Source organism: Arvicanthis niloticus, chromosome 11 (assembly GCF_011762505.2).
Source record: "Arvicanthis niloticus isolate mArvNil1 chromosome 11, mArvNil1.pat.X, whole genome shotgun sequence".
In the NCBI taxonomy this organism is placed as follows: Eukaryota; Metazoa; Chordata; class Mammalia; order Rodentia; family Muridae; genus Arvicanthis; species Arvicanthis niloticus.
Window position 1 is genome coordinate 51,865,450 of NC_047668.1, and position 72,089 is coordinate 51,937,538.

Sequence of the window (72,089 nt, forward strand, 5' to 3'; positions counted from 1 at the left end):
TGATAAGCCCTTAGAAACAGTGTTCATGTAACTGGGTTTAATGCCTTGCTTTTTCTTTGGCTATTTGTGTTTATTGTATTGCTTGTTCCTGGACTATTTGCATCTATTGTATTGCTAGACCCTCAACCTAGAACTGACCTTATTACATGCATGTAATCAAAATGGCATAAAAGCATAAAGGAAGAGGGGTATAGAATAGGGGTAATAGGGAAGAAGAATAGGGAAAGGGGATGACATCTGTATTGTAAATAAATAAAATATCTAATAAAAAAAGAAGTGGGGAAGGAAAACATCACAGGAAAAAAGAGATTAGATTACTACTAACAACTCAAAAAACAGTTAAAAAAAAGTAATAATATACTAAATGGCACATCTAAACTACTTTATAAGAAAAAAATGGAAAAATTAACCAAAGTCTGGGATATTAGCATATGTTAATGAAGAAAAGATAAATATGAATGGAGTGATACATGTTTAATGGTAAAAATTCTGTGAAATGTATTTGAAATGCAAGTAACACAATTGTAGCAAGTATATGAAAACTTTCATAAAATATACAAGAGACTTTCATGACAGAAATAATTGAGCTGATAACAGGAGAAAAGCATGAGCAAAGGGCCAATTGAAGTATAATAGGAGACATCCAGAGAGCACAGAAAAAGCTGCAGCAGATGATGTAAGAAAGATTCAAGGGCTGGATCATTCTAGGCCTTGTGGTCTCTGTTAAGAAGTTTAAGAAAAACAGATCACAATGGGGGAATGACTTCTGACCAAGAAGTAATGCCCTCCAAATTGCATTTCCATGGGTTATGTGACTAAAGGATAAAATTCTTTTCCAAGAAGGTCAAGATGACCAGGTACTCTGTCTCGAGCAGGAGAGGCCCTACTTTCCTTCAGCCCACTTCCATTTGTGGCTTTTCATTTTCCTGGTTTTGTTCTTACATGTCTTTATTACCCTCTCATGGTATATGGGTTGTACATTGCTTTACTTATCTTCTTTTGGCCATTTTAAATATGATTCAGACTGTGGGGTCCTCGTTATCTTAGAATCTTTGTGAATCCCTAACAGTGTAAGTCAGAACAGTGTTGACCTTTATGAACTCAGAATTAACTTCTGAGGTGTTCCTGAAGTCCAACTTGTTTATCTATCTAAAAACACGTCAGATGGAATCCTCTGTGTGTGTGTGTGTGTATGTGTGTGTGTGTGTGTGTGTGTGTGTGTGTGTGTGTGTGTGTGTGTGGTATTAAATATATTTACACACATACAAATGTATATATTAGATCTTTATATATTTATTATATGAATGTATATATGACATTTTAATCCATAGATCCCTAATATTTACTTCTCCTTTCCCCCCTATATGAATCTGTGACAACATGGTTTCTTACCTCAAAGATAGGTTGGCCTCCAATTCATAAATGATTTATTATTTAAATGACAGAAATATAAGGTTCACTTTTTTAGAAGATTAAATTTTTAGTAGGAAATGAATAGTTTGTCAGATATTTTGCATTCATCTGAATAAATTTTCCAAGACATATCTTGGAACTTGAATCTCCTGTCATGATAGTCTATACCATACTTGAGACCCAAGATTATTTAATTTCTTCAACCAAACTGAGTGGCTTGGAATATACACATATGCTAATTGACTCAACAAATATGTATTTAGTGTACACTGAGTGCCAAGATGATATAACTTAATTTGCTTCACCTATCATTTCCATTTTTATGACAGATTTTAATTTTTTTCCAAATGTGGAAGTTTGAGTATTTGAATGAACAGATAGATCAATAAGATATATTAAAATATTTCTCCAGCTTAATTCAAACTTAAAAGGAATTATAAAATAGTAAACCTGTGGCCAATCTAATTTTAATACTGTAGAGTTCAAGCAAAAAATATTTTAAAACATTAAGCAAGTATCAAGGTTGACCATATTGCATGCAGTGTAATGGACTTATATATATTATCATATGCAATACCATAATGTTATCACACAATACTATTATCTCTGTTTTTAACCCATGGGTAAATTTAAGGATTTTTTTAAAGATAAATAAATCTGTTTATGTCACACAGTAATTGGGTTTACAATCCTGATCTTGCTATGTTGCAAGTTTCCCTTGAATATTTATATCATTTGGGGGGCAAAAAAGATGCCTAGAGAGTAAATGAAAAAAAATACACAGGAACAATAAAAAGATTCCCCATGGTCTGAAATATGGTGCAGTTTATGAAGTGCTTGGAGTGGGATTGTAAAAACTGGAGTTCCTATCTCCAGAACAAGAGCAGTAGTTGACCTGGTAGCATACATTATAATCCCAAAACGCCTACAGTGAGATGAGAGGTTGATAATCCCAAGAAGCAAGCAAGCCAGCTAGCCACATTTACATAAATTTTTGTCATTTAAATAATAAATAATTTATGAAATGGTGCAAGAGACCCTGCCTCAAACAGGACAGAAGGTAAAGACTGATGCGGTTTTCCTCCAATTTCCACATGTCTTGGCATACACATCTTCATGAACACACATACACACACACACATAGATTTTGTACTTTTAGAATGACAGCCTCACTTCCATACCTATGTACTTCATAAGGATTTGGGTTCATATTACTCCTTAGTCTCTATTGTAGTGTCTTTTGCTGATCTCCACCACGCACAGTGTATGACCATTCAGAATATTCAAAACTCTGGAACAGATGGAAACCGATAGCTTTTAAAAGAGTCATACTTCTGGCCCCCATCTCACATCAGACTTCAATGCACTGATTGGGCTGCACTGAATCTTAGATGGTGTTTTTGTTAGGAATGGTCTAGCTCAGAGAACATATTGTTGGAGTTTCTACAGACCTGCATGGTGACATATAAATCTTTACAAAAAAAATAGACCAGGGTTTTACATATGTCCCTGCATATTTGGGCCCTTTATTGCAAAGAGGTTAGAAGTTTGAAGCATTTAAGTAAATATAACCACAAACAGACTGAAATTCTCTCAAATAAGCAAACCAGAGACCTCAAAATACTACTATATTTGGGTGAAATCCTGATGAAAAAGATAGGAAATCAGATGTTCTAGAAGTACAGAGTCAGACCTGAGAAACCCCTAACTCCCATGAATTAGTGGTTATTATATGTGGAGGAAACCACAAACTTTGTTAATACTTTCCCCATCCACTGTGAAATATCAAAACTCAGCTGTGATGTAGCATTTAACTGCACATCGAATCAAGGGTCCAGTAATAGAAATTGCCTTTTTTTGCAGTAGAAAACAGGGTTAGAAGCAAACCAAAATAACACATAAAACAGATCCCCATGGAGAAAATTGAAGGCTGATTCTAGCATGTAAAAATGGAGGATGCAATTCCTTTTCTGTGAAAAGCTTTTTTCCTGGGGTTTTAAATTTTCCTCTTGATTATGTGTGGAATCAAGGGGTGTCTTAGTGATTGGGCCCAGGTATGGCTCTAAGAAACAAAAATGGGGCAGACCCAAACCGACAGGGACAAGTTCCATTTTACATCCAACCGACAAAGATAGAAGTAAGAGAAGGCAGATCACTGGCAAAATCTCAGTTCTGATTTCTATGGCCTCAATCAGTTCAAATGATAACTACATGTTGGTATAAACAGTAGACTCAAAACCATGTAGGAAAGAGGAAAATTTACTATCCTAGCTAATTACAAAATTTAAAAATGTCATCTAAATCTTGTGTTGGTGAAAGAGACCAAAAGAATCCCATACATTTTCTTACATTGCTCTTCAGTATATAAATGTCTTTTCTAGGACATTATTCTAACATAAACAAATGAGGGACAATCCACTTTCCCCCAAAGGTGAAGGCTCTTGCAACTATTTGTACACAACAGTGTAAATCCTTAGCAAAGTTTTAAAGCAGAGCACTTGGATATAAAACCAAAATTTGTGAATAGAATAGGACACAAGTCAAAAATCACCAGCATTTCATAAATGAATGTATAGTAATTTTTCTTTCTTTCTCTTTAAGACCTGAAATACTGGAAACATGATTGGTTGTAATCTGTTAGAATTTAGACAGGGGGAAGGGGATATTTTTGATACTGCACCATATTTTTGGCAAAGTTGCTTCATCATGTGTATTGTTTCAGCAGAGAAGTGCTTTGAAACAGCACTTTGTCTTCTCTTCAAGTTCTCATCCTTCCCTATGAGCTAATGCACTTTTCAAAGTAGATCTCTATATATGGCTTTGACTAGGGACTCTCCATGGAACACTTTAGTGCCTCCTCAGGTAAGCAGAAGTCCACATTGGAAGCATATTTGTCTAGAAATGTGCTTATTACAAACACCAGAAACTATGGAAATCTCTAGTTTGCTGCTTGCATTTACATTTCAAGTTTGTTAATGGGCACATATAAATGCATTTTCTATACCTTGACATCTATGATGTAGCAAATGGTCTTATAAGTCCCTTTCCCTCCCTCCTTACGTCCCCCTTCTCTTGTTTTCCCATCTGTGTCTATGTTGATCTAAATTCAAAACAACCTTGGAAGGTACATTACAGTACATTGAAAAATAGAAAGCACAGATGTAATTGGGTAGTATCATAGAGATGATTCTTGGAGATAAAGACTCAAACTCAGGTGGTGTACTTCCTAAGAATGCTCCTGTATCTATACTGTATACATCACTAATGTTCTTCTGTGTGTTCAATGTTCATTTTGACTTACCAAGCTACAGAGAAATCTATTCTCTGAACCCAATGAGGAACATGGTTTCTCATATCAGGGGAAACACACACACACACACAAACCACAAAGCTAATTATTGTAGGCTGAAGTTTGCAGCCTATTGATTTTAAGAACAGAGGCATTTCCATTTGATTTCAGTAGTCATCAGAAGATCTAAAACATTTACATTCAAGGTAAGTATTAGTATTCTTAGACTAAACATTCATTGAGCAAATGGTCAATATCAAGTCCTAGTCCAAGTTTAAACAATTTTAAACCATAATACATGTTAATTGAGAAAAAACATATTAATCTAGGACAAATCCACAATATGATTTTTGCATATTTCTATATGCTTGTGTCAATATCTTGTGTCAATATAAACTTCATAGTTTATATAAGGAATATATATATATATATATATATATATATATGGTAAAGGAACAAAGATATTGATATTCCCATTTCATTGCTTGCTAAATGAATCAAAAAGTTTATCTCACACTTACAGAATTATAGTATCAACTGTGTGGTCTTATGTAAATATTGAGAGGAATTCTACTAAAGCAGTCATTTTCATAGAGAAATTGAGAATGATCTTAGAAACCTGAGTAGAAAAACTAGATATACAATTTTGTGAAATATGATTAAAATACCAAAGGTAAATGGGCATAAGTTCTACTTCTAGCAAAGAAGATACAATTCATAGCTGAGTGAGGAGAAAAAAATATCAGTATTCCTAAAGTGAGTAACACTGAGTATATCACTTATGATCCAGGGCAACTACTTTTTCATACTCAGAAGTAGTTGGCCAAGACACATCAGGCTACATGGTGTTTATTTGTTTTTATATTGTCTTGTTTTAAAGGAAAGAAAGAATATAAGGGTAGATAACAGGAAAGGTGGAGAGAAGGTGGTAAGTGCTGGGGAGGAGATGGAACATATGACTGAAGAATATTATATGAAATTCTCAAGTAAATCAATTTAAAAGGCACATTACACCTTTAAAATAGCAAAAATATTAATAGACTATGGAAAGAGTTTATTCCTGAAAAATTGACAGTTGTTTAAAATATTTGAATTCTCAATGATTTCCCAGACACTGTTTGACCTTATCCTTAACACAGTTAGAGAAAACACAGTTTCAGGACTGCTAAGCCGATCCAGCCACTGGTAGCACTGACTATTATGAAATGTATTTCAGATAGTCTTGGTGGGTTAGTGGTTATAGCAATAAATTGCCTAAAACTATATTTATAAATATTGCCAATAAGTACCCTTTACTTCACGTATAGCTATTCCAGTAGGACCATTTTCTAATTAACTAAATAAAAATGATTTTCAGTTAGTGTATGGTTTATTCATCCAAGACAATAAAGTACTTATTTATTTTTAACTTTTCGTTAACAATAGTTGGAAAAAGGAACTAACTCATAACAACCTTATACAGAAAAAGCCTAGAACACCATCTTCAAATAAGACACTTATTAGATTGATAAACATTAAAATTGTTTGTTTATTGTGTCGGGACATAAATATTCATTTTGCCCAAAACAAATTTAGCAAAATCAAAATATATAATACTGAACATTTCAGTTTTTCTAAAACACATGGAACCAGCCTTACATGCCAACTTGATTCTATCGCCTCTACTCATTAAGCTTGAAAGCATATTTTGTGTTGCTTTTAGCAGCTCCTAAAATTTCTTTGTCTCTTAGCACAGTACTATAAAAGCCCACACCTGACAGATCATAAATCGTTCTCACATAGCAGTCTGTCCCCTGGTACATTCTGGCTACATCCAATTCTCTAGATACACGACTAACAGCATTTATGCACTTCTGCACAAAACTTACTTTCAAGATCTCAAAAATGTTTGACCCTATCCTATCAATTCATAGCAGGGAATGGCCCACTTTCGACAGAGCATTTATTCTCACTGAGAGGGGAAGGAGAATGGTTTTCCTCGGTGATGAAACACATTTGGAACAATAAAGAATGGGTTATCTGAAGTCAAGGATATCTAGCCACACAAACATGACCTGGATATTTAGGATTTCCACACATACCGTAAGATCTATAATAGTGATTTCTGCAACGCTGCCTTTTAGGAACTTGGACTTTGTGTATAACTGTTGTTTCCTTGTCCCTCACACTATATTCTGAGACTCTGCTGTCCATTGAAACAATCTCAGACATAGGGAAGACATACTCCAATCTTAATAAGCCACAGATCATTAAGTAAAATAACAAAGCTCTAGTAGCATATTCATTAAAACTAGAGAATAAGGTTAAGCAAATAGAAATTTCATCTAAGGAAAAGAGGACGAAGAGGAGATCCTTCTCTAAAAAGTAAAATTTTGAGATTCCCTCCAATTTTCTTAGCTGGCATTGGACAACAGGCTACATTTTTAAAAGCACACCACAATTTTAGATTTGGTAAGATGTCAGTATATGATGAAGAGTGGAAAATGTTGAAGGAACACATAGAGTCATACCTGCAAAAGGTCTTTCTTATGTGTTCACACAGAGCTGTAGGATGTTTCCTATATTAACAGAAAACTAAAGAAGTGAGAAATGAGAGTTGAATTGCTGGGTGTTAGGTGCTTTTATAAGCAACAGAATAAAGCAATAAGTAACCTTCAATTGGGTGTGTTGCAAATTTTTTGCAAAAATTCTCCACATCTCTGAATACATGACCCTATGCATGGGGATTATGGAGTTCTTCCCACAAGAAGGTAGCATGAATTTTTTGAATCTTTGAAATTTTACTTGGCTTCTGATATGCTTCTTTCAATAATTAAGTAGTATATTTGCATCTTCAAAATTGAGGCAGGCAGTAGCATTAATATAGAGACTTTCTCAATCTTGCTGTTCTAAATACAACAACCTGCATGTAAGGCAGGCTTGACTTGCCCATGGTTGGTGAGAGTCATCTATCCTTTCATCCTCCGTACTGGTTTCCAACTTCCTGATACATAAATGTACTAGTGAGGCCATTTTAGATTATCCAGCTGCTATTCTATCCAAGATGTCACCTGAGACCTGACCAAGGATGCATGAAAGATTCCAGGAAGAATCAACTGAGCTATTCCATATCAGAAAAATTCTCTCATCAATGAAAATAATAATGAACTAAATCAATGTTTACTTTAAATTCCCTTATACCTAATGAACTTTCCTTCATCCATTTATATTCTTAACTAAGGTAGAAGATAAACTTATAAACAGATACTCAGTAGTCTGTAATTTTGATATACAGTGATGATCATTTGTTTTTTTCCTTTGAGTTTATTATATAGTAGATTATCTTGATGAATTTCTATATATTATATTATCCCTACACCTCAGAGACGAGGCCTACTTGACCATGGTGAATGATCAGATGAGTTCTTAGATTCAGTTTGAAACCATTTTACTGAGTATTTTTGTATCAATATTTATGAGGGAAATTGGTCTAAAGCTCTCTTTCCTTGTTGGGTCTTTGTGTGGTGTAGGTATCAGTGTAAGTGTGGATTCATAGAATTATTGGGTGGGGTTTCTTCTGTTTCTATTTTATGGAATAAAAACCTTTAGTCATCAAGGTAATGCAAATCAAAATGGCCCTGAAATCCCATCTCACACCAGTCAGAATGGCCAAGATGAAAAACTCAGGTGATAGCAGATGCTGGCAAGGATGTGGAAAAGAGGAACATTCCTCCATTGTTGGTGGGATTGCAAGCTGGTACAACCACTCTGGAAATCAGTCTAGTGCTTCCTCAGAAATTTGAAAATAGTTCTACATGAGTATTCAACTATACCACTCCTAGGCATATACCCAAAAGATGTTCCAACAGATAGCAAAGGCACATGCTCCACTATGTTCATAGCAGCCTTATTTATAATAGCCAGAAGCTAGAAGCAACCCAGATGTCCCGCAACAGAAGAAATGTGGTACGTTTACACAATGGTGTACTACTCAGCTATTAAAAACAATGACTTCATGAAATTTGCAGGTAAATGGATGGAACTAGCAAATATCATCTTGAGTGAGGTAATCCAGTTACAAAAGAACACACATAGTATGCACTCACTGATAAGTAGATATTAGCCCAAAAGCTCAGAATACACAAGATATAATTCACAGACCATATGAAGCTCAAGAAGAAGCAAGATCAAAGTGCAGATGCTTCAGTTCTTCTTAGAAGTAGAAACAAAATACTCACGGGAGGTAGAGGGTGGGAGGGTTCTGCGAGGGAGAGAGGAAGGAGAGGGAAATGGGGAACCAGTTCAGAAACAGGAAGAAAAGGCAGGGGTACAGAGGGTCAGGAATTTGAAAGGAGGTATGTAGCAGCTGGGGAGAAAAACTGGATGTAGCCACTAGAAAGTCCAAGATCTCAGGGAGCCAAGAAATTTCCAGGACCCAACAGGGAGGACATTATCTGAAATAACCAACAAAGAGGAGATAGAACCTGTAGAGACCATATCTAGTGGATAGGCATGGACTCCATTTGAGGCTACTCAACTCAAAAATATTAATTCAGAATTCCTTCTTTCAAAAGGAAATGCAGAGACAAAGAGTGGAACAGAGACTGAAGGAAAGGCCATGCAGATACTGCTCCACCTAGGGATCCATCCCATCTGCAGACACCAAATCCAGACACTATTGTTGATGCCAAGAAGCACTTGTTGATAGGACTCTGGAATAGCAATGAGAGGCACTGAAAAAGCCTGATCAATGCAAAAGCAGATGCACACAGCCAAGTTTCAGACTGAGCGTGGGGACCCAATGGGGATGTTAGGGCAAGGACTGAAGGAGCTGAAGGGGTTTACAACTCCCTAGGAAAAACAACAATATCAACCAACCAGACTCTCCAAAGCTCCCAGGATCTAAACCACAAACCAAAGAATACACATAGGAATACTTATGGCTCCAACTGTGTATCTAGTAAAGGATTGCCCTATCTAGCATCAATGGGTGAGAAGCCCCTTGGTCCTGTGGAGGCTAAATGACCCACCATAGGGGAATGCTAGGGTGCTGAGGTGGAAGTGGGTGGGCAGGTCAGGGAGCACCCTCATAGAGGCAGGGGAAGGGGATGGGGTTTTGTGGAGGGTAAACTGCGAAGAGAGATAACATTTGAAATGTAAATAAATAAAATAACCAATTTAAAATAAAAGAATGATACATGCAGCATCAAAAATGCTCTTTAGACATTTTCATAGCAACCTCCGGAGTCATATAGAACTTCAGTAGAACTGTGTATCAGCATTATTATTCAAGAAAAGTTGTGTTTAATCTTTATTTCATTTACTAATCCTACCTTCTCTGTGACTCATTTTATTTTCAATCAAAAGGAATGACCAAAATCAGTTTCCTTGTCTATAATATGAAGTCATAAGATTACAGATGATTAAGGCAATGTGCGCGCAATTTTAAAAGTCACTCAAGTCTCTCTCTCTCTCTCTCTCTCTCTCTCTCTCTCTCTCTCTCTCTCTCTCACACACACACACACACAGAGAGAGAGAGAGAGAGAGAGAGAGACAGAGACACACACACACACAGACAGACAGACACAGATACACACTAATGTTCTTTATTTAATTCATATCATTGTTCCACTAAACATACATATAACCAAGCTCAGGGAAGTAATTTCAAGGTGACGGTGTTACATTGCAGTCCAAATCTCTAATATTGGAACTAGGGAGTCATATAGATGTTTTAATAAGATCATGAGAATGGGGTCCCTTTGGTGGGATTAATGTTCTTTTAAAGAGAGGAAGCAATGCCAGAATTCTTTTCTTTACTGAAAAAAGAAGAGGGAAGAAAAATGATAGAGTGATAAAGAGATAGGGAAATGGAAAATCCCTTCAAGTGAAGACCAAAAGCCACACTAGAACCTGATAATTCTGAAACCATGCTCAACCATTTTCCTAGTCTCCAGAACCAGGAGAAATAGACATATAATGTGTAAATCACCAAGTCTTTTGTATTTGGTTACTGTACCCTGGGTAGACAAAGACATAATGTGGGACAGAGACTAAATACTTTTGCAAGATTCATCTGACAATTCAACATGATTTCACATCAATACTTGCAGGAGATGATGCAATGACCTGCTGATACTTTCGCTATTAGATTTATTGCAACACATGTAATTTCAGTGTAAGGATGGTTGTTTCAAATGAGCTGTTTACCATGAAGACTTAACTTGAATCATCCTGACTTTGAGTCCTCAAAAACAGCCAACCTATGGTAAGCATGTTAACTGAGGAATCTGCAAAAGCACAGGGAACGTGCAATGTTCTCCTTGAGTGTGTTGTCATCTGACCAACAGACTCAGGAGAGCTTGGTACAGACCTAAAGGTACCAGGCAGTCAATTGTCACTAGATTCCCAACACCAGGAACCAATCCTACATTCATACCTCACCAGTCAAAAGAATAAAACCCACAGAAAATAGATTAGTGAGGTAAAACAAAAAAAAGCTTATTAAGCATCAGAGAAACAGAGAAAGGAGAATGATGCCAGAGAACAAAGATTACACACACACACACACACACACACACACACACACACACTATATATATATATATATATATATATATATATATATATATATGTATATACATATGTATATACACACACATACACACACACACACACACACACACACACACACACACATATATATATATATTTCACAATAGGATAGCATCTATAGTGGGAGCAGCCATAAACTGCCAATCAGTAAACTATAGCATAGCCAATTCTAGCAAGGCATCCTACAGTTTATACCATATCCAATAGGGAAAAGCATTGCCACAAGTCAGATTGTAACATCAGGGACTTCTCAACTCAAAGAAGGACCCATGACCTAGCAAACTTTATTGTTCTATTTACCAACTAATCTTACTTCCTGTTTGCTACCACTGACTGCCCTGTGCAGGTGACAACTGGCAAATGGCCCAGAATTTCAATGCCTTCTTTGTATTGATTTCTACTTATTTTGATCATTGTAGTCTTTTTTTTTTCTTTTTGAGGAAAAGTTTTTAACCAAGAGAAATAGTATTCAGGGATGACTTCTCCCAACATTGTAGCATTTTACAAAACACTAGTAAGTTATAAAACAAGTAACAGATAGGGTCAAAAGAGGACTGATCAAGGGCAAGTTGTGGGAAAGCACATCAAGGCAAAGCTGTGGAGAACAGAAAAGCTTGCCAGGCAAGGCCATGTTTTTCCTCTGTCTTGGACTTTCAGAACAATCACACCCTTGGTCAAGAGAAATCAGATTTCTACCATCTCAAATAAAGAGCTCAGAAAATTTAAGAGTAAGTCAGATTTTATTTTTGCTTCACTCCTATCATACAACAGAGCTTGAAATATGTCTTGTGCCTCTGATGCCTGCTCTAATACCTAATGTTGGCTTGAAGCTCTCGCCAACACTTCGGCAACTCCAGAAGCAATGATATGCCACCACAACCCCGGCTCCTCCATACAACAAAATGCCTGAAACCTAGCCAACTTTGTTAACAGCTTTTATTTATTAACATACTTTTTTATTATCAGTGTATTTCAATCACTCAAAATCCACTTTAGACAGTTGTTTATCTATCATCATTACCTTCTGCTCCATTTTGTCTACATTGCAAGCCAAAAGACTCTGAGGCCTGTGATTCAATTTGAGATTCTTAATTTTCCTCTATTTTAATATGCTATGTTTAAGGTCACCCTCACTGACTATTGGGTAGCCTCCTCCATCCAGGTCACAGAGACTTCCTAGAAATTCCCTCCATCCCAACCTCCTGGCACCTTCATAGTTCCACTCAATCTACTGACCCTCTGGGCCTTTCTCCTGTCTCTCCCCCTATCTGATCCTTCTTCCTATTACCCTTCTTTTCTCCTGGCCCAAACAGGTCTCCTCTTCCTCTGCCTCCCCTGACTGTTTCTCTCCTTCTAGGTATGATTCAAGAATCCTCACTTGGACCTTCCTTCTTGTTTAACTTCTCTGTGTCTGTGAGTATATCACGAGTAATCTGTACTTTTTGACTAATATTCACTTAACAGTGAGTCATGCATGACCAACAGTTGGAATATGGAACCTGAAGGGACCACCTCCAGTAGCCAAACAGGACCTGCAGTGAAGGATTGGGACATAAACCCAACTACAATACTTTTGAGCCCAAATCTTTCCTGTCTAAAGGAAATATAGGGACACAGATGGAGTGAAGTCTGAAGGAATGGCCAACCAATAATGCACCTAGCTTGAAACCCATCTCATGGGCAAACACTAGTCCCTGACATTATTAATGATACTCTGTTGTGCTTGAAGACAGGAGCCTAGCATGGCTGTCCTCTGAGAGGATCTACCCAGCAGCTGACTGAGACAGATGCAGATACCCAGAGTCAAACATGACAAGGAAGAGGACACCTATTGAAGAGTTAGGAAAAATTTGAAGGCCTTTAAGAGATAGGTTTCTATGACTATTTCAAAGGTCTTTGATGTTAGTTATTCCACCTCAATTTTCTCCTTTATGCTGATCGTCTATCTAACCTTACTTTAAGTCTTCCTATTCTGTTATTTGCTTTCCCACCATACCATCTATGTTTTCTCTCTCTCTTCCCTTGAACCATACACCAAATTACCCAAATTGCTTGTATAAGAACTCTAATTTAAGCAACGATATAAGGATATAAAACTAGCAGCTACATAACCAACGTATGAGAGGCAACATTTGGCATTTGTCTTCTGTGTCTTGGTTATCTCACCCAGAGTTATTATTTCTAGTTTTTACCATTAACCTGTAAATTTCATAATTTCTTTTTTATTTACAGTTGAATACTATTCCATTATGTATGTGTACTACATTTTCATTATCCATTGATCAGTTGGTCAACATCTAGGTCCTTCTTCATCAGCCTCTTAAGTGCTATGAGTAGAGCCATATACTACCATATTTACCTACCAATGCTTCACAATGCTAGAAATAGATGTACCAAATCATCTAGCTATACCCATCCTGGGCGTATTTTCAAAGGACTCTATCCTTAACATTGTTTTAATTGACACATATTTGTTGTGAATCATGCCAAAGTTTATAAAGACCATTTCTTTAGAGTATATTATGCACTTTGACCATAGCATATGCCATAGTGTGTGTGTGTGTGTGTGTGTGTGTGTGTGTGTGTGTGTGCTTTTTATTCTTGAAGATATTTATCCATTGTGTATTTATTTGATCTGATAAGCAGACTTGGCTTAGGCTGTGGTCTTTTAGGAAGGAAAGACAAGATGGTATTTTGCCTAATACCTCACAGGTCAATGCAAACGACATCAGTGAAGGTGAACCCTGATCACATATTTCAAAGTATCTTTTAAAGATCTAATTAAAAGGCTTAAAATGCTTAAGTAAAATAGTATCAATCTCTTGCAAACCTTTAAGTCATTCTAGTATTTTGGTAAGTAATGAATTAGTAGCCCATCAGTCATTTCACAAAGAGATGAAAATATATTTTTCCAGATATTAAAACAATGCAAAGAGTTAATAATGGAAACACATCTTGGAAGTTTGAAGAATGATATTCAGAAAACATAAAACAATCATAAATTGTCTACATCATAATCTATCCACTAATGAATGCTTATTCAGTAACAGTTTCAGGGTGGTACATTTGCTTTAATTCAGAAATTCACATTCTTACAAGAGAAGTCATTCACAGCTAGGAAAGAGAAATTTATTTTATCAAGTGTTGTTAGAAGTCTTATTCAGGCAAACTATCAAAGTTTAGATAGAATCTCATACAATATAGTAAAAGTCAATACTATATTGATATTTAGTCTATTTTATTATAAAATAACAAAATAAAATATAAGTAAAGGTCTCAAAATATATTTGGATTTGAAAAATGTAACTAAAAGTAAAGTCATAACTCACAACTTTAAAAACATCAATTGATTTGGGATCAGAAGTTTCAATATTTTTATTAGTTTCTCAAAGTTATAAACCATACACGAAAAATTAATTACATTAAATGCTAATATAATCTATAACAATTTCATGAATATTGATATATTAAAATATAAGCACATTAGATAAATGTTCTACTATTAGAAGCAATAGACAGAAATTATAATTAAGAACTTATTTTCATAGGTACTCATCTTAGACACACTTGAGAATTTGATGAGCACATGTAAGATTCTGGAAAAATGACATATGTAACTAATATACTCATAAATGACTAAAATATTAGAGAGTGAAGTACAGTCTACCTTCTTTTAGTCAAAACCTTGAAATGCAGTTTCATTATCCAGTTATAGCATACCTCTCTATAAAGAACTGTTCCAGATTGCTTACATGGATTTCACAATGAGCACACAAACTATTCCTGAGAGTACCTGAGTGTCACACACACTGCTTTCTTCAGTAACAAGGACTTCAAAAACACCAGCTCTTGTTTTACTTAAACAATGGATGCTGTTCTTCTTGTGAGACCAAAACACTTAGGGCAAAGGGTCATAAAGGAGTCCCATTCTCTAGAATGACACATACAAAAGTGAAAATATTAACTATGCACAGAGTTTCTGAAGGATGCTTGCTGCTTCTAGCAAAGGTCCTGGGACTCCTTTATTGACTAAGAGCAGAGGCTGTGTCTGAGGATATGCATCTTAGAATAAAGCTCTCTCATGCCTCTTTACACTAAGCAGCAACCAGCACCAATGGTTTCCCTAATAAGTAGCCCTACCTCTCTCCCCTTGAACTTTGTATTACTTTTATTTTTTCTGAGGGAGAATATCCTTCCCTAGATTGCTGCTTTCTGTAGCTAGAGGGTCCTGTGTATCCTCTCTCTCCTTACATTGTACATCCAGCTGGGCAAAGTTTATTCTGTTTTATGTACCATAATCTGTCATGGCTGATTTTGTTATAACAAGATCTGAACAGATGGGGAATGGTTTGCTCAAGAATTACTTGTGATATGAGTGACCTATAGAAAAAATTGGAAGCTGGAATGCAATCCCTGCAATAAAATCCCATACTCGTTATTCTCCCCACAGGATGCCCATGTATCTGGCCCCCACATGAAGGTGATAATGATGAATTCCTGGACCTATAAAGGAGGCCAGGCCTCTGGTAAATAGCACACATCCCCAAACAAAGGGATAAGATAGAAGCAGAGAAAGGCACTAACAATTCCTTGCTGTAACTTGTCTGATATTTTTTCTCTATCAAATGACATGTACTTGAAAGACACACTCTCAGTTAACAATGAAACAGAAATGTTGTAAATAAGGTAATTTCCTTACTACTGGAAAGCCTCCAGAATTAGACAGATTCCCATCAGCATTTAATAAACATTTTTTAACACCTACTGAGTCCAATTTCATACTTCTTCAAAGTCCATGCTAAGCATAACAGAGAAGATAATCAGAAATCCATATGGACAATATGCTGTCTACAGAGAGATTTTTTTTGAAGTTCGGGCAATAAGGGCACCATTAATCCACTAATCCAAATGCCTGTATTTATGTTGATTTTCAAAAAGGGAGAATAAAGTAACAAAGCCATCATAAGTTGTTAATGTCTCTACTCCAAACCACCATACAAATAAAATTTAAAATCTGTGTCTGTAAAAGTTCTTTGTGGTTTTGTTCCACAGAAACTGCATATATATATATATATATATATCTTCAAGCAATTTCTGCATTTAAAAAATTGCAACATTAACTATATGTTCACTGAGCAATATTTATGAGCCAAGGTAACCATAGCCCTCTCATCAAAGGCCACACCGGACCTGCTTATTAAGAAATAAATCACACTATTGCTACTAAATATTCTGTGCAAGATCCAAAATCACACAATTGAAGGAAAATGAATAAAATCAAGCAAATGAAAATTTCATTTTCAAAATGATATTCATTTATAGACATCTTCTTTTAAAAATGTACTAGCTCATTTAAAATGCCCTACCCACATCTTAGTCAATGTTCCTCTTTTTTTTTTTTTTTTCAACTTTTCCTGATGTCTTTACTACATATCAAAACTAGGAAATTAAGTCTTTTGTATTTGTCTTCCAGCTAATATTTTGTTAAACTATGGCTGTGTTGTCTTTTTCTACATTTAGTGAACTAGCTTCTGTTGCTTAAATAAAGGTAAAGGTCCCTGATTTGACTCTTTCATAGTTACTACTAAATAACAGGCAATAAATAAGTGCTAATTTCTGTGGTTATTCCTGTGTGTGAAGGGAGTTGTGTTCATGGGTGTGAAGAAACAAATATCTGCAGGTGTTCATTCAATTATGCATATGTGTAAGCAGAGGTCAGAGGTCAGTTTTAGGTGTTATTTCCCTAGAGGAATCTTCCTTGTAGTGTTTTGTTTGTTTGGTTTCTATGCTCTGAGATTATTCATCTAACTAGATAATCAGAAATATTATATATATATATATATATATATATATATATCAAGTCATGAAGCAACATAAGGAGGAAATGTCAGTCTCCTTTACATAAGGTGCATAATTGTGTGTTGTTGACACTTTCCCTTATCTCCCACTTCCTTCTACAACCCAAAACAAGAACATTATCTCTAGAGTATTCTTTACCACATGGTTCCTGTTTCACACTCATGTGAGGTTTGAAAAGCAATAGGGACATGGAGAACAGTCTTTGTGTGTCACACATTCATAGACAAGCTCTCTCACTGGAACTAGGACCTATAGATTAGGTTGGTCTGGCTGGCCAGTGAGCCACAGGCATATGTTTTCAACTCCCTCACACCAAGCCCCTGCCACTGGGCTAGAAGTAAATACCACTATACCGAGGTTTTATTTTGCTTTGCAGGATGGAGTCTTTTGGGGAATGGGGAGGATATAATGTATATATTTTTGTATTCTCAAGTGCATCTAATAAAATCAAGTTATTCTATGTTATAAAAGCTTTATAAAAGTCTGTGCTGACAAATTATAAGATAGTGTAGAAGAAAAATGAGTTAGTTTTACCTCAGTGTGCTGAGTTCTTCCTGCCTGTTAGAAGCCCTACGCCTTATCTTGAAGAAAAGAAATATTTGCCAGAATCTGCTTTGGGAATAAGTTCCCATAGCCCTTTCATGAAAAGCCATACCAAGCCTCCTGTTTACTAAGAATGAAATCTCATTATTTCTACTTAAAAATGTCTGTGCAAAGTGTGTATACTCTTACTACCTGCAGACCATCTACATGCAGAGTGTCTGTTCCTGCAATCCCTGTTCCTGTTAGCGTGCTTAACTATGATGAAAATTCCTTTTGGTGTGCATGAAATTCAAAGGCCACCTTCAGATGGCCAACTGTTACCTGATCTATAAAAGGTGCAAATAAAAATGATACAGGGTTTTGCTGATCTTTCCTAAAGCATCAGTTTATGTACTAGGCCATGTATGAGTAAAGATTCTCCTGTCTTTTAGAGTACATGGTTATTCTTGCTGGATGAGATTTCTATAATTCTTATGGTTGTTATTTCAGCAAACACTTTACTGACTCAGGGGTCCTCTGAGGCTGTCTATAGGTGTTCTAAGAAGTATAATATATATATATTTGTATTTTATTTGTAAAGGCTGAACAGTTAATACCATCTTGCTGAAAATTAACCCAAGGAGCTGAAGGTCACTTACTGGCTTAGTTAGGACTAAAGCTACTTTGTTAGTTTTACTGAGAGAAGCTTTAAAAGAAAGAGTAGCTTGCTCCCACGATATCCTCATATACTCATAGTCTTCAAATAAAGTGCTGGGGCCTCAAATCTAGACCTCTCATATTTTAACATGTGCCCTGCTCTGAGCTGGGGGGAGGGGGGTTACAAATCAAAGGCTTTCCTATTCAAGAAACTTGCCCATTGTGACTCACAAACTTTGGCAATCATTTTTCTGAAGCGCCTCTATAAAACATGAGTCACCAGAGAGATGACACGGAGTATTTCGACAGCTTGTTATCTCTGTTAGTTAATTATCCTGCAATACAGAAAATGACAATGCTTCTCAGTTAAGAGCAAAATGAATGGCTTTGCTAAATTTGAAGAAGCTGGTTAAATTGGTCTTTCAGAACAGTAGGCATTTGCCTTATATATAGTTCTCTCCTTCCAAGTTACTCTCTCAACAAAGATGTTTTTATTTATTTATTGTTTATTTGTTTGTTTGTTTTACCCTGTTAGGTAGCCAACCACTTAACAAGAATCCCTGCAACCATTTTTTTCCTTTTTGGTCAGTTACCATTCTCTATCCATAAACATCCCACGGACATCATAAATCCCAATGAGATAGGGTGATAAGGCTAGTGGTTCTGGTTTGTTCAACAACAGAAAAAGAAAAAGAAAACAAAGAAGAAACAAACATGTACAGCTTGAGAAGATGAAGAATTGGTTGCAGCATATAAAAAGTTAGCCTCCTTCCTTGTGTTCTATCATTTGCCCATCAACTACAATAGGACCGTGGACAGCATGGTTTCTGGTTGAGCATTGGCTAGAAATAGCCAGAGACCCCAGGTGATCCTAAGAAACGGCATGCATTTTGCCATGCTCCCAGACTCTAGGCTCCTGACATGAGGCCACAGACCTCCATCAATCCATGCCTTTCAGTCATGTGGGACAATGCCCACTACCTGCTCCACATGTAGAGGGCATGACTACAGGCCACAGAGCTTCAAGAAAGATCTCCATATTAATGAGGTACCTGAAGGCCAGAGAGGTGTAGCCAATTAAACATTCCTCCTAGACCCTCCTCCTCACAAAAGGTATTTAACCACAGGCCCGCCCTGAGAAACTGGGGTATAGTTTTCATCTTTCTGTCATGACAATAAACATCTTAAGACCATGGACGATTTTTCTTCTTCGGGGCCCACCTTGGGGAAAAGTGGAGCATGCCTTCATCTATAGAGCCACTGTCTAATCTCCTCCAGAAGAACTCTCTGCATTCCCAGCCTTGGAGACCACCAACCCAAGCAAGCAAGTAAGCAGTGCCAAGTGAACTGAGGTGACCAAGAACTCTCATCACCGCAGGACACTGCCGGAGCTCAACTCTCCCCCACCCCTCTTGGGCTGTGGGCAAATCTAGCCCTTATGGCCCCACTTGGTTCTCTACCCTTCTGCAGACCCCCCAGTGGTGTCTGGGCTGTGGCTCAAGAGCCAGAGAACCAGCTGTTTCCCAGCCGCCTTTTGGCCCTGGGATCCCCAAGCCAAGAGCCCTGGCTCTCAGAGCAGAGTCTCGTGACTTCATATAGCCTGATGTCTGCCTGTTGCCAGTGTGGAGAGAAGCCTTAGTCATATGGTGAGACAGATGTGGGACCCACACATCAACCCAACAACAGGTCCCACTCACACTACTATCCAACAAACTACTATTACTACTACTACGACAACGACTATGACGACGACTACTACTACTACTCCCACACACACATGCACACACATACACACATGCACACATACACACACATACACACATACAAACATACACACACATGCACACGCACATATACACATTCATACACTACAGAGAGAGTGCAAGGGATGCATATTTGAATGCACAGAGATATATCACATAATTGCACCTCATCAAGAACATGTATAAGAATTTAGAACATACTATAAATTTACATAATTGATGAAAATGTTTATGTGTTATTTGATGTCTTACTTTCTTTCAAACTTTTGTCTTCTGATTTAGAGGGAGCTGGGAGGAAGGAAACATGGAGGCAGGAGGAAAGGAGAAAGAAAGAGGGAAGGAGAAAAAGATGGAACTGACTTCTTTGTCATGTTGTGAAGGGGAGATGTCATAGTTGAGGAGTGAGTTACTTTCTGGCCATATATAGGTCATTGTACTACTGTAGCTGGTGTTTGCATGCTGAATGTAATATGAGACCATGTTTCCTCACAGCGTTTATTAAATAGTCATCCTGACTGTTAGTATCCATTATAAAAGGGGCTGCTTGCCCCCTCCTCTCTCTCTTACTCTCTTAATCTCTTGCTCTCTTGCCTCTAGCTTCTCTGTCCCTTTGCCCCTCCCTTCTCTTTCTCCTCTCTCCACGTGGTCATGGCCAGCCTTTATTTCTCTACTCTACTTCTCTACTTCTCTCTCTCTCTCTCTCTCTCTCTCTCTCTCTCTCTCTCTCTCTCTTTGCCTCTACTACCCTCCTGGCCCCTCTCTCCATGCCCTGAATAAACTCTATTCTATACTATACTGGGGGAAGAGATGCCTCTGCATGGGCCCACTGAGACATCTCCACACACCCACAGAACATACTCTCTTTATCTCTTTATCTTTTTATAAACACTTCATTGGCGCCGAGATTCAGATATAGAAATCTGCAGGTTTGCATCAGACCAGCTACCAAAGGATACCCATGCTCACTAGCCTAGCCTAGAACTGGTAAGTTTCCCCATCCCCCACTGATCAGAGTAACCATCGACATGGTCCCAGGAAAGATTTCTTGAGCTCAGAGCTAACCCTGTCCTTCCCTGACCCTCGTTCTATGACTCCTTCCCTTGGGTGAGACATTTCCCCTCTCAAGACAGTTTCTCGCAGCTGAGTACCCCAGGCCAGGCCTGGAAAGACTGTTCTCTCTCAGGAGCACTGGCTCCAAGCTCTAGTCTCTAGTGTGTCTCCCCCAGGGGTCAAGTGTTTCATATGTCGCCTGCTAGCTAGGCTTTTCCCCCTCCTCCTCCATCATTTGCGGCCGGTTGTGGACACTTAGTTCAGCAGATTTGCCTGAAGCAGCAGGTTCCAGGACCCTGCTTGCTCCCTTCCCCTCTGTGGTTCTTAGCTTTGCTCTGGGTCTACTCCTTGCACCCTACCAGAGACCCTCTCTGAGACTTGCTTCCCCACATACACCACCAGCACAAAGGGCTTGGCTGCCCACACACTCAAGAGAATCTCTCTCTCTCTCTCTCATTCTCTCTCTCTCTCTCTCTCTCTCCCTCTCTACTTGGGACCTGTAAAGTGAGTGTTAACGATGCCTTCTGCCATAAGAACATGAACATTGCTGTGATACAGGACGCTTGCTTTTCCTTGCCCACTGCAGATTAGTTGCCAGAAGCACTGGGCAATGACTTCCAGCTGCTAGTAGGAAGTCCCACCCTGCCTCTGCTGTAGGACCTGACCCCCAGCACCTGTGCCCTCAGCTTCGGGCCCATAGCACAACCCTGGGTCATGACCTGTGGCCCACAGCCCCAACCCACCAGCCATTCGATCTAATGGCACTGTTGCCAGCTTTCTTATTCTGGTTCTAGCCAAATGTTTCTTTGCTAATACAAAAATGTGCTTTTCTCTACCTATACAATCTGTCAAAGTTACTTAAGACTCTTTCCTATCCTGTCTTAATAGATTTTTACTACTGCTATTAAATTCTATTCAGTTACAATTAATCCTTATGGCTCTCAATCTTGTCAGAATAGTATATTTAAGTTTATGGCTTACAGAATTCCCAAAGCCTCTAACAGTTGACCCAAGATGGTTTCGGAAGACTTGGACACCTAGAAGATACAGCCTAGATTGTATGAGTTGATATTGTCACTAACGCAATGGACTAAACTGGATGCTCTGAGTCAAATGACTTGGCTAAACCAAGGTAAGTCCTTTCTCATGCCACATGTATCTATTCCATAGAGAAAAAGACATATCGCCCCCAATGCCAGCAGAAAGTAGTCAGATAGCACGACGACCCTATTCCTGCTTTGCCTTCACCTCTTTCTAATTTTTCTTTTTAAATTAAACCAAAATGAGAGAATGTTAGTATTCTGTCTAAACTCTACCTCCACAGTTACCTGGCAATAGCCAGGTATGCTCCTCCCCACAGTTACCTGGCAACAGCCAGGTAGGCCTGGCCCACTATAAAGGGGGCTGTTTGCCCCCTCCTCTCTTTCTTAATTTCTTAATCTCTTGCTCTCTTGCCTCTAGCTTCTCTGTCCCCTCATGCTTCTCTCCTTCCCTTTCCCCTCTCTCCACATGGTCATGGCCTGCCTCTACTTCTCTTCTTCCTCTCTCTTCTTCCTCTCTTCTTCCATCTTCTTTCCCCCTCCTTTGCCCTATCTCCTGAATAACCCCCCCCCCCCCCACTTGGAATTGTTTGTTCTGGAGTGGTCTGTTCTAAGCTGCAGGCAGACATTGAACACTGGACATCTAACACTGACTCTTTTGTTCTACAAAGAATATAGAGTGTTAGATAAAACATTACTTTGTCCTGATTTTCATTAACCTCAATTTGGCTTTGTTGTTGTTGTTGTTGTTGCTTTGAACTTCTAGGAGCCTCTTAATTTCCATTTCCTTTATATTTCTATTTGGGGACTGATTTTCTAGATCTCTTATTCATACCATCTGTGTTGTTTCTCTAGTTCATTTTCAGTATCTGTAATCATTTTGTCTAAATGTCTTTCATAAATCTTTACTTTTCCTAACATCCTCCTCTAAGTGCAATCTCACATCAAAAGCAGATCCTCGTGTCCACCTTCCATTTGTATATCATTCTTTTATTTCTAAGAGCTTGTTTGTAGAATCTACAATGTTTCCCACACAGTAGGGCTGCTTGTGTGTTTGTAAACTTTTGTTCCTCCTCACTGACTTTCATCCTAGAGCATCCTTAAATTCACATCCATTGGACTCTTGGCACTAATCTCTTTGAATTTAAGTTCTTCGTTTTGGGATTTTTACTGCTGCTGTTTGGTTGTTTGGTTAGTTTTATTTGTTTGTTTCCAATTCTGTTACCTAGTATGTTCTTTCTCTTCTTTTTACACCCTCTGTGAGTATATGATAGGCATGTGGGATTGCTACGTATTTTCCATATCTCCTTCCTTGGTACTTAGTATGTCCCTTTTAGAAATCCTCCACCCTATCTCCCCAACTCTGTCCAGCTTCCAGGACCTACACATGAGTCAGTTTCTTTACTTTATTTCCATCTGTATATCTTCTCTCTGTCAATACATGCCCCCCAGGCTCTCTTAGTAACTATGGTTACATAATATCACAATAGTTTATAAGGTAAGATGCTGACTTTATGATTGTTTGAAACTTTCTTGGTTATTCCTTTTCTTTTAAAGTGGGATTTCATAAAGCTTCTTCATACATCCTTGGTTAGAAAATCAACAGGAATGTAGAACCAAGTAGAAGTATATGGAACAAAGAGAAATTAAGAGCTTCAGAGAATGAGGAAGAACAACCCCTTTTTCCTCCCCATACCCCTATTCCTGCTTGAATTAGTAGCTGCCAGTAGACAACCCTCCCTCACCTCTATTTCTTTGCTAAAGAGTGTGTTCAAGAACTGCCACATTGTATGTTTTACTTGGGTTTCAAAATCATAGATCCCCATGTTTCTGTAGAAATTGTTGTGGAGTCAGTTTTTGGTAAATTCATAAATATAAGGGCTACCTTTACCACAAAGGAAATGAAACAGATACAAAATAATGTAAACAACCTCTCTTAACAAAACTACTTTGGCAAAAGAGATATGTGGATTAAATGAAGCTGTTGACCAAATGGTTCCTCCTTCATTTACATTCCTCAGCCCTCCATCCCAGTAGTCCTGAGGCAAGTGAGCAGGCAGGTGGGAAGTCCTTTCTTCCTGTTGGAAGGTCAGAATACAGAACAAGCATTTTAGGGGTTGGGGGGAAAGTTAGTTCTACTTCTATGTGCTAAGGAAGAACAAACATCAGGATATCATCTGTCAATACATATAATCATTCAAGCTGGAACAGCGACAAACAGATTTGAAATCAGTACCTGTGTCCTGGATGCTAATTAAAGGCTGGACCAGTAGCTGTGGGAAGTTTATTTCCTTAGTTTCTGCTGCTTCCCTGTAGCTGTTCCACTCAAGCAGTGAGCTATCACGTAGGCTGTGACAATCCAGCAGGCACCAGTGTGCACAGAGGGCACAGAAGAGGCTTTGTTCAGCTCCCAAAGCTGGTTAATGTCTCCTTTCTGGTGAGAGAAGGGTGAGCAAGCATGTCAAGGAGGAGAATGAATCACTGCACAGGATCTTCATCAATCTTGCCCACTGCCTTTTAGCGCAAATAGAGGCCAGTAACTGGGCTAACTCTAACCGTGTTACAAGGGCAGTGTATTATCACAAAATTACTAATTTGTTGAGGCGACAGTACAATTTACACATCTCCAGCCCCATCTCTAATTGTCTGACACTTATTTGCTGCTGAAAAGAAGCACACAGCAGGAGAGGGTCTGAGAGGCAAGCCAATCAGCTAAAGCCTTTCAGATATCACAATGGCTAAACTCCTGCCATCTGGAACTTCACAAGCAGAATTTCCAAGGAGCAAAAGGAAAAAGAAAAGAAAAGAAAAGAAAATATATGATGGGAAACGGGAAAAAAATCTTTATTTGAAGACATAATATAAAAATTGGCACAATTTTGGCTTCTACTTGTGGGGCTACTCTGAGGGAATTTGAGATCATAGGGGATTGCTTTGCAAGCCCACAATGTTGAAATGTGAGGAAGGCATAGGAATTTCCAAAGTTCATCAGGGCTTGGAGATGTAACACTGCTCATTCCCCATCTTGATAGAAAGCTCATTGACTCTATTACAGAATTTCTTCTCTGTATGTTCTTTCTTTTTTTTTTTTCCTCTCTCTGTGTTTTTTTCATACCACCCACATGCCCATCAGATGTAGACTTCCTGCATTTGTTTCTTTATATAATTTGTCATATAGTAGGATCATCCATCTTTAGCATCATAAAGATGACCAAGAGATTTATGAGTTAATAGAGCCCCACATAGAATGGGTATAAATGAGAATGTACCATGTTCAGAAAGAAACAGGGTCTCTCTCTCTCTCTCATTCTCTCCAGACTAAAAAAATTCAGGAAAGCAATGCCATTGCAATACTTCACCTTAGTAGTTAAGTGTAAATACCAAAGGGCAGAAACAATGTTGGAAAGCTAAAAATATTCAACAGCCTGTAGAGATGAATCAAATGTGTGGTAGAATTAAAAGACACCCTGGAAGACAAGGAACTTGAAGTGTCTATTTAGAGTATGTAAGCACAAGGTCACAGTCCCTTCTTTGTATAGAAAAATTAACATTACAAAGTAATGATGTGTTTGATCCACTGTCAGATAGAGTTTCCCGTTCAAACATGTTTTGAGAGATCTCAGCAAATGAAGAATTGTGCCCTGATGGTGAACATGTGAGAGTCTTAAGATCATGAGGCAATAATGCAAACCTTGAAGCACAGCCTGGACAAATATGGGGACTGAGATAGTAATAATGAAGGTTACAAGGTGGAAAGGAACATCTCTTAGGGGACAGAGTGTAGGATATCTTAAGCAATAGTAGAGGATGTGTGGAAAAGACAAAAGGGGTGTTCAGAACAGTGGAGGTTCTTCATTGTGGGAGAATGAAAGCGAACCATAGGATTGAAGGAGAGTGAGTGATTCAGCATTTCACAGCATCCCAGAACCCAACACCTGATGCAATAAGTGAATGGAAAGAGTTAGCCTCAGAGATCATAGAAATGTCATGTTGTGTCAAAGGTCACCGGTTAATAAAGTGAAGACTTAGTAATCCCCTGAGTACTCAGTGTCTCCCTAGTTGCAAAAAAATGAGTTGTGAAAAATCTGCTTTACCTAGTGACAACTTCACTTTGTTGAGTCATCTGATTTATCTCCCAAAGGCTTCAAAGGGTCAGAAATGGGAATGCCTTTCCATAATTCCAACAACATTTTAATTAATTCAGAATGAGACAATCAGAAAACTAATTGGAAAAAAATAGTTTACTTTTACCCTCTATCAAATAAGTTTGTAATAAAAATAATTTGGGTTAAAAGGGTTACATATTGCGTAGTCTAGGAAAATGTATATGGCCCATTGTGGAGCCTAAGTTCATTCTACATTTTACTGTGCATATCTCATAGACAGTGATCATGGTGCACAGCTGTATAAATAATCAAGGAAGGGTCAAGTGATGAATCGGAACCTGTTCATTCTGTTCCGACTAAGCCTCCGTTATCAATTCATGGATGAAAATGGAAAATACTTCAAGAATAAACAAAACAATAGAGGTAAATGACATTTGGACTATTTGTTATAGACACTTAGGTTTTTTCTTATTCACTAGTATTTTTTAGGATACATATAAGCTTAAATTGGGTATTAGCAAAAAAGGAGCCTACTCATAAATTGGCTGAGAAAAATTATAGAGAGAATTAAGAACAAATTTTAAACTATTTATTCACTTCATACATAGATTCATTCTTCCGGCAAATATTAATCTAGTATCAATCATGAAGGCACATTATCCTGGCTCTTGGATATATATCAATGGATAAAACAGCCCTTGCCTGCAGAGAGAGACAAAGATGATGAATAGCAAACCACAAAGCCATTTAGTGTCATATCAAGGAATTTTAATTTCCTTGAAAATTCAAAGGGTGAAAAGAGAGATAGAGAAATATGTTGTTAAACAAGGTAGGTAAGAAAAGTCTGTGTTACATTGTAGAAGGAAGGAAGGAAATAAATGGCCCCAAAAATGTATGGAAAGGGGTTATCATAGATAGAAGAATTAGGCAGTGTAGAGGTCCCAGCAGGAGAATACTAGCTGCATACAGTAGATGAAGAGAAAAGCCTTTGAAGTGGATCAAAGAGTAGAGGGAAAGAGTGGGAAGTGGAACTGAGGCGTTTACTAGAGACTCAAACACAAGGCATAGAATTCCTTGCTTTTAGTCAAGTTAATATGAAGGAAAGACATCATTTGATTCAAGTCAATCAGAGTGTCCATCTAGCCATACCAGAAAAAGCAGATCAAAGACAAGGACTGTGTAAATATAGCAAGAACAGGAAGATAGAACCATACCATGGGAGTAGGAACCACTGTTGTGAAGGGGATGGATGCATTGTGGGTAAACATGGATGTGAAGAGCAACATGCATTGCCTACCAAAGAAGTAAGGAAAAGGGATCAAGTGATAGCTATAGATAGGTCTTTAGCTTGATCAATTGAGCATCAGTTTCTAATGGGTACCAGGAAGAAGCAACACCAGAAAGGGACCAGGACTGAAGGTCTCACTATGGAAATGCCACTTTAAAAAGTCAGGGGAAAAAAGTGCCCAGTTAACCAGGCCTTTGATTATAAGTCCATAATTCCTGAAAGGTCTGAGCTAGAGAAGAAAAAAAAAAAACTATTTACCTTTTCCTTAAAAGTGTCTATTCAAAAGAACAGATCTGGTGAAACATGTCTGGGGTGAATGCATACAGAAAGGACATTTCCTTTCTAAGGAAAACTCAGAGCATGCAAAAGTTAGGAAGATGTCTGAGGAAAAGTCAACCAATAATACAGGAAATACAGACTGAGAATTAAAAGGGTTTCTCTAAGGTGTCCCTGAGGCCAAGTGAATGCTTCAAGAAAGATGCGGTGATAAATTACAGCAACTACAACTGATATATCAAAGAGGACATGGACTGAGATATGGTGACCCAGATCTCTAATGCAAGTCATTGGTGTTTCGAGAGAAAGGTTTTGGTGTAGAAATAAGGACACAAGTCTAACTGGAGTGAATCTGGGGGGGTGGGGGTGGGGGAGGCAGAGCATGAGAGATGAAAGACCAGGATTTTATGTGATGCCAAAAAGAAAACAGGCAAACAATGGGAGACAAAGCTTCTTCCCTGATTTGTTCTGAGAGGAAACTGCCAACCTATACCAAAAGTAAATAAAAGTTCTTGTCCACAATTAGGGTAAACATAAGATAAAGAGAAAAATAATAAACAAAAATCCTGGGCTACTGGCCAGAGTGGAGTAATAAATGCAAGAAACATTAAAGTTTTTTTTTGAGACAGAATCCCCATATTTTGCCTCTTCTACATACTAAGTAGCCAGTCTCAGTCTATAACTCTTGATCCTGTGGCCCTTTCTCCCAAATACTGAGCTACTAGCCATGTACTAAGATATCGAGTATAACTGATTTCTCTTTATTAAACAGACCATAGAAAAATGATCAAGGAACATGTAGTCATGCATTCATATAAGTAAGTGTGCAGTGGTAGATAAAAAAGGCAACCAGGCTTAAAAGAGTAATATTTAGGATAGTACAGTATAATTCCTATTGTTATTCCATATTTAAAAAAAGATTCCATCACATATTAAAGTCTCTAAAATATGGTATTATTTGTATATTTTATTTAAATAAGAACATCAAGTGAACTTATTTCTGGTTTGTGTGTGTGTGTGCATCATGTTTTAGAATTTCATGTTTTTATTCATGCAGCCTTTTACCCCTTTTTCCTGATACATATTTTGTAGTATATAGATGGATGTACTCATACTTTTGTAATTGTTAGATGATTTTCAGACATTTGTTTTTCATACTTTATTCTCCAAAAAATAGAAAGTTTCACTATGCATTTTAGACACACAACTTGTGACACACGAATAATCACTAGTCTTGGTATATCTTGAAGAATGAGATTTATAGGTCTTAACTGCCAGTTGGGTTTGGTAATGACACATTGTTCTTCGAAGCCACTGTATTACTTTATGCAGATTAAAAACTAATGACCCTGGTTTTCAATTTACATATTGGAAGTTGGAGTGTAGGGATGCCTCTCAGTTTCTTGGCCATACTTGGTACTCATAGACTAGGATTTGATCCATTGTGAGAGTAATGGTAATACAATGCCAGTTAATTTATATTTATATGTCTATTAGTCATTTTCAGCCTATTTTCATAGTTTTAAAATCCCATTCAGGTTTCCTGTTTTGCACTGCTTGCTTTTATTTTCCTTTTAATTTTTTTTTCCCTCAGGCTCTGCTGTCTTGAGAGCACTGTACTCCTTGGTGGTACCTTGGTGGTTGGCTACTCTGTCACCTGAAACTTCTAAACACAGTCGGAGAGCAAATCTGAGAAAATCTCCTGCAGGGGAAAAAATGACACTGGATGGTTTGGCTTTCTTGTTTCAGATTATTAACCAGGATAGTTTCAACTCCCCCCAAAAATGAGGCAATGCAGGAGCACTCACCCATGCTTATTGACGTTGTAGGCTTTAAGTGCCATGTGTATTAACCGAGCAGATTGACTACAAGATTGCAGGCTTCTTTTGCCTTGCACTTCATCACTCCAGACGATGTCATTCCCAATGCAGGACTGACAGGCTCTCATGCCATGCCTTGGTTCTATATCCCCAATCCATTAGTATTGGCTCAGGGTCAGCTTTTTTGAATACAAGATCAATTCTAATATAGTTACATTGACTTCTATGTCTATGAGAGAGTAGATAGAAAGTTGAGCAAGATCAATAAATTCCAAACAACAAATAAGAAAATAATACTTGGAGTATATGAGCCAGTTAGCATGCATGGATTTCTCTGGGCTGGTCATTGATTTAAATATGGGTAGTTCAGAAATAATACGCTTGTGTTCAGATCTGAAATCCAAGGTGAAATCAACCCCTCAAGCTGCATATGGCTGAGAATAAAATAAATGACAAAAATCCTAGGCCTGTCCATTAACCCACAATTTTACATGGGGGGATGTGGGGGGTCTCAGAACTAATTCATGGTTTTTTGCCAAGGGTTTCCATTAAATTGTTTGATTTCATTTACTACAGAATACATGATCCTTTTGACCTATCATCCAGATTCCACAGTTTTACTATATTTACCTTTAAAGGTCTGTGTATGCCTATGGTATGTATGCATTCATGCCAAAGACTTCAGAAGCCAGAAAAGGGCACCGGATCCCTGGAGCTTGAGTTATAGGTGGTTGTGTGTCACACAACTTGGGTAGTATGCACACAGGTTTTCTGCATATAGTTAGGCCTTTGTGTTGAGACATCGCTCCAATTCCAGATCTCACAAGATGGTATCTCTTTCCAAGTCTAATAATATCATAGATCTCTCCTCTCTTTCCTGCTAAGATTCCAGTTATGTCTATGCGTACTCCAAATGACTCTTTCTATCTCTGAGACCCTGGATGCTTCTCCATCTGTCCATTTCATACATTGATACCACTTAGCTAAAATTTAGGGCATGGTAATACTTGTTTCCCATGCAGAATTTTCTATTTATGTTTGCTACTTCCATAATAAGGGTCCCTGAAGGTCTAAAACCAAGATGTGGCATCAGCTTATATCCTGCTCACAAAGCATGTTCTTCTCTGAATACAATGAAATGCTTAATCAAAGAACGTATTGGTATGTATAGAGGCTTATGTTTATGTCTCTTGCTAATTCCATGTTCATCAGACTTGCCAATCTCCATTCACACCATTCTCTTTTGAGCTGAAACACTGAGCCTGGCCATTTATATGTTTCCTTTTTGTTATTCTACTGTATGGTCTGAATATAGTTTCATATTGGAATGAATAGTTGCTTTCAAACAAACAACAACAACAAAGAAATCTAGCTAAATCAGCTAATACAATATTGCCTAAAAGATTTTGGCCAACAGATACTCTTTTACTTCTCAAGGTCTGTCTTGTTCTGAAGTACCATTACATACATCTTAAATCAGTTCACTGATGAGAAAATCAGGTTCTTATTAAATCTTGAAATACCTAACTTGACAGTTTAATGGAGATCATCATTATTAGAGAAGTAAACAATTTTAGAAAAGAAAACAGAAAGTCTAATCCTTGTGCCTTGCAGGTGAAAGTGATTTAAGTGGTGCAAAATCCTGGGAGGGTGATGCTGTTACTAAGCTGAATATTTTCTCTTAGCAACTCTGTATCCACATCTCCCATGTTTTACCATGATTCAAGTCCAAGAGCCTGTTTTCAATTGCTAGGCTACATGTCCTCTATTTTACCATTACTCCAACCAGTAAGAACTGGTATTATATTAGAAAAAAGATGAATAGAAGGATCAGTATTTCACTTTACTAGCTTCCTTTCTGTCATCTGTGTTTTGACAACAGATACATTTTCAACCCAAAGTCTCCAGCTTCCATAGGTATCTGACCCTACAGCTATAATTCTCCAAAGAGTCTATTAGCAACTCTTCCCATGGCCCTTTCACACTTAAGCAGGGTACAGTGTTTTATTGCCAGAGTGCTTTGTGATCCATTATTCATCTTCCTTAAGCCTACTCACAACTTTATAAAAGATTCCCTTTATTAAATTCCCACAAATGGCCCCTTTTGAATATGCTAGGTTATTGTCTGAATCTCCAATATTATAAAGGAGGAAATTAAGGCACAGCAGTATTGTGCCACTTACACAACCCGGATCATACAGCTAGAGAGAGGCACACTGAGATCCAAATCCTAGCTGTCTGGCTCTACAATCTGCTCCTGCCACTACACTCTGCTGCCTCAGGGTCTGTGTGTCTCCAAATTTATCCAGACAACTGCCTTTTTAGCTTCAATATAGCCCTGTAATGTTTCTTTGCCAGATGAAGTCAATAGTAAATGTGTCTTCCCTTGCCAGGAGAGAAAGATCACAAATCTATTTCAGAAAGGATGTGGGCAGAGTTAACCATGAGAAAGAAAAGGAACTTGTTAGGCCAGTGTTCATATAATCATCTAGGCTCTGAGGATCCATGTTTGGCACATCCACAGGAGAGACAGATAGGAAGGAATTAAAGAAAGAGGTAGACACAGCACTCATTTAAAAAAGAAGGGGCCAGCAAGTAATGGAGTGGGTCAAGATTTCAACTGCAAACCTGAGTTTCAGGCAAGTCTTTTGTCTGAACTAAAACCAAGAATGAAGCTGGATTTAACTCAGGAAGGAACTTGGAAAGGAAACTGTCGCTGATTTATTTGAAGTGACTAAGGAGACACCCCACTGAAATCTTAGGGAAAAAATCATTCAAATCATTCAATTAAATCACAGTTAGATAAATTGCAAGTTTCCCCTTACAATCTAACTTGAAGACAACATTATTTCAATGCCACTGTGTTACATACCTAAACTAATTAGGCATTAATCTACAGAGATTTGCTAAAACCCACCACATTTTGATGTGTGTGTGTGTGTGTGTGTGTGTGTGTGTGTGTGTGTGTCTTCAAGAGAAGATCTTATTATGTAGCTCTGGCTTTTCTGAAACTCATTGTATAGACTGTGCTGGCCTCAAATTCACAGAGATCCCTTTTGCTTCTGTCTGTTAAGTGCTGAGATTAAAAGTGTGTACCACATTTGAAAGGTAGGAGCTCCTTCTGTCAGGCAGGGAAAGGAGGATCATATAATGAAACTTATTTTCTTAAAATCTAAACTAAAGTAGTTAACTCAAGTACAAGCATACATTTGCCATGTATGTTATCTGTATGCCTGTCAGCCATAATTATATTCATAGATGTAAGAACATTTTATCGTGGCTAAGAGAGAGAGAATGGCCATGGTTATCTAGGGGAATCAGTCATGGCTACCTCTCAGAGACACAGAGAGAAAGGGGATGAAAGGCAAGGAAAGGAGCAGATTGGCAATTGCTGGTCTATGAGAGAAGACAGAAAAATAAATGGTGAGAGAGCTCTGCCAGTTATAAGGGGTTCTGTAGCTGCAGGAGGAAGGCAGGTTGGCTGGAACAGCCTGGGAAGTATTCAGGGACTCTGAATTGTTGGAAGCTTGTTTGAGTTAAGAGAAAACTGGATGCCTGTTCTGGAGTTTGGGGAGAGGGGTTGTAAAAAACAGATAAGTAATGCCTTTTCTGACATACAGAAACCTACTTTACAAGGTTTTTTCAGAATGCTAAGTATTCACTTGGTCAGAATGCAACCTGGGATGAGTCCAGACTGCCATCTTGGGGGATCGGGACCTGGCAAATTTAAAATCCAGTCCCCTAGAAAACACAAAACCATCTTGAACTGTACTTAAACACTTTTTCCAATTTTGTTAACATATTGTTGTGATGATACTTTTGAGCTTATACAAATAGAGTAAAATAAACATATTTTTCTTTGTGTACTTTCCTTACAGCACTCACAGGTGTGATAAGAATGAAGTCTAATCCATAACCTATAGTTGGCATCTAGCTAAAACAGGCTGCAATCTCTACCAAACACCGTCAATTGCAGGATCTACCAGGCTTTAAGCAACTCCTACATCTCTGAAATACCTTCTTGTTCTGATGACACCCAAGACTATTTGAGAAGAAAAGCCTCAATTTTTGATGAAGTTCCTTTCATGTTCTTTATTTCCCTTCCTTTTCCTATTCTTGGCAAAGTGCGCAGCAATAAATCAAGCACTTTATTCAAGCTAACTTTAACACAAATTGTGGTTACATTCACAGAAGCCAAGAAGTCTTGACAGTCCTCAGTTTTAGGGAACTTCAACAGACATGACCATGGGATCTGCTACATGGGCTTTTTCTAGCTGCATAGCTTTTATTTTTTTCCTCTTACCTAGAGCTAGAGAGATTGTAGGCTTTTGCTGTTGTAGGCAGGGCTGCTAACAGTGTTTACAAGAATGGCTGAGAAAACCCATGTCTGTCTGACAGCTCTTTACCACATCAATTATAAATGCATTTTCCCTTGGGTGGTATTATCTCTCGCCCAAGGAATTTTCCACTGTCCTAGAGCATTTGCTGAGGAGAATTGATTAGGAAGGTGGCTTCCCAGTAGATGGAAAGAAACTGCAAATGCTCCTGTTTGTTGCTGTTGTTGCCCTCGTAGCATAAGTACTGCGAGAATGTGAACAATTACAGCTGAAAATTCAAGCGGAAGCTGGTATGAGAGAATTGGCAGTTCGCCCCTGCAGAGCGGAACAGACCCAGATAGGGGAAGCCGGAATCCATCTCCCTCAGCAGTGATGCTTGCTAGTGAGGGAATTACAGACTTCAGCCATCTGAGGGGAAAGAAGGACCAGTATTTGTTGGGAGCTGGGGGCTGGAATTATCTGGATTGGCTATACCAACAGCACAATGATTTTCTGATTATACAGATCCTATTTTGATACATTCTCTCTCTCTCTCCTTCCCTTCTTCCCCCAGCCCTTCCTCCCTCTTATCTTCCTTCCCCTTGCTCCTCCCTCCATCTTTCTCTCTTTGATTATGGTCATGGGTGACTGACTATGTTAGAAAAATGAGTTTCTATTAAGTTGTTTTAAATGATTCTGGATATATTTCTCAGTCATTTTAAAAATAATGTAATTTTTAAAATGAACACATTTATTTTCTTACTTTTATGTAACTTTTGACTGCTTGATTCTGAATATAGGCAATTATGGATCTTTCTTTTTAAACAGAGTTTAATTAACATTTAGTTTCATATCAATATTTGGTAAGTATTGAATTATTTGCAGAACTAAAAAATGTAGATTATGTTGATAAACTTAAGAGGATATAAATAACAACTGTAAACAATCGAAGATGTTAAAACTATCCATTTCATTTTTTTCTAAAATCATGATGTGTGTGTGTGTGTGTGTGTTTAGATATGTGTATATAAGTCTAGGTGTATGAAGAGGCCAAAGATGGAGTTAGTTATCCTGGATAGGAGATATGGGTAACTGCATGCTAGAAACCAAAATATTGGTCCTTTGCAAGAACAGTAAGTTCTCCTAATCACTGTATCATCTCTCTAGTGCCAAATAGTACACATCTGGAGAAAACATCCTAAGCTATGCTATCTCGCACAGTAGCCACATGCCACTTACTATTGGGGTATTACAAATGAGGTCCGCTATTAGTTTAGAGCATTTATTAAATCACAAAGGGAAAAGGATAAACAGAAGTCTATAATAATTTGAGAATATGTTTAAAGAAATATTTTAAATATATTAGATGAAAATATATATTTTAAAATATCATTTACCATTCTTTTAAACATGTATTACAATATTTTATTAATTTACTTTAATGATGTATATTCTGTTATATTGAGCACACTCTAAGATAGGCCCCAACACAAGCTAGACTAAATGGGCTTAAATAAAGAGAAAGAGAGAACTGGAAGCTGGGTGGGTAGAGAAGCAGAAGTGGAAGCTGAGATGAGTAGATATGATCAAAATACATTGTATAATATTGTCTAGGAATAAATATATCATTTTAAATTATTATTATCATCACCATATAAAGTGGAGCATATCTGCACATCATGATGGTAAATGTGAAGTTTAAAAGACAACTTTATGGAATCAGTTCCGAGTTCTAGAGATTGAACAGAGATCTTCTGGTATTTTTGAAGCAACTACTTTGACCTGTTGAGTTATCTCACAGACATCTATATTTTCTTATGTCTCTGTTAATATTAGACTCTCACAGGAAGTTTAACAATATGTGAATGACTCATGTTTGTGCCCCGCATTTTATTTCTATGAGATCAATATTCTAAAACAAATAACGGACTATATTATATATAGAAGTTCTATGCTTACATTGTCTGTGCAGGCAATAATAGCAGATCAATAATTAAATGATGCTAAGCATTAGGGTAAGATATAAATTTTAATACTGTAGTAATGTGAAGCCTAGATATACTGGGGATATATAAGTGAGAAAGCCAGAAAAGAATGTATAAGTATAATAAATACAGGAATCCATTAAAACAAAATGGGAAAAATTAGGAACTTATAAAAATAAGACTTTTATAAAGAAAGTAAAATATTTGAACAGTAAACCTTTTGTCTTTAGAGCTGTGTGATTAGCATTATACCACTGATTGATTCTACACTTAAAACAACTAGGATGAAAGCTCATGTAGAAAGGTATTTTAGTTACTTCTGAGTCTAGATCAAGAGTACTGAAGCATCTTACAAACCTACAAACCAAGGCAAAAGGTCCTGTCTGGCAGCAAGCTATGGGTGTTTCTGATCTGGTAATATTGTCAATGCATGAGTTGCACTTGTATAGAAATACCAAAGCACAACCAGAGTGTTATAAAATTCTTCAGAGGTGTAGGGGTATGTCTGTATATGCATGCACATATACACAGGCAGAGCTAGATTCAATTACCCACTAAATGAATAAACCTAAATGCTTGCATGAGGTCTATGGAACTATGAGTTCCATTGCTAATGAACCAGTCCCTTGTCCCATGAGCTCCTCTTTTTCTCCCTTGACATTAGCTTTCTAACTGAACACTCTGCTTTAATTCTTTATCATGTACAAGATCAGTTTCCTTAAATTACTATTCTTCTTATTTCTTTCTCTGATTAGGAAAGACCATAAAATCACAAAGAACAGCCACTATAGCCCTGTTACATTTAGCCCCAGTTGCCTTTCTAGGGTGTCTTATTCAGTACTGACCGTGCTGTGCTCTGGCACTATAGCTTGTAGTTTGCCTTTGGAGCCTGGTCTAATTACGTTAAGCAATTTCTGTTCCCCATTTCTCAGTACACTATTCACTCTTGAAGCAGAAATCCTACTACCACATTTTAAGTAAGATAGTTCAAACTCCATGTCAGTTGTATGGGTAGAGAAGTAAAAACTGAGTTCCTATTTTTGACTGTTACTATCTGAAGTTACATGTAGGTGCTGTCAATCCATTCTTCTATCCTGTCTGATCATTTATACCTTTAACAAAGCATATTTTTTTTTCCCTTCATGGGCATCATTTTATCTTCCTAACTTTCTTCCAGTTGTGTAAACATTCTTACCAAGCTCTGGATTTGGTGGTGTCTTGGATCAGATTCTACCAACCAAAGGGTTCCCCAAATAGACAATAAGGGCATTGATTATTCCCTAAGCAAATCAACTTGATTATTTATTCCCCTCACTGAAAACATTTGCTCAGCTAAGACATTTTCAGGGCATCTCGGAACAGTTTACATGGTGTTGTGTGGCTGGCCCTGTATATAATTAGCAACTTGTCTGAGTAATCACTAACTGGGGATCTTTATAGCACCACCAAACTTCCTCTTGGCTACTAAATACAACATGAGCTATTGTGAGGAATTTGGGTTTATTTTTTTCTTTCCTTATTATTTCTTGCACTATTTGAGCATCTCTTTTCTTACTATGTGTACACACACACACACACACATACATATATATGTGTGTGATATATATATATATCTTCAAGACTAAAATGAGCATGGCTGTCCCTTGGAAATGATTAGAAAATTAAGCCTTATTGATACTGTGTTTCCTCTATCCTCCAAACTCCCATAGTGCTTAAGGCCTATCACAATTTATTCACATTCACAATATTTAAAAATATTTGGTTTTAAAATTAGAAGTAGACGCTGAACAGTTTGAAAGTTGTCAGTACCACTAACATGTAGAAAGCATTTAATAGTATTTCTGTGACATGAACAGCCAGGAAAGCCAGCAGGGATCACTCACAGAAGTACATTTAAATGAGAGTTTATTATATACAGGTAATAGTTTAAATCAGCACTTGTTTATTTAATCTAAAAACGGTTTTTATTTTAGCCAATATATTAGTGTTAAGGTATAGATGATCACTTTGTTTTCACTGGCATTTGAGGTTCCATGCTGCTAGGAGCCAAACCCAGGAAATTACCTGCTTTTCTAAGAGAACCTCAGGAAATTACCTGCTGTTCTGGAAAAACTAGTCAGTACAAGGTTAAGAAAGGATGTTCGAAGGTCTCAGGTCCCAGGAACTTAAAGAATGTCTGACATTTGTTGGAAGCCTGTAATGACAATGGGTTGGTCTAGGGCAATAAGTATATGACAATGGACTTGTCTTAGACAATGAGGATTCAATAGTAGGATAGCCCTAAGCAATGACCCTTGCCCAAACTTCCCATTTTGCTGTGTCCTTATAACCTGCCCCTAAAATTAAACTTTCAGAGCTTGATCAGAACCTCCGACGAGCTCTCATTCTTTATGTCTCTTGTCCTTGCATTCTTTCACCCCCCTTTCCTAGGGTCTCCTCAGATCTCTGAGGGCCAGGGCACCATGCAGCAAAATATTTCTAACAGAAGGACTACCTAAAAGATGGCCAGAGAAGGAACATGCAGACACATGCTTCCTTGAACTTGTTTGGAAGCTTCCAAGTTTATACACACAGTCAGTTACAGCCTGAAAGGTGAACCTGGGGTCTGGGTAAATGTTAGTATTAGATATTTGAGTTTTGCAAGAAAATCATTTTTCATTGGGTTACTTCTTTTAAATATCATGACCAGAAGTGTCTACGGGGAAATCAAAGAAATGTGTTTGCCTTTACTTCTCTTTGTTATATGTGCTATCTATTCCTGGATTGTGACACCAGGCTGCTTTTGTTTGGTGAGAATGGATTTCCTAAGGGACCCTGAGGTAGTTTTTGAAATAGCAAAGAAATAAATGGCCATTTTCTACAATTAATTGAAAAAAAGAAAATCTATGCTAAGCTTATAAAAATCAGACTAAGCATGTTTTAAAATCTAGCTCGGTTTGCATGTATTTTGTTCTTTTCTCAGACAATATTTTAAAATAAGAACTAGAAATCTCTGCTTCTGTACAATGAGCATCCAATGCATGAAGACCTGGTTCCATGTGACAGGATGATATTTCAAAAGAAGACAAAACCTGTCTTGTCCAATAAAAACATGCTTAGAATATAATTCTAAGAGCATATGCCATCATACATTGGCAGGTTTTGACTGTTCCCTTTTGTGATTCTCAATAATAAGTAAGACCACAGTTGAGTTTTACTAAGAATAAAGTGAATTTTTAAAATTATCATTTGTTTTATGAAAGAAGTATCTTCTGAAGTTATGACCTTATCATTTCAAGTGAGTTTATGATTATCTTTTGTGTTTAGATATTGTTTTTAATAACCTTATCAAATCACAGAAGTATTTATTGTTATCAAAATAATGAACTAGAATGTAATGACTTTTTATAAATACACAAGAACTGTCTAAGACATTATGAAGAACCTAATGGGAGCTAAATAGAAATCTAGTAGTTAATAACACATACTTAACTATTGAAAGGTCAACCTGGGTCTACCTGTAACTGTAGTTTCAGGGCATGTAACAAACTCTTTTTGACCTCTGTAGTCACTTGCACATACATGGTACACAGAAATTTATGCAGTCATATACATATAGATTAATAAAATTAATTTAAAAGATCTTTAATTTGTATAGACCCTATAGCATATACCACTATAATAATAGAAATATTAGTTTCAGGGATGTACTATACATACCTCTCTATGAAGGGCAGACAATGAGTAAAATATACCAACATCTCTATTAATCCAAAATATCTGCTAAACACATATAATAACATGTGCAATTACATTTCCAAATTTTCCATGTAAACATATTTAAAACCAGGACATGGCATAGTATAGAACCAAAGGAAGGAAGAAAGAAAGAAAGTGTAGAGTGAAAAATTATAAGACCATTTTATGAAATATATGTAGACTTTTTCTTTGCCCTTAGATCTGAGCAGAAAAAGTGCAAGTTCCAGAATGTGGAACTGAAAATAAGATTTCAGGCATTCACTGCCCCAGGGCACATTCCGGGTGGAGGATATTATCCCTGAATCAGAGGACACTTGCTGGATTACACCTCAAACCTCAGGGAGTAGACCCCACCTGTGGGTGGGAAAAGCCCAAAAGCAGGAAGACACATTTCTGGCCACAAAAAAGATACAAGTCATTTAGGTGGGGCTGTGACTGGAGAAAGTGAGAAATATTTAACCTGAAATAGTTGATAATGACAGGGTAAGACACAGTGACATGGCAAAACTACATTTTTGAGAAGAATGAGTATGCAGAGTAATTTTCACATGGCTCTAAATCATTTAGGCTGGATTCCTCTGGAATGTTCCACTGTTCTTGGTTACCCCTCCCTCCCTTGGTCTTCCCAGTGTTATGTTCAAAATTTGTAAAAAAAAAAAAAAAAAAAAAAAAAAAAAAAAAAAAAAAATCATGTGTAACTGCGTGAAAATGCAACAATCATGTGTAACCTCACGAAAATGCCTTCCTTTCCCCACCCCATGCTATAAAGCAGTTTTGACCTTGGCTAGCCAACTCCCCAATAAACCTCTGCTCATTGCATCCAGGTATGGTTTCTTGTGGCTTTTGGGTGGTTGTAATTTCCTGAGACTTGAGGAAGGGTCTCCCGAGTATGGGGGTCTTCAAAAGAAAGAAAGAAGGAAAGAAAGAAAGAAAGAAAGAAAGAAAGAAAGAAAGAAAGAAAGGAAAGAGCCTTTTTTTTTTTTTTCCAACATCTTAGTGAGGCTGCAGTGGTCACACTACTCTCTGACACCCAAGGATGACAAGAAGAAGAAAGACTCAGGAAAGTCAACCAAAAAAAGACAAAGACCCAGTAAACAAATCTGGTGGCAAGGCTAAAAAGAAGAAGTGGTCCAAAGGCAAAGTTGGGACAAGCAGCATAATCTTGTCCTGTTTGACAAAGCTACATACAACAAACTCTGTAAGAAAGTTCCTAACTATAAGATAATTACTCCAGCTGTGGTTTCTGAGAGACTGAAGATTTGAGGTTCCTTGGCCAAGGCAACCCTCCAGGAGCTACTAAGTAAAGGTCTTATCAAGCTGGCTTTAAAACACAGAGCCCAAGTAATTTATACCAGAAAAACAAAGGGTAGAGAAGCCCCAGCCACTGGTGAAGATGCACAAACATGTTCAATTAGCTATACATTTGGAAAACTGAAACTATTGAATCAGGAAGAAAGAAGAAAGAAAGAAAGAAAGAAAGAAAGAAAGAAAGAAAGAAAGAAAGAAAGAAAGAAACAAAGAAAAAAAGAAACAAAGAAAGAAACTTTAATATGTTGAAGCTTTTCATTATAAATCTAGTAGGTAGGAACCTTTCATCTAGCTCAGATCAGGTTGCTAAGTGACCTTCTTCATATCTCCCTCCTCTTACAAATGTTTTGTTTTGACTGAGGAACCTGCACCACCTTCCCCAGGAGGAGTAGCCGCTTACAATCTGCTGTTGCTAGATGGCACTAACTTGGGCTTTCCATAGCAGTCCATGGCCAATTAATCCAAGTGTAATAGAACAGTCATGTTCAGAAAACAAAAAGAAATCACCATGGAGCAGTATCCACAAGGAAAGCTATCAGGCATCCATGCTGGCGGGATGCCAAATACAAAGGAAACAGGAGGCGGAAATAAGTGGTAGTTAAAGGAGAGGTGACTGGCTTAAAGATGGAAGTGCTGGAGACAGAAAGCTGGAAGCAGGCCCCCAAAGCAATGGCTGCTCAGAGCTGATTAGCTTACCTGAAGGTGACAGAGAAGGAAAAGAAGAAAAATCCCTGCTTTGGACCAGAAACAAGAGAAATGCTCTAAGCTCATTAGCATCAGGGGGCCAACCGGCTTTGTGCCCACAAGAAATTAGCAGAGAGACTTATAGAATAATGGCCGCCTTTAGTAAACAGACTTAACACCTAGACCCAGCTTTGCAGCCTCCAGTTCCCATATTTCTCCTAAGGATAAAAGAGAGTATTGTATTGAAGACTATTCAAGACTCTTGAGGTCAATAAACAAGTTTGGCATGACGTTCTCTAGAGGGTGGGGGTGGGGGTGAGAAACTTTATCAGGGCAATGAAAGTTTATAATGTGGAAAATAGTTTTGATAGAAAAACTCTTTGAAAACATAAAGCACAGAAAGCTGTCCCTTACCAAGGCAAGTTTCTGTGCTTTGGGATAAAGAAAGAAACATATCAAATGTACAATCCAGGAAAACTTTATACTGAAGTCTTCTTCTTGCTTTAGTTTATGACTAAATACACAAAGATGCCTCTTCCAATGGATACATATTTGTTTCTGGATTATCTCATTTTGACAGAAGACATGATCTTTTAATGAAATATGTGTACCATAGGGAGGGAGGTAAATTTTCCTTTGTATAAACAGAACCATTCCCCCAAATTACTGCCAGCCTATGTGATTTCCGTCTTGTTGAGGAGTAATACAGCATTATCATTATCGGGATAACCACTGATACTGAGCACAAACTGACACCCACCGGGCCTGAACTACTCTGTGAAGAGTACAGAATAGCAGTATTTTGGTTTTGACAATTGCTACTTTTAAACGCTGACTAGGTGCTTAGTAACTATGCACACAGAAAGTTTTCATTCTCCCTCTAATACTGAAAAGGCTAGGCTGATTCCATGGCAGACTTTAAATTGGCAGTTAAGGAGACTAGCAAGTCCAAGCAAGAGTCCAAGCAAGTCCAAGCAAGTCCAGGCAAGTCAATTACTAATTTAAAAAAAAAAAAAAAAAAAAAAAAACAGGCTTCTGCCCTCATGCCCTCATGTCCAGTAATGGAATGTCTCAGCCACCTGGCCTGAAGCAAGGACAATGGGTCCGCAGCAGTTTCCAGGCTTCCTCAGCTACTGCCTCAGTAATAGTTCCCAGATCTCCCCAGCAAGTTTTCAGCCCGGACACAATGCTAATGGGATGTCTGTAGAGATGGATACAATAGATTAACATAAAGGTCACCTATCCCAAATTCCCTAATGTGCTGCAAGCTCACTTGGGTGTCTCTCTATGTTGGTAATAGGATATCCCAGCATGCTGGATTTCTGCAGAATGATACTCTGTATTTACATACTATTAGAGTTCAGGGTATCATTCTTTGGCGAATCATGGACCATTACAATATTTTCTTAATCCAAAAGGCTGGATAAATTAGTACTAGTTTTGGAAGACACATTGGAGGGCGGCCTGGCTTAAAATGCATACTTTGTAACATTTGGTAATGTTTATATTGGAGGGAAATATTTTTGAAGGACCTCAAAATGTCATTTTATCTCTAGAACTGCTGGAAGCAGGACTCACTGAGAGGGAATTATGACCATCAGCCGTAATAAAATGCTGTATGTAAGACAAACAAACAGTACCAGGTCTGCAGTGGGACTCACAGGAACAAACATTTCAAATTGTAGACACTAGAGTAAGTCCTACCCATGTCTCTGGTAAAATGACTCTGGCAGGACAGATTGCCCACTTACTCAGGCTGTAAACAATGCCTTAAATTCCCTGAAGAAATCTGTAGGATAACAAACATTTTAGAGTAAATGTGCAGATGCTTAAGAAATATTAACTGGAACAAAGGGTTTCTCTTATGAATGTGGCCTGATTCCTTCTGATGTTTCTGAGGGATTAAAGGTTATGAAGGCAAGTGAATCTAGAACCAACTCTTAACTTCACAAGTACGTCCCATAATCTGTGCTCTGCTTTGCTTAGTTAGAAAATGGAGTTAATGACAAAACTATCTTAGAAAGGATGCTACTAAATGGATTAGTGTACGTTAAATGCATAGAGGCTATGGATCCATAATTTTACAATAATGGAACACACATAGAATAGAGTCAGGTATTCATGTACTGATTTGTATTGAATTCCTTCATTCTAGTAATTTACATCAAGAAAAGTTTTATTTGACAAAACTCCATGATTCTGAGTATATATCAGTAATGGCTACTGCAGAAGATATTTTCTGCTGAGAACTAATAAAACTGACTACCACATGAAGCACCTTTTTTTCTGTACAGCTCTTCTCTTATCTTTTTATGTTTCTTCAGAGAATGAAGACTAAATAAGACCATGTGCTCATTTGTGCTTGTTCTGGTCCCTTTCACAATTGTTTTATTATGTCTCTTGATTTTCAAGTTCTACATATATGCAAATATTATGGAATTTATTTTTTCTGATTTCAGAGTCAACTTTAGATTGTTAAAATAAGAAGTAGATGAACTGACCAAAACAGCAGAAAAATATCTTCCACTTATAGTGTAGAGTGAAAAATTATAAAGACCATTTTATAAAATATATACAGGCTTTCTCTTTATTCCTAGACCTGAGCAAAAGAATGCAGGTTCCAGAAAGTGGAACTGAATGTAAGATTTCAGGTCTTCACTGCCCGGGATACACTGGGGAAGAGCAACATTCCTCAGGGAAGAAAACCCACCCATGGGTGGGAAGGCCCAAAGCAAGAAGACACATTCCTGACCACAGAGAAAGATGCAAGTCATCTGGGTGGTTCTAAGAACTAGCTAACTTTCCACTGTTCTTGGTTACCCTTCCCCCCATGAGGTCTTCCCAGTGTTACAGCCTGCTGATGTTCAAAATTTGTAAAACAACCAATCATGTGTAACCACATGAAAATACAACCAATCATGTGTAACCATGGAAAATTCCTCCCTTTCCCCACCCCGAGCTATAAAAAAGCCCCTCAGCTTGCTGGCCAGGGTCAAATTCTGTTCCTGTGTGGACGAGCAGTTTGATCGTTGGCTAGCCAACTCTCCCCAATAAACCTCTGCTGATTGTATCCAGGTACGGTGTCTTGTGATTTTTGGGTGGCTGTGATTTTCTGAGACTTGAGTAAGGGTCTCCTGAATTTGAGGGTCTTCGTGAAAAATTATAAAGACCATTTTATAAAAATAGCATGGGGGGAATTTAGAAATCTAAGAATTCAAGATTAGGCAGGTACTTGGAAACTGAACTTTGTCCAGATGATCCCTGAATCAGAGAGAGGAGCATTTTCTGACCCCTGGTTGCAGCTGGCCAGACACCAAGTGATATTTCTTTCAACAAATTGGATTCTTCTAGATTAGACTAAGATACTCTTGGTGGATCTGTATTTTCACAAAAACAAAACAAACAGTGAAACAAACATGTGAAACAGGGATAACTTGGGAGTTTAGGGACACCAAAAGTCATCTTTGCTTTCGATTGTCACACACATTGACTTAAGTCAAACTCAACTTACTACCTTGCAAACGTTTAAGTCCCTGAGTCTAGACCTTAAGTTGTCATCCTTTTAAAAAATTAGTGTAGAATGGGAATTTTACTACCATACAGAACTCCTATGATTTATGTGGGCGTTTTCATAAAATACTTGAATAAACCTTATTTTGTCTCATATTTGAGGATGTAGACAGAACAATAAATCCATCTCTTAAGGCATTTGGACTGGGCAGTTTCTTGACGCACTGACTTATTTGTGGCATGTATCTGACCTTACAAACAAATGAAATTTTCCAAATGCAACTAGAAAATCACTGTAACTGACATAGCTGTCAGGGGAAAGTAGAGGAAACTGATTAGAAAACAGAACTGTGATCTTTTTGACAAGCTGTGTTTCCTCATGAAAGATGGTAGCTTGATAAATTTTATAAAATTTCAAATATTGAGGACAAACTTCTACAGGCTACAGCCAACAGTTGACCATCTTCCCTCCCTCCCTCTCTCCCTCCCTCCCTCCCTCCCTTCCTCCTTCCCTCCCTCTCTCCCTCCCTCCTTCCCTCTCTCCCTCCCTCCCTGCCTCCCTTCTTCCCTCTCTCCCTCCCTCCCTTCTTCCCTTCCTTCCTTCCTGTATGTGTATTGGATTCTCTGTCTATCTGTGTGCCTTTTTCTTCCTCCTTTCTTCCCCCCTTCATGCTCTTCCTCCTTTGCTATCCTCTTCTTCCTCTTCCTTCCTACTTTGAATTACTCAGCAAGTAGAAGCCATCACTATTTCAAAAACCCTTTAAAAGGTTGGTTGCTATCAAAACTCAGATGATTTCAGTGAAAATCAGCTCATAGGCGTTCTCAGTCTGTAACAGAAAACATCAGTAGTGCCAATCTTAATGAAAATGCCTAAGTGACTCAAGGACAGAGAAAGAAACTCCTAAGACATTTATTCAACTGGGAGGGCTTTAAAGAATTATTCTTACTCCTTGAAGACTTATACTTCATCTCCAGTCTGAGCTGGGGGAACTCAGGCTTTCGGCTTAACCCTTATCCCTTTGAGACAAAAATTTTAGTATTTGTTGGTATAAAATCAAGTCATCTCTAAGATATCACAGTTGGTATCTCATTGAAACTTGCCTCGGAGATTATATAATGGTTTACATTTTGTTCGTTTGGTGTTTTGTTCTTGTTTACCCCTTTCTAGGAAGAAGACTCTTGATTTTGCATTATTTACAGCTCCTCCCAAAGAAAGGGTTGTGGCCTTAGGTCACATAACACAGGTAGAGGGCTTGGCTACAGGCCTCAGAGCCTCAAGAGATCTCCATATTAATGAGATACCTAAAGGCCAGAGGGTGTAGCCAATTAAGCATTCCTTCCCAGACCTTCCTCCTTGCAAAAAATATTTAACCTCAGGCCCACCCTGAGGACACGGGATACAGCTTCTTTCACTTTCCGCCATGACAATAAACTTGTCTTTGGGGCTCGCAGTGGAGAACTGTAGGGGGGCCTTCAACCAATGAACCACTGCCTAATCTGCCCCCCCCCCCCAGACTTCTCTACTTTCTAGCCATGGAGGCCTGTCAACTCAAGCAAGCTAGCTGAGCCAGCCATGACCCAGCCAAGTGACTTGCCTCGACCAAGACTCTCATCTACCCCTAGGCACACCACCTGAGTTTCTCTCCCTCACCCCTCTCGGCTGTGGGCCGGTCCAGCCTATATGCCCCCATCTCAGTCCTTCTGTGGTCTCCCAGTGGCCTCTGGGTGCCCAACGGTTGGGACCAGCCAGTCTCCCGCCAGCTGCTTCTGCCCAGAGACCTCCGACCTGAGAGCTCTGTCCCCCCCCCCCCCCCCCACACACACACCCTGTGGGACCTCAGACTGAGATCTCCCCATGCCCAGAATGGAGCTCGGTGGCTTCTCATAGCCTAGTGTCTGCTCGGCACCCCATTGAGTATATGCAGTCAAATTCCAGTGCTTCTTCCCCTCTGAGCCGCCTGGGGTGGCAGACACACAGGATCCACAACTCAGCCCAACAGAACCCATACCCACGCATGAGCTACAGCCCCACAAAACTTTGATAAAATTGCAAAATTGAATAAATTTTGCAAAGTTGAACAAACTTTGAATAAATTGCAAATTTACAATTGCAAGTTTCAAATTGAGATAAATTTTCAAAAAGTCCTGGGGGCAAAAAAAAAAAAAATCACAACTGAATAACTAATTTATAGGTGTATTATTACATGTGACTTTTTAAAAAGGCAGAATATATAAATCAATACATTTAAGTAATTTGTGTTTTTGAACAGCTTTAGGAAGCAGTTGTAATTTATCTTCTAAATACTTTTAGTAAGAAAGAAAAAGGAGGTTGAAAGCATGTGTTCTGAAGCTGTTTAGACAATGTTAAGGATGAGGACACTACTTAGTGCCTCAAGAAAGACAGCAATAAACTCCATACAAGAGAAATATACTTCCTTCAGGTTACATCTGACATTAAAAATTATCTTCTTTGTTAACTAGAGATGTTGTAGGAGGGTCTTGTGTACTGTGTATTCAGATGCTGATTTTTGTGACCTAAGATCTAGTTACAGTCAGGACATAGACATGGGCATGGGCGTTGTAATGAATAGTGAAGAATCTTCTGTATACCAATATGATATAAAGGATGCTTTTCAATTATCTCTGATTGGTTAATAAAAAGCTATTCAGCCAATGACTGGGCAAAGGAGATAGAAAGGCTGGCCTACTGATCCCTGCCAGGGGTTTCAGGAGGAAGATAGAGGGAGAATGAGTTCAGCAGGAGGCAAGTGAAGATATAGGAGAAGGGCCTCAAGGTGGAGGAAGACAAAGACAAGTTGCCATTTGGTTGGGCATGAGGAGGAGTTGCCAAGAGAGTTCTCCTTGGGTACAGATAGCTATAGCAAAGCAAGCCAAGGAAAATCTTAAGGCAAATAACTTATGTGGCTGTGAATTAACTACCATACCATAGAGGTACCATAGAAGATTAGGAATATCTACTCAGTTACTGTGCTTAAAGCTTGTTGAATACATCAGTGGGTCTCCGACTATATTATTTGAGAGCTAGACAGGTTAGAAAACACTGCCACTTTTAAATTCCATCCTATATAGAGATAGAATATCTCCTAGACAAATTATTAAAATATAGATTCTGGTTTAGAATGTCTAGAGGAAAGGAATCTCTGAATCTCTTAAGGAGCCTCAACTTATTTGCTCTGTCACATATGGAGGAGTATGGCCCAAGGCTAATAGTAAATGCTGTGGTGGACAGAGAAAGGTCACAGTCTGCTTCATCAGACTTGTTAATTTGACTGTTTGATCACTTGCTGGACTAGTCTCTGTTGCCTATAGTCCAGATTGAGCATTTTTGCTTCTCATCTATTCAACGCAAAAGCATAGAAGATATTGCTTCATTCTCTATATGTTCTTCTTATAAAAAGTGACTACTACTATAACAATACTGATTATTATTAGCAACTGCAATAGCAGAAGGGTTAGAGTTACAGTTACTGCAATAGCAGAAGGGTTAGAGTTACAGTTACTGCAATAGCAGAAGGGTTAGAGTTACAGTTACTAAGACTCAAGGATGGATCTCTGTTAAATGCTCTAAAAGAACTCACTCATTAATATATACTGCTGCCATAAGAGTTGACTTCCAAAATCTTACTCTGTCCTCTTTGGCTTACAGTCCAAACTTTTAGCCACCCCCAGAGCTTTCTTATGTGGTTCAAACTTTCCTATTCATCTTGTCCAAGAAAATTATCTCATCTCCTTCTGAACTAATGTGGGATACCCAACAGCTACCAATATGTCAATGGTGTTCTGTGTCAGTTTTGTCTCTTCACCTTTTTCATGGAGCTACTAAGTTTAATAAAAATTGTCAGATCTACTTTGAATTACTTGAAATATAAACACAAAAGCCTTTAAAAAGTTTAAATCCTGATTTTCCCAAGTGTGGGCATCCTAAGACTCAATGGACAAGTTGGTCTTTGAACTCAGTAAATTTCAACACATTTCATGTTTTCTCAGCAACTTTCAATTGATAGTTTGGGAAGTTGAACATGCTTTCATGTACTCTGTTTCTGGACTGAATCATGGCTGAATAACATGTGGCATAATCAGAGGAAGGAGAGCCAGAACTCAGGGCTTCTATATGAAGCAAAATAAAAAAAAAAATTAAAAATTAAAACAAAAGATTTAAGAGGAAGATGTGCTCAGTTTGACTCTATGATATAAGCTATCATTATGACAACATGGTCCTACTTTAAGAGCTAAAGGCTGAGAAGAAGCTAAAGTAAATTGGAACCTCTCTTTTAATTATATCTGTAATTATTAGCCACATGCCAGGATATCCACTTTTAAACAGATGTCTTTCCTCCATAATTTTAAGGTAATTTTTCATAAATTATAGAAAATTCCTCCAAGGAAGCTAGGATCCATTGTAAGACCTCCTGAAATTGTAATGAATAGGTGCCTCTGAATTAGGTTTTCTCTTCTGGAAGTGCCCGTGGGTGCTAAAGTAATGCAGCCATTGGACACTATGTGACGCCTAGAATTCAGTAGAGTGAGTTCACCCATTCATTAACATTCACATCACTTATTATTCCCAATTACATTCATGTGCATCACTGGTGATAACCACATGGATTATTCATTATATTATAACCTGAAAATTAATGAAAATCCGAGACTTATAAATAAGGGAAAAGCATTGGCTCAGGAGATGGTACATGTGTGAAGTTAAAAATCTTACACTAAATCCTAGACTGGGGAAAAAAAAACACTAAATGGTATGGCTTAAAAAAATAGAATTGTTACTAGAGAGCAAATGATGCTCAATCTGACAATGTTTCATTCTGAAGAAAAAGAATGCTAGGAACTAGGCTTTCTCATTTACAAAATAATGACAAGCAAGAGGGTAATTGTTCTTTTGAACTGGTCTTCATCCGGAAAAATCATATGATTCAGTGTAGTGCATGTTGAGTAGGATTCTCCACTCACTCATAGAATAAGAACTTACGTTAGTTTTAATTGTCATCTTGAAAAAAAATCCAGGATCACCTGAGAGAACAGTATCAATGAGGGGTTGTCTAGATATGGTTGGCCTATGAGCATGTTTTGGGGAGGACTGCCTTTACTGAAAAGGCATGCCTACTGTGGGCAGCATGATTTGCTGGATATAAGCCTTGGGTGTTGTGGAAGGATAGAGAAGGTGCTGATCACAATCAACATGTAGGCATTCATTTTTCCAGTTGACTATGAATGTGATTTACTGCTTAAAAGTTCCTACCTTGACTGATAGATAGTTTAGAGTTGTAAGCAGAATAATTTTTTCTTAAGTTTTTGTTATTACTTTGTTTTATTTTGAATTGTTTTTGCATGTTTTTTTTTTTTTTACCACACTCTCAGAAATGAAACTAGAAAAATTTATTCCTCATAGAATATGGCATAACATATATCAGAGGAACTTCACTGGGAAGTGAAAATGTAATCATGTTCCTTGCTTGTTTCCCCATGGTGCCATTCTGCTACCTTTACAACTACTAGGGATACTTTTGATGTTACTTATAATTTGGTTATAAGATATTTAAAAGTAGTGACTATATTAGGTTTTAATGTATTCAACATTTCAAAAAGCACCTTACACTCATTATACACCCTATTTATTATAACAATGAATATAGTCTTGATTCATATTTATGTTACAACAGGATTTATGGGTCTTCTTAAATATTTTTATAATCACTTCATTCTTTTTCTAATTATAAATAATATGCATCTTCAATAATCCTGAAAATTCCTCATAAAGAACTTTTTAAATGTTTTGTCTCTTTGGCAGGAGTCAAGAAAAGTGGGGTATTTTATATCAGAATTTTTAAAAAGAAGAAAAAATATATCAATTGTTTCTCACTTGATCGTAAGTTTAAAACCAAAATGTAAATATAAAAACAGTACCTTTAAAAGAGCTTCAAAAGTCTATCATATAAAAAACCGAACAGGAACACATCAAGGGAAAATAACACAGGCTTGAAAAATTGTGAATCTCCATGTAAGCATAGTAGAATGGACAAATAAACCATCAGATCTTATAACTATCTACTGAGCACTTGAGGTAAGTTTTATGACTACTTTCTCTGAAGTATACAGTTTCTGCTTCAACTTATCAAAGCCAAGAATACTTTGTTCAGATTCTGTCTTACTGGAATGAGTGTATAACTATAACCAGGTTTGAAATGCAGACACAAACTGGCCACATCCAAAGAATTCTGAACTTCTCTGTGACCATGTTCCTCTCAAAATATATTAGAAGATTCTTTGTTTACATGTCTCTAACAAGTTATCATATACATATTAAAAATATAATTATTTTCATGTGACAATAAAATTGTTCTTGATTATACCGAAGGTCAGGACTATACCAGTCATTCATTCTTAACTTTCTTAATTTCTCACTCTCATATTTCTTGCCTGCCTCTACTGTTTTAACCATCTTGTATACTAAGGATAACATCAAAGAGGGTCTAGGGAAAATAAGATTACGTACATATCAGGGTCTTGTTTTATAGTAAACACTCAACTCACCTATGTCTTTACTCACGTATGTATGTCTTTGTATGTATGAGCATATGTAATTATATACTTAAATATATATAAATATATATACATACACATATATACTGTAGATCTATGCATGCATGGTTGTTTGTATCAACCATCAGTTTATTGCTTTAAAAATAATATGAGTTCCTTTCACTCTCTTTTAACAAGACTCTTTGCATTTACTAATTGTTCTATGTAACAAACTCGTAGCCTTGTCACAAACTTTCAAAGTTATCATTCAAATACAAATTTTGCAGGAAAAATAAAATCTCACATTAAGGTTAAAGACAAAGCAAATATTAAGTAGCACAGCTACTATTTAAAACCATGTCATTCTTACTTTGGGATATTTGTTCTTGTTTAGCCTATTACTATATTGCTTTATTCGGAATATAGGTTTTTATGAGAGCTAATAAATATCTCTAGTGTGAACAATTGTATCCCAAAGTCTAACTAGTGGCTGTCACACAGCATATATTCAGTTAATAGTATCTGAATGTATTCATAAATAAAGAATTATCTCTCCCTTCCATTCTAGAGTGGGAAGAGCCCCAGGATCCAGTTCTTTCATGCTTTTTTGTTTGTTTTCTTTTTGTTGATGTTGTTTTTCTGTAACCTTAACTTCCTACCCTATCCATCATCAAGAATAAAGATTATTTTTCTTGGTATTGATCAACTTTTAGACAAAAAAAATAAATAAATGGCTTACATTTTTCATTGAAAGGTTTCTTATTTCCACAAATTTCTCATCTTTAAATATTCTGGCATATGCAGTGCAAGAGACCAAGTGCAAAAATTTGGTACAGTCTTCATTCTGTACATGACCTTGTTGTTTCAAACACCCTTGGGTAACTTCTCATTTATCTTTTGCCTTGTGGGCATGTATTACCCCACTTTTCAGTGTTCTGTGTGGCTGTAATCAAAGCCCTTCGTCTAGAGGGATCTCTCTGCTCAGCTAACTTCCTCACTGGATTTTCTTCTAAGCCAATGGGTTATATTTTAGAGGATCAAAGTAGCCTATAGACATGCTTCTTTCTAAGCCTACAGCTTTCCATCGAGTACTTCTGAACTCTTCTTTCTGCGGGGCTCCTTTGCATCTCTTTCCTGTTCCTTTCCTGACCCCAGATCTCATCACACTAATCAATAGAGAGATCACTAGATGTCTTTTGAAACATTTTTCAGGCCACTACAAATCTAAAAGTTACTCCAACCCACTTTTCACCTACTATTAGTTTTTTTTTTTTTTTTTTTTTTTTTTTTTTTTTTTTTTTTTGGAGGGGGGATCAGATTCATGAAATTTTGCAGACCAATGTCAAATATGTAATGTATAGCTATTTGCTCCATGGAATTGCTGTGCTTACGTCTGCCTTCTTTACAAGATTCTTCTGTATGCGTCCACTAATTAAAATAAGCATTTAAAATTTGTTTTTTTTTTTTTTTTCATTTTTGGAATGTAGATTCCAAAGGCCTATTCTTAGAACCTCTGATGGTATCTCTGAAGTTGCACTTCTCATGTCAAATTTTCAAAACTCTTTTTTAAAAATTATTTTAAGGTTTATTTATTTTATTTACATGAGTGCACTGTAGCTGTCTTCAGACACACCAGAAGAGGGTATCAGGTCCCATCATAGATGGTTGTGAGCCAACATGTGGTTGCTGGGAATTGAACTCAAGACCTCTGGAAAAGCCATCAGTGCTCTTAGCCATTGAACCATCTCTTCAGCCCTGAGTCTAGTATATGATTTGCTATGGCACCATCATGCCACAGACAATGCTCATCACAGACAACGACCAAAGGGGGAAATGAAGCTATTTTACTTTCTCAGATGGAGAGTAAATTCTTCAAGAGACTTTGTTTGGAAAATAACCATGAACATACCTCATCAAAACCTCCACAGATTTTCCCAAGGCTCTGGCTTTTATATAACAAAATGAAATGTTGGCAGATAAAGGGTTAAGTCAGTTTTCCCCAAACATAAATGAAGGAGAGGAAGAGAAAGCAGAGTCAGCTGGCCTCTAGGGATTTGAAAGGACTTAAATGTTAGCACTAACATATTGGATCTAATTCTCAGCTTCAGAGGCAGTCAGGGCAATCACTCCAGAGATCAATGTGTGCTCTCCCCTGGGGACACACACAGTTCTGCCTTTCCTATTCCATTCCCCAAACCTCATTTCTGACCAACCGCCCAAGACAGAGAATAGTTGTTGTTGTTGTTGTTTTGTTCTTATTTTTTTCTGTGAAAAATTCATTTAGGACATAACATCATAATTCTCCACTCCCACTCGTTTTTCTTCTTTTTGTGAAAATCAATAACCTATAGGGCTGGGTTTTATGAAGGCTGCTGCAGTTAAGAGAAAATAAAGGAATGAATCTTTTGGCTCACCATATTTCACACACCCACCCACTTGCTTCCTGTGTACCAGCAAGAAGAGATTCGGGGACACCTAGGTATAGCAACCACATGTCTGAGGAGCATGCACTTATGGAGGGAAAGAAGCAGGTCCACAAAAGAGGATGAAACAGGCAGAGAAAGGCAAAATGGCAGCAGGTTTTGAAATTAGACATACCCATTGGTTTCTATGCTTTTTTTATTTCAATGTTTATTCCCCAGGTGTTAGTGTCACTTTGTGATGTTCTGGAAAGTTTTGTAGGTGGTGTGTTGCTTGGAGAAATTAGACCATGAGGAAGGTTCTCAGGATTATGTTATTCTTGCCCACATACTGGCTTAATCTTGGCTTCCCGGTCTTCAGTGACATGAACAGCTTTCACTACATAATTCCCATGTCATGAACTGAATTGCCTGATTATGCCTTAGAGTTCATGGCAGACTGTGCCATTCTGAAGCTGTAAGCCAAGGTAAATATTCTACTTTTAACATAGTTTTTGTCAGATATTGTGGGCACTGTGGGGCAAAAGTAACTAATACCAAGAAGCATATTATAAATTAATAACAGCATAGGTATCTAGCACTGAATGAGAGGACATCCAGTTGAAAGTGTATTAGAAATGTACCACAAGTCTCTTACATTCAACTTAATAATATTATAAGAAGAAATGACACCTCTCTGAATATAGGGTATCATTAGTAAAACCATCCTGAATGTCACTTAATTAAAAAGGGGTCTGTGAATTGTATTCTACTAGGGAGTAACAGTGATGCTATTCAGAGAACAGAATCATGTTTCTGCCATGTAGAAAAGGTAAGCCATAGGATAAAGACGGAATAATGGAGAAACAAGGAGACCAAGAGATACTGTAGATTAAAAGAAGGAAAGAAAAAAAGGAAGGAAGGAAGAGAAAAGAAAAAAGAAAAGATTTTGAAGAAAACATTACACTGTAAGATAAGAGACAAAATATAACATAAGAAGATACTGGCTTGAAATTTGAGAAGCTAATATGCTGTCTGAGGTAAATTTTCCATATGGTTAATTGCTGCCTTCCCTGGATTTTCAATGTGATTTGTGTAGAGATTGCCTAGGGGCCTAATTGCAATTTATCTGCTTTCATATTCTTTTGTACTAAGTTGTTCACATATTAGGAAAAAGTCACCAGCTATTTCTAAGCAAGAAAAAAGCATCACACTAGCTCTGGCTACCAGTTCTAGGAGCCTGTGATGGTTTTCCTTGTGAAACAAGACAAACCTAATGTTTGCTGGCTATGTCCAAAATAGAAATCCAAGCAAATCCCAAGGGCAAGGCAACTTTTAGAACTAAGAATTAAAACCCAATGGAAGCATCACCTGCTAGGAGGGTAAATACAGATGAAATGTCTATATAAATATTCAGGATGATAATTAAAATATATTTTGAGCTCAATCTATGTGCTGATATTATACTAAATGCCTTCATTTCTTAATCCTAGCATCAACATTGAGAAGGAAAAGTACAAAATTAGAAAGTCTACATAAAACCTTTGTTTTACTGATTGTGCTTTCCTTTTCCCTCTCTATAAGCCCATTATCATTAGAACAAGGACATCTGAAGTGTGCATCAGCATAGGGAGATGAAGTGGGTAAAAGAGGATGAATCAAAGGGCAAATGCATTCTATGTTCTTCTCAAGGATAGGAAGTGGATAAAGAAGTGGATGCCTCATTAGCTACATGAAAGACATTTTAGTCTAAGTGGTCGTCAACTCCAGAAATACCTATACCTCCCCACCACAGTATACTGTCATTTATGAAAAGCCTATGGGCTAAGAAATGGGCTTAAAAGCATTTAAATATAATTGTGCTAAACTTAAGCCACAGTGGCATACCACAGAGGCATTGGGGTTTCTTAATTGATATTTTCCATGAATTTTGTAGAATGTATATTGAACCTTCTTTGTGTTGCTTATTCCAAAGATACATGCATTTCAGTTTAATTGAAGACATGGAATATAAGCTGAGAGAGAAAGCCACTAGTGTAGAGAGACCCATGGCAAGGAATTTAGGGATTATAACAGATCCTGAAAATCAGCCACCATATCACATTAAACCTTACAAAGGATGTGACTTCTGCTACTTCTCAAATTGACTGACCAGCAAGTACAGCCAATGGACACAGAAATTCTCAGAAATACTAGAGAGAATGGTAGATTTGAGAACGTATAAATAGTTTTTCTTCTCTCTTCATACACTGAGAGAGATCCTCTTCAACATTTTTATTCAGACGACAACATAGCAGTAGCCCATCAATGCAGTGGTCAGGGAGTTGTCCATCAGACCACACCTTGAGTATGGTTGTCAAGCAAGACAGTTTGGCTTTTTCTGGTTTACCAAAGCTATTAAAAACATGAGCATGGTGGTTCATATGTACAGTCCCAGCCCATGGGAAGCTGAAGCAGGTTAACCTTGGGTGACTGCACGTTGGCTCTCCTGACACCTAGCATGTCCATAACTTAATAGTTATAGACTATAGACAACTTCAAGGTTGTGGGTTTTTTAATATCTGAATGGGTTATGTCTGAGTATGTGGTTATTTATATAAGCAATTTCTTCTAGCTATTGCTCATCAGAAAGTCACAATTATATCTATTGTATATTGTATCTTAACATGATCCAATTCTTAAAATTTAACTTTCATGACCATCAATGTACGGAAAATAGCAAAGCAGTGTACTTGATTTTTTTATATTCAAGTGGACAATAGCAACAGTAATATGAAGATGTAATTGTGAGTTGGAAAGTTAGTAAAGTCTGAAAGATGCTGATAAATATTAATTTTTTTCAGTGTTAGTTTCTGGTTTCTTAAACACAATAAAACTGAGTAGTCAGACTAACACTGGTTTTCATTCCAGGAATTGTGCTAAGATTCTTCTTTTCAAAACCATGTTTTCAGATATTGGGACAGGCCTTAACATATTTTAATAAGCATGAAATAGAAATATAGAGGCTGTGGTTTTGATGTCATCTACTATAAAAAATTTGATAATATCATTTATCTCTCTTTGTGATTAATGTGTATATTATTTATAATACACAGTATGACATGTCACAAGATGACACTTTACAGTTCAATCCAAAAATGGTAAAGGAGGAAAGAAAAATAACTCTAAAGGGGAAGCAGGTAAACTACTTGATTCCAATAAACACCATGTTCTTTTAAAAAAATCACTAAGACCCATCCCCAATTGTTTAAATTATTTTAAGTAGTTAATTTCCAGTCTGGAGTAAGTAGATATAAACATATAAACACACACACATTCATACTTACATACATACATACATACATACATGTGTGTCTGTGTAGAGACAGATACATACACATGCAAAGCGAGAGAGAAGAGAGAGAGCACAATGAAAAGGTTTGCAAAATTACTGTGTACAAAACTTCTTTTGATAAATGCCTCTGAGAGAATAATTTAGTTACATTTGTAAGGCACAGTTTTAAGCATCAAAAATCAAAAATATTTAAATCACATATTTTTCTTATCCATGGGAATCCTTGTATAACTTGGTTTCACTTTGTCCCATTATCTGGAATAAGTTTTCATCCTGCCTAGTCATAGCTATTTTTGATGAAGAATATCCTCTTCACTTAGAAGGCACCATAAAGATGGCTTCAAACTGCACAGTTTCATTTTTCTTCTCTTGACACAGAATTTACTCATCAAGTCGTTCAACAGACCTTGATTAAGTGCTCACTGAGTAACAGGATTCTCTTTCCAGGAGAATCTTTACATTATGAGTGCAGGCTAATTCTAATTCAGTGACAATTTCAACATTGGCAATTCTCCTGTCTAAATCTACATCTCCAGTTCCAAGCAAGAATCTTGATAGTTTTCAGTGAAGCTGAACCTTCCTCCTGAAGAAACTTCTAAGCTTGAAGTAGGATTGTATCAATTTCTGCATGACACATATTATGGTATATTCATCAAATAAATCCAGAAGCCAGCTGCAGAAAGAAAATTGCTGAATGTGAACCCCCATGGTGATACATACCTGTAATCCTGGTACACAAGAAGCCACATTAGGAGAATTTCAAAAGCTAGTCTAATCTGTGCTACAGTAACTTCCAGTTCAGCCTAGGTCATATAAGGAGAATCAGTCAAAAAATAAAACAAAAATTTAAAAACAAAATCTACTGTTGAACATCATTTAAACAGGAATTCATAAAGCACAGAATAGTGTGTGATTAACAAGAGGCTGAAAAATGGGGAGAGAAAGAGCAGAGTTGATCACTGAAAGGTGAAAACCCTCAAGTAGATATGAAGATGAAATATGAGATCTATGTGCTGTCTGGCAGGATGACCTTAGCCGCAACAATGCATTGCATATTTTAAGCTAAGTAAATTTCAAATGTCTACTTATAAGAAATGAGTAAACAAAGTGATTGCTATGATAATTAAATTGATTTAATCATGGTATATTATTTACATATATCAAAACATCTGTGTCTCATAAGTGTTTCATTTCCTATCGACCATGAATATAATCACAATAAATTAATGAAAACTAATTTATAGATGATCTCTGCCTTTTAAACATTAATTATCCAAGAATAGCCATGATTATAAAATAATAATGATCAGAAGGAAAGTACATTCAATGGGTAGTAATCCATAAAACTGATCAATTGCTAGAGACTAGAAATCCTCAAAGCAGGATGGTGTGTGTGTGTGTGTGTGTGTGTGTGTGTGTGTGTTTCATAATTAGAATATTTCCTTCTGAGGGAAATAGGGAAATTCATGAAACTCAGGAAACTCCTAAAATTTACAGCACTCACAAATCTCCTCCCAAGCCTATAAAAGCAGCAAACAGTTGTTGCTGAGCCATCACTTTTATAGGTGGAGCTATATGCAAGTTGTGCAAGTAGATTTTAGGGAAATATTTTTTGTTATGTGTCTTCAACAATGCTGGTGTGGGTCTCTCAGTATTATACCTGCTTTTGAGTCATACATGCTCCTGTAATTAACCCAATACCCATGATGGTTCATGAAGCTGGATTTAGATGAATTATTCTTTTAGTTTGTTATGGTATCCCTGTTTTTGATAAATAAGCATTTGATCATTTTCTCTGTAACATAAATGTTACACAAAAACATTGGAAAAGCATACCTGATAATGAGTTTCAACCTCTGTGTGCACTTGAAGCCCTATTATACCCACTTATAAAATGATAAGTACTCTGAAACAAATAGAATCAAATCACAAGCTTCAATTAAAGCCAGGACTCTAGTGTAACAGTACACAGCACAAATATGGGGTAAATGTTAAAACAACACTTTAGGGGAAGATCTTAGAAATCCTTGGATCTCTGCTTGTGAAAAGTAAAGAAAGGTTTGCCTTCAGCCTTCACACTGGAAATGCTATATGTTTTCCTCAGCTCTCCACAGTTGGCCTAAAGGATGCTGGTGGATCTGCCCTATGGCAATGGCTCTAAAGTTATGGTCCTCTGTAATGTGAGGATACATGTCAAGGCTCCAGATTACTGAAGTAATCAGAGCAAAATCATTGTCCTTTAAGTCACCAAACACCCCAGAATTCCTTGAAGATCCCTGGTTAAAGCATTTCCTTTCTCCCCACAAAATGTTTCAATGACTCATCCCATGGCTACACTCACTACTCCCATAGCACATGCAGAGCTGTGTCAGTCACATTCTTTCATATCACCAGAATGGAAAAGAATAGACTTTAGAATAGACTGGGTTAGAGCCACAAACTACACAAAAATATCCTTGAATCTCTGTGATGGAACTAAAGGCCCACCACTTGTGAAAGATAAATTGTTTTATTTGGGGTTGAATTACATATACCTATTTGGTTATTTGTTTTAGAAAAGCAATTTACATTTTAAATGTGAAAATTGATGTGGGCATTATTAGAGATTAAAAAAAAAAAATGAGTTCTATTCTGGACATTAAGAACTCGTCCCTGAAACAAAGGAAAAACATTACTAAAAACATACATTGATATCATTTCATCTTGTCAGTTTGCTAAACAAAAATCATTTTGTTACTTATATTTTAACTTAATAAATGTAAATTGTAAATGTCTCTCTCTCTGTCTTTCTCTGTCTCTGTCTCTGTCTCTCTGTCTCTCTCTCTCTCTCTCTGTCTCTCTCTCTCTCTCTCTGTGTGTGTGTGTGTGTGTGTGTGTGTGTGTGTAGGCTAAATCTAACTACAAAACATATGCATTTCTTCCTATTTTTTTCTGTTGAGAACTTAAAAATTCCCTCATTTTTAAGTACACATATATATTAACTACATCTGTGATTAGATGCATTGGGACCAATATTCAGAATTTCTGTCTAATTGAAATGTCTGTACTTTTACTAAGGATTATTTTCTCATGTCTCCTTTGATCAGTATTCATTTTGTGTTTTAGTTGCTGTACTATTACTGTAAAGGGACACCATGACAAAGGTAACTCTTTTAAAAGAAAGCATTTCATTTGGAGCTCGCTTACCCTTTCAGAGTTTTAGCTCACTATTATCATGGTGGGAAGCATGACGGTATCCATGGTGCTGGAGAAGTTACTAAAAGCTACATCCTAATCTGCTGGTGAAGAGACACTGGGCCTGGTGTGGACTTTTGAAACACACTTTATACAACAAGGTCACATCTCCTAATCCTTTCCAAATAAGGCCATTCCCTGATAACTAAACATTCAAATGTATGAGCCTATGAAGGCCATTCTTATTTAAACCACCACATTTTGTAATGTAGGAAGTATAAAAGTCATGAAGTTTTCCTGAAGCTGGCTGTTGTTTTCATTCCCTTTAGAATACTAAGATGCATGCACCATCAGGCATGGTTCCACTTTGGTTTTAGGGCTTGATTGCTTGGGGATTTTGTTGTTTGTTTGTTTGTTTGTTTTTAAAGAAAAAGACTTATCAACTCAGGTTATCTTCTTTCTAGATGTTTATGCTTGTCCCTGAATAGGTTTCTGTTTCTTTGCTTAGTAGAGTATCAGCTCTCAGTTTAGAGGACAAGGTTTTGAGAGACATAAAACATTGGAGTAGTCAAGGTGATAACTGTGTTGAGGTATATGCATGAATGTCTCCTTTTGTCTTTACAGAAAATTCATGACAGGTATTACAAACAACTGTCCTTATTCTGAGAACAGTTCCAGCATTGAAGACAAAGAACAGAAGTCCAGGACATGACTAGACATTCAATCAGATTGAATTGATAATGCTAAGATCTCACTGGGAGATCTGAGGACAAACAATTTCATTGCTACTAGACGATAAAGTGTCATTTCTGTTGGTACAGCCACAGCCAAAACAAGACTTGGAAGAAATCTAGTGGACATCTTGAAGATATTTTAAATTATCCAAATTTCTACCTTTTCTAGCATTGGACATTCAGCCAGGTTCTCATCCTCCTAGTCATGTATTTTAGCTTTGAATGAGGGCTTTAAAAGCCTCACACATTCTCTCTTTGATTAACTTCCTTACAGGAAGCTGCTATTGATACCTCATATCCTCATGCTGACCTTCTTAAATCCTTTTCTTACATATTTAGTAATATTCAAAGTCACTGTGACCAGAAATTGTACCTATTTATTGCACATGATAGCCCAAAATTTTGAGGCTTTCCAAGCACTGTATGTCCAGGCAAGGAAATCTCTGATCATGATTGAGTCATCATGAGGAAGGTTGGCTTTATTGTCTACCAAAGTAAAACTCATCCCCCCTTGACCTAAGTCAGATGCCCTGTTGGTAGAAAGCATTAACTTAGGCTCAAGTCCTATTACTATAGGCTCCTGCCCCTTTCCCTCCATGACCTTACAAAGTTCAAAGGTCTCTGGACAAGGGCAAATAAGAACAGGCAAGTTTGAACATATTTTCACATGGAAACATCTGCCCTTAAACTAGATGTGTAATAACTGTGACAGTTTTTGAGTTTTGGCCTCTTCAAATCTGTATCAGTTGCCTGGGTTAAGCCCCATTGCTGTCACAGGCTGTAGATCCATCCTTGAGGGGCTTAATATCAATCATGACAGGCTCTACCATTTCAAACCTGTTCATTTAACTCATCTTTCAAAGTGTTGGAGAAATCTCAGAGGGAGAAAAAAGAGAGAGCACATAATTATAGAAATCTCTTATATCACTTACAACTATACATGTGTATATTAATGTGTTATAGCTTGAGTGTCTATTCTTCATGTATATACAAGATTGAAACCCTTATTCACTTCAAGTATGTGTTCGGATGTTATCTTCACAAGGAATTCAATTCTGACCACTAAACTGAGACTTTAAATTGCTTGCATTCTGTTACCTCTCCTTGAACCCTTTCTTTTTATCCTGATGTTGTTATAATATACCCTAAAACATATATTTAATTATTGCATGTAAACATTACTACTTTCATTCCCTGTCACTAGAATTCGAAAACTATGAGTATGGAAATTTAATGGTTCTTGTTCACTGATGTGTTCAAAGCCTGTGGGGTAGTTTCAGTCATTAGTAGATACCTAATAGGTTATTTTCACATGAATAAAAAGACTAAATAAATACAGTATCCTTACTAGACCCTGGGTGTTTGAAGAATGACTCACCTTGATAAAATAGGTATGAGTAGATATCAGGATATATGCAAGGATGCAATAACACCTATGAATATGATAAAGTACCACAGACAGATTTGTCTCTAAGAATGTGTCTCAGAATACTTGGTACTATAGACAGCACTATCACGATCTTTTCAATCAGCAGATCTGAAACAAAGCTAGGTCATAGAAACCAAGAATTTGAGAGGATGAACTTGAATATGTGTGTATCTCTTTGCCTGTGTCTTATAAACATACCCAGTGCATGTGCCAAGTTCTCAGAAATAAGTTTAGCCCTCCAGCAAGGAAAAATCCAAAGCCTGACTATAAACTCTATCATCAAGGTGCCTACAGTATAAACCCAGAAGAAAATAAGAGAATAATGACATAATAAAATGGTAAATACACAAACTCCAGAGGTTCACTAAATGTTTGGATTCAACTTATAAACTTATAATCTGAAATGTGATGAGTGGATGGTGGTAACAGATGGTTTCTGCCTGGTCTATTGAGAGGCACTATAACGAATCATCATGATGCAATGAAAAAAGACTTGTACTTAGGAAATGCCGTGGGCACAGTGAAACAGCAGTGAACACATTTTCTCACCAATGGAAAAGTGCTGAAGTGGCAGAATAATATTTTATGTGGAACTTAAAGCATGTGTAGGAGCTTGCTGGGAGATATTATAAGATATTTGAAGAGAAAAGAAAAAAGAAAAACTGGACTGGTGTAGAAATGATGGAACTCAAAGACAGATATTAGTACAACTAACATTAAAAAAAAAAAAAAAAAAAAAAAAAAAAAAAAAAAAAAAAAAAAAAAAAACCCAATGCTTTCCAGAGGAGGATTTAACTCACTTCAGGGTGGGCCTATTTTTCTTGGTCTTTTTCTAAGCACACAGGAGAGTCTGCTTGACAACACACATATCAGTATGAATTATATGAACCCATGATTTAATGAAAACAATAAGAGTCAAAACACTCATCCCATTTCTTTATTTTGAGCAGGAATGCTAAGTCTGATGTTTATTTTTTTTTTTTATTTTCTGTTTGACACAATCTAGAGTCAGGTGGAAAGTGGGGACCCCAACTGTCCTCATCACATTGACTGTGCCCATAGCTGTCAGAGATTATCTTGACTGATGACTGATATGGGATGCACTAGCACTCTGTGGTGGCACAATCCCTAGTAAGCGGGCCTGGGTTACATAAGAAAGCCTACCAGACATGAGACTAAGAGTAAGGCAGTAGGCACCATCCTTCATGGTAACTGCTTCAGCTGCTGCTTTAGCTCTGCCTTGAGTTTTCTCAATAAAGTATAAGCTTTTTTCCCTTTAATTTGCTCCTTCAAGACACACTTTTATGGTGTTTATCACAGCAACAGAAAAAGCAAAGACACTGATGTTTTTGAAGGCTTGCTTATAAATGATGGATTTTTTTTTGCCCATCTTCTGAGTTTGAGAAAGATGATCAGATATTAGGATTAGGTCAAATACCTTTCTTTGACCCCAGAGTTCTAGGAAATGATGTAATCAACAAGAAAATGACAGAGAAAGGCCTGAATAGAGAAGTTCAGTAATTAGATCATTCCATTCCTTCCTCTGTGAGCTACCAGAGTATTAATCTTAGACTTCTACATAATATCACTGTGAATCTATTTGTAAAATAGGGATAAAAGGATTTAGGCCCTGTGTCATTATAAAGTTCAGATGACAAACAGTACATGGAAGCTTTGAACTGTATCCACTACTATAAAATGAACTAATCAACTAAGTGATGCTTGTATTAATAGTTGGAATGCTGCTTTGAGGAATTCACTGCCTAAAATTCTACTGTGTCAGACTGTGTGAAGAGCAGGCAGAAGGAGCCATGTACTAGAACCAGAAAGCCCTAGGTCCTACTTTGGACCTGGTTCCAAACTAAGCAAATTGTTTTCATCTGAAGCAAATTGCTCACTGGGTTACAATTGGTTACGAGGGTGACAGAGATGAAATATGATCACAGGGATGGAAGAATTTTAAAATCACAAGTCTTTGTGTTTCCATTTTCTTCTGTACCCACCACAGTTGCTAGATTATTGTTAATAATAATAGCAGGCCAAGGAACTGAGTACTGAGGCTAAATGACTGAGATATTGAGCACATATGTGTGGTCCAGCCTTTCACTAATAACCCCAGCCCTGCTAGAGCATGTCTGTAGTACCTGGGCTGAGCAGGTGCAGCTTAATCTTGCTTCAGGAGTGTTGTTAAAAATAAAGAATACTGTCCTCGAAGAAGCACACACAACATGATGGGGACATGACAGGTAAAGTATCTACTTTCCTCACCAATGTGGCACTTAACTTACTGAACTGTAATTGCAGGATTTACTAATCTGTGTTGCCTGCCAGATCATGAGTTCAGTAAGGGCAAGCGCTGTGTATTATTTGTGTCTATATAAACAGCATCTTGTAAGGTGTCTCCAGCAATAAATATTTGGAGACTGTAAAAGGTAACAAACAGTGGTATAAGTAGAAGTGTGAACAAAACAGAATCGCCACTCATCTATTAAATGCCACTCCTACATTATTTCAATTCAAGGTAGGACATTAAGGCAGACACTTCTATCCTTGTCTTATAGATCAGTAAAACAATTCAAGAATAGTGAGAAGCATGAAGAAATCAACACAGTCATCACTAAGAAGGAACAGATGCTGGGCTCTTAAACTCAAAACACATTCCCTGTTACACAAAATTCTTAGGAAGCCTAGTGAATTAGCAATGTAATCCTAAGGAAACCAAGGCCCACTATTGGTTATTTTAGTTCATTAATGAAATAGTTAAAGAAGTTAAATCAAATTAAAGTCAAAGATAATTCTATTACTGTTTTGAAGAAAAACCTCAGGGTAGACATACTGTAAATCTTTGTAGTTGCTTACAGAAAAAAAAAAATAAAGAAAAACTGAATGGTTATATTGTTTGAGTTAAGCCTGCATAGCCCAATGGTGAACTGCCAGTCACATGGCAGGAGCTTTAAAGAAAGATGAATGATACCAAAGTACAATAACAGTCATACATGGGTCCTTGCCAGCATATCATGGTGGCTTATAAGTAGTATACTGGGGGTGGCATTGCTAGAAAAGGGCAGTACATTTTCTTATTAAAATATCAATTATTTCTTACACCTTATTAGCATAAGTTGAGTTCAACTTTCTAGTGTCTTTTCTACCTGGAGCAAAACTCCCTGAGACCAGTCATTGACTTGCCCAACTAGAATCTTGGGTCTTCGCCAAGGTTTAGTTTCATTCTCTTGACCAGAGAGGGGAAAATGGTTTTCTGTGAATGGGTCATCACAGCTATTGTGTACACTCTACTTGCGGGGGTGGGGGATCATCTTATTAGCAGAGTGCTTAGGGGCTTGTTGTTTAGAGCAAAACATACAATGAACTAAATGGAATCAAACCTTGATAATCAGTGTTTTCCCCCCTTCTCTGTGTTCCCCCAATTCCATGACATTATTAGAGGGAAAGGATGGGTATAAGTGCTAAAATCCCAGAAATATTTCCCCCCTTTAAAGATCCCTCTTCAAAGAATTCAGCCCAGCCAAATTCTAACTCAACCTAAATGCAAGTTGGAGATTGATTGGATTGCTATGCAGCACATTTTGAAATTCACTGCCATAGGGAACCTGATGTTTAGCTTAGAGTTGAAGGTCACCTATGTCTGTCTGTTGGTAGCACTGTTACTAGACATAATGCAGAATGGGGATTTTTAAAATAGAAAGCTCTAGCTTAAATGATAATTGGAGATGTTGAAAATTCTGGAACAAAATTTTAAGAATCTACTGATAGTGTGAGCTCATTTAATTTTATGACAAGTAAATTGAATATTCTCAAGTAAAAGAGTATGGAAAGAAAGGGAGGAAGGTTGATCTGTTTTGGTTTAAAGACCTCTTTATTTAAAAAAACATATTCATCACTATATACTCTCAAATCATCTTCTGAAAGATAATAAGCAAGAACTGTTACCAAGCATGCATATGTGTGTGTGTGTGGGGGGGAGTTGTCAAACCTTCCATTATTAATGAAAGATAAAGATGAGAATGACAGACAGGCCTGGAGAATTATGACCCAGTGTTTCTGAGAGACCAGGACTGTCAAAGCCTTAGGAGAACTAGGAATGGAAAGTAAAAGAAGAAAAACAAAGAACCTTTATCCAAAGTCTATTGAGATAGAACTGTAAGAGGAGTAGTAAATATGTAGAGCCAGTGTGCCTCTCTTACACTAGGTACCATCACTGCATGAATAAAGAGAAATAACTGCCTAATAGAATATCTCATCATCATATCTTCCAAGAGTTATGCTGATACTTTGAATAAAGTCTGTTGTTAAAGAAATGTAATATCCAAAGAACAGGTACACAATCAAAGCTTAAATATAACTACAGAATATGGAGAAACCACTTGCTGAAAAAGGAATCAGGGGTCTCAAGGAATAAGCCAGCCTGAGGCACACTTAACACCAAGCTCTCAAATCTGAGCAGTAGCATCTAGCGTTCCTGTGGGACACACTTCTACATTCAAGACTCAGATTCAAATTAGTAGCCACAATTGATTTGCCAGAGTTCAGTATGGATAAAGACAGATAAACTACATTGTCTTGAGTCTCCTAAAGTTTATACCATGATGGTACAAATAGCAATTAGCATGTACAAAATATAGAGTTAATCAGAGCTTAAGAATAGAGAACCTTAAGAGTAGCATAGTCCTGCTTTGCATCTTCCTGTGATATTGAATGGATGTAAAAATATTAAGGTCAAAGTATTGGCAGTTATAGTCAAATATATTAATTAAACCTATTTGAAAATATATTTTAAAAGTGCTTTCCAATAATGTAACAGGAAATATATTGGTTATATATTTGTTTGAAATGATAAAAGAAGGAAGTTTACAACTATTGAAATGAGGAAAAGGGAGGGGGAAGAGAGGCAGGAAGAGAGAAAAGAGAGAGAGAGAGAGAGAGGGGAGGATTTTGAAAGTACTAGGAAGAACTGGCCATATAAAAAGGGGGGGGGGGGAGCGGTGGCGGAATGATTCAGTGGATGTCAGTGGCCAAGTCTGCAGAGCAACATATGCTGCCGTTTCCTGAGAGCTGTCATCTTTGGAATCTGTGAGTGTCCCTGTGCCAGAAGGAAATGGCTAAAAAGGACAACTTATGAAATGGCCAACCACCTATCACTGAGAATGAGTATTCTTAGGATACAGCCTTATATGGAATTACATCAATCTAAGATATTAAAATGACCCAGACAGAGGAGATCATGAGGAAGCAAAAGTGAACAATTTGAGTAGCAGTGGGCCAGGAGTGAGAGGCAATCAGACAGACAGACAAGTAAGGACAATGCTTATAAGGAGCCACTGATTGCCTTGCTATAAAGGTATTTAAGAAGATGTGGGTATGAAGACTGATGGAGATGCAATAGAATGTTAAGTTTGTTGTTTTATGGAAAACTCTGACCAGATTCTCAAATGTCTATAATTCGCAATGTATGGAAATCTCCTAATAACATCCTTGGCCTAGAGTAAGTACTGCTTTAATGTTACCTTACTTTCATATTTTTTTCTCCCCTCCACTATAGTAAATAACTGGGCACTTACTTTCCCACTTCTGAATGTTCCCTAACACTCCTCTACTATAGTGTATTACCTTCATCACCTTTAAAAGCATTTGAATGGCCAGAGACAAGCTTTCCAGAAAGTAATGGAAGTCTAAACTCTTGAAACATCTTGGATGAAAACAATAAAAACTACTGCACACACTTTGGAGAAGAGCAGATGTGGGAGGTAGTGATGTTTTCAGAGAGTGAAGAACAGCAAGTAGAAGCCAAGAAACCTTAGAGGTCTTACCAAAAGTTTGAAGTAAGAATATCTAACTGAATATCCATTTTCATAAAAAAAAAAAAAAAAATACCAAGCTCTTTCCTTAAATTCTTACAGAGAACCCCAGCCAAGCTTAAGGCAGAGATAGGGTAGTCTTGTAGATGGGGTGGAGGAAATCAAAAGAGAAAGATAGCTTAAAGACACTATAAGAAACCTTACAGAATTAACTAACCTGGGCACACAGGGGCTCAAAGAGACTAAGCCATACACCAGAGAGCATGCATGGAGAAGACTTCTTTTTCCTACACATATGTAACATATGTACAGCTTGGCCCTCATATGGAAGTCCTAACAGCAGGAATATGGGCTGTATCTGACTCTGTTGCCTGCCTTTGAATCCCATTCACTTAACTGGATGGCCTTTGCTAGCCTCAGTAGAAGAAGATTTGCCCAGTCCTACCATAACTTGATATGGTAAGGTAGATTGATATCCATGGGAGTTCTCCCCTTCTCTGAGGAGAAATGGAAAGGGCCATAGAAGGACGAGAAGGGGAAAGGGAGAGAGTGGGAGAGGAGGAAGAAGCTCCAACTGGAATGTAAAAAATCCTAAATTAATTAATATAAAGAAAAGTCTTACAACTTCTAAAACAGCACTACATGCAATTAGTATGTCCTTCAGACACTGGAAGAAACATATGTGAGTAAAACACTTTGGATTGTACAAAATGTGTGCATCATTGCCACCGTCAATCCATTGCACAAGACATATCTTGAGCTGTGCAAGACTGTCCCATGAATCAGGGCCCATTAGTAAGTAGTGAGAGAGATATCTAGGCAAGAGCTAGTGTCATGTGTACATCATGAAACTTTTTCTATTTGTGTTCTCCAGAGGTTTTAAAGGAAAAAGAGAAATTGTGGTCTTTCGAATTTTTCATGTTTTGTCTGCTCATTCAATCTCAAGCCTGTTTCACTTGGTGTGACTGAGAACTCTCAGTAGATTTACCCTTTCAAGGGGGCAATGCACAAAGAAGGGTAAGATAAAAGTAAAAGCATGCACAAAAACTCAGAGCTATGTTCTCTAATTTTTGTTCTAAGCAGGACACTTTCCTATTATTATGGTAGTAGTCAAAAGACTTGTTTACAGATAGAAGTGTATTCTAGGCTCTATCCTCGAGTGTTACCAAGCAAAGCAAACTCATTCCCTGGGTGACAATTCCTATAATAAAACCCTGCCCCAACTCATCTTCCTCCACTACTGATCACATAAACTACATTAGTACAGGGCAGCAGGAGCATGGGGGTAGGAGTTATATTGTCTCCTCAGTCTCTGTGAGTAACACCCATTAGCAGCAATGGTTATAATGTGTGTGAGCTAAGGGAATACTCCACTTTATTAAGAGGACATGATATTTACAGTTACTTATGGAGTAAAATTAAAGAGCAGAAATATTGTGTGTGTGGGGTGGTGGGCTATGAGAGGCAGTGGGGTACCCAGTTGAGTCTGCTTTGAACCCTGGTGACCTTAATGGGACAGTAGGAGTTTGGGCTTGCTCCTGGGCCATGGTTCCTTTCACTTATCCACAGCCCCTCCCAAAGAAAGGTTTGTGGCCTTTGGTCACATAACACAGGTATAAGGCGTGACTACAGGCCACAGAGCCTCAAGAGATCTCCATATTAATGAGATACCTAAAGGCCAGAGGGCAGAGCCAATTAAGCATTCCTTCCCAGACCCTCCTCCTTGAAAAAGATATTTAACATCAGGCCCATCCTGAGGACACCAGATATAGCTTCTTCCACTTTCCACCATGACAATAAACTTTAAAACCATGGACTTCCTTTTGCCTTTGGGGCCCCACAGTGGAGAACTGTAGAGGGGGCCTTCAACCAATGAGCCACTGCCTAAGCGCTCTCTCTCTCTCTCTCTCTCTCTCTCTCTCTCTCTCTCTCTCTCTCTCTCTCTCTCCCCCCCCCCAGGACTTCTCTACTTTCTAGCCATGGAGGCTTGTCAACTCAAGAGAGCTAGCTGAGCCAGCCATGACCCAGGAAAGCAAATTGCTTCAACCAAGAGTCTCATCTACCCTGCGGGGCACTGCCGGAGCTTTTCCCCCACGCCTCTCTTGGCTGCAGGCTGGTCCCTGAGACTCCTGTCTCAGTCCTTCTGGGGTCTCCAAGACCCCTGGATGCCCAAGGGCTGAGACCAGCCAGTCTCTGGCCAGACACCTTGGCCCAAAGACCCCCAATCCAAAAGCTCTGTCTCCCACGGGACCTCAGACTGAGACCTCCCTATGCCCAGTGTGAAATTCAGTGGCTTCCCATAGCCCGGCATCTGCCTGATACAGCGTGAAGTGAACTCAGTCAAATTCCCACACTTCTGTCCCCCTGAACTGTGGCAGACATATGGATTCACAACTCAGCCCAACACGACCCATGCTTTTGTGGGCACCACAGCCCCACAGTGTTGTTTGTCTATGGGAATACTCTTCTTAGTGTCATAGAAATGCAAATAGATACTTGAGGAGATTGATAATATATGGGTCGGATATAGCATCCTATTTGACTGACTAAAAGGCAACTTTAAAAAGAGAATAATAACTTATTACTCCATTTGTAATAAAGATCTCCTGATGCTATATCACCTAGCATCAGGTTCCACTCCTTCATAAATGGAGCAGAATGCAACAATTCTGCTCAGAAATGAATTTGGAAAGCAAAGAGGAAAATATGAAGTAAACATATTTTCTCTCTTCTCTATCCTCTCAGTTAAGCAACATAAGCTAATGAGTCAATGTATTTCCAAATGTCAAGATATATGCCAATTGCTTAAATGAAATGAAAAGTTCTTTCTAGGTCCAGATCTAGCACTCCGGCAAAATGTTGTCAGATTTGATAAAATGGATTTGTTCTAGAAGGAAACCTTCCCATTCTACGGTCCAGGGTACAGCTGTTTGCCAGAGTACATTTCCCAGCTAACACCAGTTTGTCGACAGCATTCACAATGAACTTTAATTGTGTACTTTACCTGACAGTCTTAATTGTATTCTGACTTCCTTCGGGTAGCAATCAGGCAAGTGAAGTAATCATATCTCCCCGAAGGCCATAAACACAGCCACCTGCGCCTCTTCTATTTTGTTTCCTACTTTTAACTCCAGCATCACAGGATAGGGCATACAGAGCCCAAAAGGGTACTGCTGCATTCTCAAAATAGCTGCTATTTCACAATCATTATGTTGGTATGTAATTAAACGTGGACAGAGTAACTGAGGACAAAAATAATCCTATATTTTCATATTGTAACAGTAAAGATGCTGCATTAGCAAAGATGGACTTTTTTTTTTTTTTTTTTTTTTTTTTTTTTGTAAGTTTACAGGGAAGGAATTGTTTCACCTGCATGTTTGTGTCTGCCATAGTACATTTCTCTGTTGGTTCTCGGAAAGTGGTTTCCTGTATGACTGGC

The 72,089-nt window shown here is 37.6% G+C and overlaps 1 pseudogene; it reads left to right on the forward strand.

Annotated features, from left to right (window-relative positions):
• The first annotated feature begins 26,619 nt into the window (after positions 1–26,619).
• On the forward strand, positions 26,620–47,008 carry LOC117716842 (small ribosomal subunit protein eS25 pseudogene; annotated as a pseudogene).
• Positions 47,009–72,089: the final 25,081 nt, after the last annotated feature.